The following is a 60,948-nucleotide window of genomic DNA, read 5'->3' on the forward strand; positions in this document are numbered from 1 at the left end:
ATGCCCACACTTGACGTGCTGGAGGACATTCAAAAAACACATGGTTTATTGATTCCTCCGGAGCTCCGCACCTGGCACAACAGGTGTCTCCTTGCATCCCTCGTGCTTTTAATGTTTTCGTCACCGCTATACAACCAGATACCAGCTGCCAAAGAAAGTGTTTTAGCTTCGGAGGACACCTCACCTTCCAACAGTATGCCTTAAGGATATCCACATTAGGGCCATAAAAATCAGGTGGTTTCTCCTTGTCAGGATAAATCCTTTCTACCTGATATCCTGATTGTACCGTATATTTTCCATTTTTTGTGAAAAGCCATCCATTCCTATCTGCCAACTGATTTATGCCCAATGGTATACTCTCAATTATTTTTGCATCTTGTGGATCCACCAAGTCCCTAATTGCCTGTACATTCCATGTGCGTGATTCTTGATTAATGAAATAATCTACAGTGAGGTCCGGGTACCTATTATGTAGGTTTTTGTTGGCTGGTCTCGGGCGAGTGGATGGGAGCCAAGGGTCATTCCATACTGAAATAGATGATCATGTTCCTACCCTTTTAATTAGTCCTTTATAAACCAGAGATCTAGCAGAAGTAATACACCTCCAGCCATATGACGGGGAGTATGAGCGAATCGGTTCCAGGGGTGAAGAATTCCTGTAATACCGTCCTTTGAAGACTCGAGCAAAGAGGGAATTTGGCTTCTCGATCAGCCGCCACAACTGTTTCCCAAGCATTACCGTATTAAAATCAGTCAAATCCTTAAAACCCAACCCACCATTGTCTTTATGGGCACATACTTTATCCTATGATTTCCAATGCATACCTCTTGTGCTACCTCCTGGGCTCCACCAAAATTGGGCGACTGCACCTGTGAGCTTCTTCACTGTAGTTTTCGGCAACCGGTACACAGACATCACATGGTTTGGCAAAGCCGTAATCAATGATTTAATGATCACCTCTTTTCCACCCTTGGTAAAAAACGAAAGGTCCATCCATTAACCCTACTATTCAGCCGTTCTTGTACAAAGCCAAACACTTGTACTTTAGAGCCACCTAGACTTTCCGGTAGTCCTAAATAAGATCCCATTCCACCTAAATTCTGGATTCCCAAAATATCTCTCAATTCTTGACGGCTAGCCTCTTCAATCTTATGTCCAAATTGAATGGAAGATTTCTGAAAATTAATTTGTTGCCCTGAGACAGTTTCGTATTCCTTTAGAATCCTGAGAATAGTCTGACAGTCCTCCTTTTTTGCCTTGCAGAAAAACAAAGTATCATCTGCAAATAACAAATGAGAGATTGCAGGGCAAGCTCTTGCCACTTTCATACCAGTTAAATGTTTCATCCGCTCTGCCTTTTTAATATTTGAAATTAATGCCTCCGTACACATAATAAATAAATAAGGGGATAAGGGATCCTCTTGCCGTAAACCTCGCTGGGGGGTTATAAGACCCCGAGGTTGCCCATTTATAAGAACCCTGTATTGGACTGAGGAAATACATTCGCGCATTAATTTGATCCAGTGAGAATCAAAACCCATTTTGTAAAGGAGAGCCTCAATGAAGTTCCACTCTATCCGATCATAAGCCTTGCTCATATCTGTTTTAATTGCCATAAAATTATTCTAACAAGACTTATTGGCTCTCAAACCATGAAACATTTCCTGTGCAATAAGAATATTATCCGAAATTAGCCTTCCTGCCACAAAAGCCGATTGTGTTTCCGAAATTAGCCTGGGAAGACAACTTTTCAATCTTTGACACAAAACTTTAGATATAATCTTGTAGCCAACATTACAAAGACTTATCGGCCTTAGTTCCGTCATCCTTGTCGGCCTCTCCACTTTTGATATCATACAAATATTAGTTAAATTCATCCTTGGATCCAGATCGCCTATAATCAAAAAATTATTCACCAGCTCCACCACATCTGTTTTAATAACATGCCAAGAATGTTGACAAAAGAGAGCCGTCATCCCATCCGGCCCTGGCGCTTTTTCCGGATGCATCATAAATAGTGCTTGTCTGACTTCTTCCTCTGTTGCTAACCGTAGTAGCATTTGATTCATCTGTGGAGAAATTGTTGGTCCTATCTCTTCCAGAAAACTATCAAACTCAGTAGGATTAGTAGAATGAAACAAACCCTCAAAGTAATTTACCGCCACATTTTCAACACCATTCTCATCTGTAATCCATTTACCCGTATCATCATGAAGGCCGACTATTTTATTTCGAATGCGTCGTTGCTTTGTCAAAGCATGATAAAATTTTGTGTTAAGATCCCCGGATGAATGCCACATATTCTGACTCTTCTGATGCCAATACTCTTCCTCATCCTTATACGCCTCTTGTAATTTCCTGGAAATCTCAATAATCTCCTCTTGTGATCTGTTGTTATCTGTTTGTACCTCCTCCAGAGCTTGTTGAAGATTATGAATTTTTTCCTTTCCATATGGTTGATTTTCCTTCCGCCAAGATGATATCTCTTGTCGGCAGTTACTAATTTTAGTAATAAAATCCTCTGATTGACCTGTTCTGGATTCTGTCCAGCCCGATACAATTGACTCCATTAGCCCCTCTTGGCCTAACCACCTTTTATCAAACCTAAATTGTCCCCTTCTTCTCTTTGATGATCTGTCTTCCAAAAAAGCAATCACAGGGCGATGATCCGATCCCACCATCCTCAAGTATTCTGTATAAGAAACTGGAAACAGTGTGTGCCATTCTTCATTAGCTAAGGCTCGATCCAATCTGCATCTGCCCATCACCGTTCCTTTCCCTTTGCCTCTCCGGCCTTGCCATGACAATTTATTACCTCGAGCTGGGAATTCCAATAACCCACTATTTCGTATCATATTATTAAAAGGAATAAAAGATGTTGCACATCGTAAAGAACCCCCATCCTTTTCATGATTCCCAGTAATCTCATTTAGATCTCCTATAATAAACCAAGGATCCGACCTGGATAACCCATACCGGGTTAATCGCTCCCAAACTTGTTCCCTTAGTTTCTGATCCGGTTCACCATATACAAATGTAAGGAAAACTTGTTTCCCTTTGACCACAGCCTCAACATCAATCATTCTATTACTTGAATATAAAATTTTAACTTTGAACTCATTGTTATAATAGAGAGCTAAACCACCACTTTTCCCAATTGGATCCACCGTAGCCAGATTGTCATAACCAAAGTGAAATTGAAATCCTTGTACTAAACCAAAATCTTGTTTCGTTTCTGATAAAAATAAAAAATCTGGTTTGTTTTTATGCCATATTTCCCGGAGATAACTCTTTGTCCAGTGACTTCCAAGACCTCTGCAATTCCAACTTAATATTTTCATATATATAAAGAGACTGATTTTGCCCTTTCGAGCGAGAGGACTGGAGTTTAATGATACTCAACAGTCTTATAATACCAGGTGCCTGGAAACCATAAATCCCGTACTCAAACCCATTAAGTGTATCACTAGACCCATCAGGATCATGATCACACCACCGAAACCCATCTTTCCAAATTGCCGATGACTCCTTGCCGTCATTCCATAAACCCATCAAAACAAGATACATATTATATATATTTAAACCATTACAGTTCTCTCTTAAAAATACCAATAGTTCATATAAATGTGCAAGATTTATCAATCGCTTAGCGAACCAGCTATTTTGATAAAACATACCATTAGACCCGTAAGACCATTTCAGTGCATTTAAACTAGCAACTAAGCCTACCATAAACATCCCATTAGTTAATTCATATAAAACACAAAGGGTACACAATACTATATATAACCCTCTAACTTGACTTAAGGATGAACCCCATCTCCTCGATCTCAAACAAATTTGCACCATGATACCTAAAATCATAGTCGCCAATGATCCCAAAGCCTCCATAGTTCCATACCAAACCAAGGCCAATACCATATATAATAGACCCGTTATAAGCCGACTCCCACAACCATATCTCCAATCCAAAGAGTCCACACTCACACCACATAACATACGTAACAATACACATACGCATACAGCAAGAAAACACCACCACAAACTTAAAATTCCAATTTTATTCCATATCTTAATAAAAGCCACAAATAATCATCACAATTTCCTCTTTCCCCACCGTCATTATCGAAACTAATATAAATAGGTCTTGATCCATAATCTTAAAAGTTGAGGTTCGTTGACTTCGGGTTTGAAGGCCCCCCTTTCTTTCTAACGGTTTACCACCATCACCCTGACGAATTACCACCTTAGCTACAGCACGTTTGCGTGGAGAGAGAAGCGAGCTTGCCATCCTCATCTTGTTGCTACCCGCTGTGCTGGGTTTGAGCAGCCTCCTGCGATTACTCTGTCTCGTCGCCATGTCATCTGCTACCATTGCGTTGTTGCCATCACCACTCACCAGTTCCTCTTGCCCATCAACCTCAGCCAGTTGCTCAGCTTCCTCCTCCGAGAGAGTCTGAAACTCATCCTCTACCTCCACATCCTCACCATTCTCCAATATGGAAGCATGAATAGCCTCTATTTCCATATCAATGTCAGCTGCTATGTCCTCCTGTTGCCCCATCACTCCCTTGAGCTTGATTAAACCCATCTCCTCCTCAGTAGTGTCAATTATCGCCTCTGATCCTTCCGCCTGCGTCTTAGCTAGTTCAGTCTTTTAAAAAAGTAGATTAAAAACGGCGATGATATTGGCGACTAGGGTTTGATGATTTTACGAAGATGGAATCCGGGAATTCGAGCAGGGGATTGGGTGGACTCGATCTATGGTGATCACAACAAGGATTATGGGAATCAAGGCTTTTATTTGGTCCGATTTGGGAGAGATCCGGGAATCGGAAAGAGGATCTGTCGGAGTTTAAGGATCTGGGTCCAAGGGCGGTGGAGTCTGGACGCAATAGAGATTGATCTCAGGATCTTTACAGGTTGTAATTTAGATCGTGATTCTTTTCTTTCCTCTTCATACCTTCTGGAGATGGGGCTGTTTTACCTTACCGAGGTTTGGGTGTTTTGGTATCTGCGGGGATTGAGAGTAGAAAGTATCAAATTACAGAGATACGAATTATTTGGTGTTTGAATATATGGGAAATTGGGGTCAATATAAGGAGATGACAGAAGTGTTTTTTTGGGATATCACTGGTTCTTTCCTCGTTCTTTTCATGCTTAAAGTTTTCTTTTTCTTCCTGATTATCATGACGCAGAGCCAGCTCTTGAGCCACGGTGAGGAGATGAGGAATGGCGAGGGCATGCGCAAAAGACTGAAGATTTCGGTGGCGCATTTTGATAACTCCGCCTTGATCATAACCTACTCCAAGACCTTGATCGGGAGATGTATGAATCCGGAGGAGCAGGAAATGAAGGCGTTGTTCTCAAATCTTCCAAAGATTTGGAATTTGGAGGAGGAACTTGAAGCGGTCTTGAAGCGGCAGCCTTACCATTTTGACTATTGGATGCTGGCTTTGGCAAGGTGGCAACCTAAACAGTCCAACTCTTTTCCCTCCGAGATCATTTTTTGGATAAGAGTCATTGCAGTCCCGCTTGAGTTCAGGACGGTTCCAACATTTGAGAGCATTGGGGGTGCTTTGGGGAGAGTGGTTGCGGTTGATGTGAAGTATAACAGAGTTCAAGTAGTGCTTGACGCGTTCAAGGAGCTGTGTCTGGAGACGATGGTGGATTTCAAAGGAGGAGAGTACTATGATAATGAGGAAGCGGCAGTTTCTCTGCGCTATGAAAAGTTATTCGGGCACTGCAAGCTATGTGCTAGTCTTTGTCACAAGGTGGAGCTATGTCCTTTAGACGACAATAATTTAAAGTCGAGCCCAGAGAGAAGAAGGGAGCTTAGAGAAGGCAATGGAGCGTGGACAGATGGTACGAAACATGAGGATCGAGCTCGTAGTTATATGGGTGTGGTCATCAACGGGCAACCGGGTCAACAGAACAAAGAAAGAGACAACCGGGAAAACTATGGGAAAGGAAAGGGAAAGGCGGTTGATGTGGTGGACTCTAAGTGGGTCAAGGTAGCTGAGAAGGGATCTAGGAAGCCTTCTACCTACTATGGAAGTTATAGAGGAGATGGTGAGGGCTCTCGATACAGAAACACGCGGAGGGATGAGGGGAGAAGTGGAGGCACACGTGGGGGAGTTGGTGATCAAGAGATACATGCCAGACCTTCTTCGCATCAACCAAGAGATTCTCATGGTCAGAGGACTCCAGTTTCCGCAGTTAGGGAAGAAGGGGAGATCAAGGGTACTGGTGATGATGCAGCGACTGACGAGTTTCAACAATAACCTGACTTTTATTAGTTTATTGTATCATAACTAAAAGAAAAGAAAAAAACATTAAAATTTATACGTCTAACAATAGACATATATTTAAAATAAATATAGTCGTTAAATATGATAATATAAATAAATTTCGATTTTTAGAAAACCGAGCTAATACTAAATTTAATGAAAAAATATATATACTTCATAAATTGGATGTCACTTTATTGATAAAAACTGTAAGACCTTCATAATTCTCAAACAAATAATATCGATGAACTAATTTCCATCTGTATAACATGTATGGTATAACATGTCGTTAGGTTAATTTCATATATTATAAGTATAACATGTATGGTATACTTAGTATATATATCAATAACATGTATGGCTTAATGTTCTAATATGTATTAGTTTATTTTAAATACCTGATTTATAGTGTGTTACAGTGAAATAATATTATACGTTATTGCAGATTACATGATTTTCATCTTTATCAGAATGTGAATCTATAGCTATAATATAAATGAAATTATATATAGCTTAAAGTTTCTTCAAATTATCTGAATTTATAGATATCTTTTGATCAGAACCATAACTTTATTAAATAATATATCACATTTAATATAAAGGTATATAAACATACAAATGTCTTGAGAATATTTATGGGATCTCTTATACTATATTTCAAAATCTCTTGAAATTAATTTTATATTGTTGATTAATTGTGTACACTACTCCACTAAACTATACCTAACAATTAATATTTATTGATGACAAAATAATAATATTTTTAAAACCCCAAAATAAATTTATAATATATCCAAGTAATATGATAGAATCTTTTCAAACTTACTATTTTCTGAATTTGACATAAATACTATATATATGTCACAACTCATATATGCATTGTAGTTTCTCTTTTTAATTTTTACCTTTTCCTAATTATGAAACGCATGTGTTAAGATGATTAATATAATGTAATAAAAATTAATGTTATTCTTTCATTATTAACCAATCAAAAGTTCTCTATTGATTTTTTTATCAACAAATTTAATTTATCAAAATTATCATAAATTTCAAATATATACAAAACTTACTTACCGTAAATAATATTTAAACGATATTTACGGCGGGAAGTCATGTAGCAACAGACTAGAAAACCGAAAAACTCACAAAAAGAATTTAATATTTATATTTAATTAAATAAATTAGCATAAATATAAAAATTAATATTAAAATAAAATTATTAAGAAGATATATTAATAAAATTAATCAGTATATTTATGAATTTTTGATACAATATATATCAACAATATGCCTCACACTATGTTTTTTTAACGGAGTGTAACATATTTGATTGTTGTAAATATACATCAATCTACCTTGTCACACACGCCTCTAACTACTCCATTATTCCCGGTTAACACTTTGTAAGAAGACAATTTAACAAACGCGGAAGAGAAGGAACCGAAGAAACGGTCCTGATCAGCCGCAAACGCTTCGACAAACGGGCGTGTGCGTGGGTCCACTCCAATCTCCGAGTCAATTCTCAGGTTGCCACGTCCCGCGATGGAATCATCATAATAAGCTGTGTCAAAGATCAACGAAGTCTGGTCGTTGGGAACAAATGTAGCTTCCGCTGTTTTGGATGTCGGAGAAAACTCTGGGCAAACAACTCGCAAAAATGTTTGAAAACGTGGATCCATGTTCGCGTTCGTTGCGTTTTCGTTATCAAAACGCGATAACACGTTGTTACAGTGTGTCACTCCTATTGAATGTGAACCTACAAATCAAACAAAACCAACGAAAAAGTGTTTATATAGATAGGTGTAATCCAAAACTGTTATTAAAAGAAATAAATATCTAAAGTCCATAGTTCATTTATTATGTATAACTGTATACACTTATTATAAATTTTATACTCCTGAAAATTAGATTTTGTAGATTTTTTGTTCTATAAAGATATATTTTCTAAATTTTAATTGACATTTAATAAGTTATATTTTTTAAAAAATATTAATTAAAATATTTAAATTGATCAAATATTATTGGTTGATAGTTATTGAAAAATGTAAGATAAAAATAAATATTATATATAACTATTATATTTTTAATATGTATGAAAAAGTAGAAAGTATGTTTTCTGTGAACTGAATGAGTATCAAAATATGTATATCTATACCCATAATGGCTACGGACTCCTCGATGGTCATGTCTATGCCAGCAAAGAGATTTAAGATAGAGTCGACATCAGCAGTGGAGGGAGGAAGCTCAGAGTCAGCCACGTGTTTGCTGGGAGTGGAGAGAGAGTCTTTTCTTCCTAACGGCACTGCGATGAGTGGGCCACCAGTGAGAGCGACGGCTTCTCTAGCGGCGAGGATGATGAGGTCAGAGCAAGAGACTTGCTGGGGACATTCGACCTCCAATGAGGTTTTGATTGAGCCAATGAGTTCCCTCTTTCTGATTCCGAAGTTCTTGGCTGAGTCAAGCTCCGTGAACTGCTGGTCCCCACTTGGCTCGATTAGGATAGACGCGTCACATCCCTGTGAAATGAAGTAGCAAATTAAACACACATTTGTTCTTTCGACAACTGATTAAATGATGATCAGTCTGTAATAAATAGGACCGAGAATAAATGATAAAATTGAGTGTTATAGCTAGCATGGAAACAAATAAAAAGACTTACTGCTTCCTACGCAACGGTCCATTACATGTTTAGCTAAAGCGAATATGAAATTTTCGAAACTCTATTTAAAGTTTAAATTTGTTTTTCTCTAAAAGCAAAACTTCAAATTCAACTTCAAAATTATTTGTATTTTATAATATGGTTCTTATATTTGTCATAACTAATTTGAATTCATATAAACTTTTATAAATAACTAGCACATATATAAACATATCACAACAATATTAATTAATGAAATATTCTATTAGAATATAAAAATTTAAATAAAAATAACTTAACTAATATTAAACTTCAAGTAAAATACCACATTATTCCATAAATGATTTTCGTAATGCATATATGATCTATTAGTGTATTTTGAAGTAAAAATAGTTCTCATCATTTTTACTTTGTTGAAATCAGATGATATTGATACTTATAAATATATTAGATAAGAACAAGAAAGTAAAACATAACCATAAAATATTGCTAAAATACTAATTTTTTTCGATAATATTAATACTCATGAATATATTCGATATGTACAAAAAAAAATTGTACGAAAAGACATCAAAAACAACAACAACAACCATCTTCAGTTACACAAAAAATAATGTGAACAATATTTGAAAATTTTGAAGGTTTCGGATCAAACTTACATGACTACTAGTGTTGTTGTAATATTTAAATTTGTTTAATAGTTATGTCTTCATGTAATTTTTTAAAATATTTTTGTTAAGTTTCTTTTGTATATTATTGTTTTCTTAGTTAAAATATTTTAAATCTTATTTTAAAGTTTTATTTAATTTTATGTGTAAAATTTAAATTCTGTAAACAAAAATTAAAATATTTATGAGATATAATTTTTTTAAGGATTAAAACAATAAACAAAAAAAATATTTACGGATTATAAAGGTGATGTGTGATTGTAAGGACCAAAATGCAAATAAAAATATAAAACTTCAAATTTAAAGTTTTGAGTAGTGAAACTTCAAATATAGAGTTTCACTCCTTGAAGTTCTTTTTTAGAGAGCAAAAAACTTCATATTTGAAGTTATATAGTGTCTTTTGGAGATGCTCTAACTAAAGTGATCTTAGCGAAATTTCCGTGTCCTGTTTATCTTCTAAGTATACAAATCACTATCACATAAATTACATAGTTAGCTAAATATATAACCATATATATAAAACATCTCAAACTTTTGTTTGTATAAAAGCAAATTAAACTACAGATAAAACAAAAGGTCAAGTTCATGTCAGAAAGACACTACTTCAGAACGAGCTAGCTCCGTATTTATAACCAAAAGAATTATATATAATCATGTATGTTTATTCACTTAATCAAAGTATTCGTGGGATACATAAACATATTTAACAAATTAATACTTTTCAAACCAAAACCCTAATAATATCGAGTTGAAAACGATTCTAGAGAGAGATGGATGTAAGATGGTAGAGAACCTGAACTTGACAGTCATGAAACATAAGCCTTAGCAAGGCGGCAGGAGCCGTAGGATCAAGAGCAAACATTGGTGAAATTGAAGATCTCACGATCTCTTCGAGTCTTGGACATGTTTTCTCGTAGTAATTGTAAGATAGACCTTCATAATTGGTCTCATTTTGGTCGCCACTAATGCAGCTGCATAACAAGCTTATGATTACAAACCATGATGCAAAAGCTGCAGCTATGCTCTTTGGTTTCATCATCGTCTTTTTTTGTTTCTTTAACTGGAGTTTGAGTTGATTGAAGAGAAAATGACTTTCGTATTGCACTTGGAAGTGTATGTATGGATGGATATATAGGAAGCCGAAGCTATAGCCGTGACATTAATAATCCCAACCGAAAATTAAAGGAATACGACATTAATTTGATTTTAACCGACCGGTTTCGTTCGATTTTTGGTTTAAGTTTGGTTATCCTCATGCTTTCATTTCACGAACCCAAAGAAAAAGCCATATTGAATCCCCATTATGCCGGTTGATCTCAATTTTCGGTTGATTAATTCGAATTTAAGTGAAAAAGAAGCCTGCTTTATACAATTTTGCTGCAGCGATGTGACATTAATAATTAAAGTGCCAACAGAAGTAAAGACCGGCCAGAGTTGGTATTGATTTAAGTGTGGTTTAGAGCTTCTCGACCGAATCTATTGAAAATTAATATTACGTTGAAGAAAGTATATATATTTTCAATGGTAGAGAAAAACCCGACTGTTTCATTCTTTTCATCTTTTTATTTCAGTAATAGTTGATAGAAAACAGTGAACCCAGTGAACCCAGTGGACCGCTTTGGTTCAATTAATGGTTATAGGTGGAAACAGTTGATTGAGAAGACAAGACAAAAAATGAGTAGAGCAACATGCATAATGTGACCAGTTAGGTTTAGTTTCACGTAAGCGTTTATCATAATGTGACATGTATACATATATATTAACTATCTATCTACATGTTTATTGATTTTAGTTTATTTTTTTTTTGACGAAAGGGATTTTAGTTTATACTTGTACAGAATCAACATTTAGAAAGCTCTAGCGCATACTTACTACTTTTATTATATTTAAACTATCATATGATTTTGTTAGCATTTTAATTTATATATACTAATTAACAATCGCTTGATTAGATGTTTTAACACCAGGCAAATGCATGATTAATGTCTTGCTTAAGTTAAAAGAGGCATGGAAGAAAATATATTTTCAAAATTTTTAGTGAAATGTTTTCTGAGAAAAGAAAATGTAAATGACCTTGAAATAATTGTGTAAGGAAGATGTATTGGATGAATTCAGATAAGCTTTATAAGTAAGCTATAAAAAAATTGGATCGCAATCAATATGTTCAGAACTTCAGAAAAAAGAACCGAACACAAAAACGATATACAAAAGTATATGGTTCTGATAAAGACGAGTAAAGAGTAAGTTGGTGAGACTAATTAATACGAGTTTTCGGTGAAATGAATGTCCTTAGCTGTTTCTGTGATCCTAAAAACTGTTTCTGTTTTTTTCCTTCTTAGATCCGCAAAACGTTACAACCAGGGCGGACGTACGGCCAAGGGTATGGGGTCACGTGCCCCCATCTCATTTTAAAATTTTCTTCAGTAATTCTTATGGTGTCTATGAAATGCCTCCAACTGAAAAATATTTTATATATATGTGCCCCCACCTATTTACATTCCTCCATCCACCTTACAACTTTCTTTGTAGTTTTACACTGCACAGTTTCACAAGCGTACAAGAGTATCCGTTAATGTTATATTTGATAATTTGATTAAAAAGAGATACGTCGAAAATTAAGTCCTATTTTATATGTTTTGATATCATTTTCTGTATAAAGTAGATAAGAATTTAACGGTATATATATGGATTCTGCTAAGAAGAACCAAACATGTTTTGATTAACCGTTTTGTTAGCTAGCAATCGACATAATTAAAGGGCCTAATATTGTCAACGAGAAGTAAATTACGTCAATTCTAAGTTATTATCAACAAGAGTATAGTATAGCCAATTTCACAATTAACAATATTAACGGCTTAAAGTTGTAGCTTCTTCTTCTTCTTCTTCTTCTTCTTCTATGTTCCCATTCTCATTAAAGTGAGCTTCTGAATTTGTTGTGGACAAAATATATCCCTTATTGAATAACCTTCTTAAAACTAATGTATTGGTCCCGCACTCATCGCAGCTATGCCAAACTATTTCTTTTGCCAAATTAATTGCATTAATACGTTGAAAACGACTAATACTTACTATATCTCATGTAAAGTTGTGATCCATATGCACTGTACATTTGAAAATTATTGACCTCAAGTTTCTTTCCTCCAAACACACATTCTTATGGATTAACATATATAAATGTTTGCAAGTAAAAAGGTATATTAGTATATTTTTTTTAACGCTGGATTTATCATTCAAGGACAAAGGCCAATTGACCCAAGCCGAAACAAGCGACAAGGCGAGAACAAAGTATGAGGACTAAGGCAAAGACAAAGCTTAAGAAAAAAGAACATCAAAACATAAAAACAAAGAGAGAAAAAGCAAAGAAAAGACATAGCGCCACCATTAGGCAGTAAAGCAGGACACATCACTGGACCAGAGCAAGGAAATTGTGCTTATTGGTTACGGCTCCCCGCTTCTCGCTCTAACAGAGTTCGTAACCAAGAGGGACCTCCAGAGGCCACATAAGATTGATAGTGGTGATCATTAGTAACACTTACAGCAATCAAGGAAGCCACTTTATTACTCTCCGGTACCACATGTTCCACCCTCCATTCACCAAAGCCTTCAAGAATATGAAGAATGTTCGACACCATAGGCCAGGCCTGAGGATGTAACAAGGGGTTTAGGAATGATTCTCTAAGAATGGATGATGAAGATTCAAAGATGATCTTGTTCACACGTAGATCCCGCATTGCCTTAATGGACCATAAGAGGGAACAAAGATCCGCATCAGGTGGGTTATCAACATTGGAGAAGGACCTTCTGCTATGCATCAGAGTCTCGCCTTCTCCGTTCCGGACTATCCAAGCACCTCCACTATTGACTGAACTATTTAGCCAAGATGCCGCCACATTACATTTAACCTAAATACCTGTCGGTTTAGACCAGCCACGAAGTCTTAAGGTCTGGGCACAAGCCAGAGAGACCTCTGAGCGTGGGGGAACCTGCAACTCACGCCATATCTCAGCTTCTATAGTGGCTTTAACCAAGACATTAGCAGGGTCCACTCTTTTATACTTAAAGCAAAAGGCGTTTCTAGCTTTTTATATATGCCATAGAAGCCAAGGACACTTGCAGTTATGGAACGATTATTTTAGTGAAGATGCAACATATCCTTCTCAAATGTTTCGACACCGTTTTCGAATGAACAAGCCCTTGTTCATGCATATTGTTGATCGACTCTCCGCTGAAATCCCATACTTTCAACAAAGAAGAGATGCTACTCTGGAAGGTTCGGTCACTCACTGTTACAAAAGGCAACGGCAGCAATTCGTATGATGGCATATGGTTGCCCAGCTGATGCAGTCGACGAATACCTTCGACTTGGTGAGAGCACTGCGCTTTTATGCTTGGAACATTTTGTTGAAGGAATCATAAATTTGTTTGGAGATGAGTATCTACGAAGACCCACACCATAAGATCTTCAACGACTACTCGATATTGGAGAGATACGCGGATTTTCCGGGATGATAGGAAGCATTGATTGTATGCATTGGGAGTGGAAGAATTGTCCGACTGCATGGAAAGGTCAATATACATGTGGATCAGGAAAGCCAACCATTGTTTTAGAGGCTGTAGCTTCACAAGATCTCTGGATATGACATGCGTTTTTCGGACCTTCAGGTACATTAAACGATATCAATGTTCTTGATCGATCACCGGTTTTTGATGATATATTACAAGGCCGAGCTCCAAAAGTTAATTACATTGTCAACGGACACGAGTACCATTTGGCTTACTATCTCACAGATGGTATTTATCCAAAATGGGCTACTTTTGTCCAATCTATTCCACTTCCACAAGGTCCGAAAACATCCTTATTCGTTATACATCAAGAAGCTGTACGTAAAGATGTCGAGCGTGCTTTTGGGGTCTTGCAAGCTCGATTTGCCACAGTCAAAAATCCAGCTCTTTTGTGGGATAAAATAAAAATTGGAAAGATAATGAGAACATGTATCATTCTACATAATATGATCGTAGAAGACGAACGAGATGGGTACACTCAGTTTGATGTATCAGTTTTCGCACAACCGGACTCAAGCCGAAGTTCATAAGTGGATTTCACGTATTCTACAGATATGCCTTCAAATCTCGGCAATATGATGAGCATTCGGAATCGAATTCGTAATAGAACAATACATCAACAATTGAAAGCAGATTTGGTTGAGAATATATGACAAAAATTTGGAAGAAATCAAGATTTCAACTAATCGGCTTTTTCTCGTTTACGATTTGTATTTGAATTTTTCATATGTTTTAATGTCATTTATGTTACAAAAGTTTATATATGCTTTTATTTTAAATAATTCTACTAAAATAAAATAAAATTTAAGAACCCCTATGGGGTTCTCCCAAACTTGACAAATTTAAGAAATAATTATTTCCACTAACCAAAGTTCTAAACTTGACAAATCACCTTATTTACTCTTAATTTAATCATTAGACCCCATTAGAACCTCTAATGGATGGAGGTGGTCTAAGCCCTAACCCAAACCTCCCAGGAATTTGATCAATGGTCCGTAAGGTGTTCAGCTGTCCCACCAGAAGCTAAGAGAAGTCCCATTACCAACAATGCCTTCCAGAAAATTTGCAGGAACTATGTCTACACACGTTCATTTACTCATAATATCAAATATAAATTCATGACGAAGACATCCTTATGCGAAAGAGGACGTATCCTAGATTATAAACGATATTACTATTAATAAGAACGGTCGGGTAAATATTATATGAATGATAAGTACAGAAAATAATGAAAATAGTCAATAGCAATGTATTGATCAGAGAGGATAATTAGGTTTTAATAATTTTAGTGGAAAAGGCATGCTTGTTTTATACCGTGTGGTGCCATTACACAACAATCATTATTTTTTTGTCACCAAAGATAGAAACATCCCTCAAAGTATTTTTCGCCCATTAATCAGAATAAATGTCTTAAACTAAAAATAAAAAAATGCCTAAGAAAAAACCCATCTCTACCTCCAAAAACAAAACAAACGCAACGAAACACCCTAAATTTAAAAAGTCTATTTTCTTAAATTTAACCTCTTCCTTCACCAATATAATATCTTTCTCACAATCTCATTTCATAAAGAAAAAAAGAGTAAAAACCCAAAAAAAAAAGATGGATTGTAGAACAACAATGATACTTGTCCTAACCCTGATTTTAATGTCCGTATGGGGTTCAGACGCATCCGCAATGCAAACGACAAAGTTCGACGCACCGCTTCTGACTGAAAAAATCGCAACAAACAGATCGATAATTGTCGATATTGAAGGCAAAGGAGACTACACTTCGGTTCAAAAAGCCATTGATGCTGTCCCTGTTGGTAACTCTAATTGGATTATCGTCCATGTCCGTAAAGGAATCTACAAGTACGTATAGTTTTTTCGAGGTTTAACCTTTAATTTAGATTATTTCATATGCACAAAGCATGTTGTATAACATGCATATTAGCAGATATGTAACACCAAGTTATAGTAATCTTGAAAGATCACTAATGCAGCATTACTATTGTCATTATGAAATTTGATGTTATTTTACTTGTTTGGGGAAAAAGGGAGAGAGTGCACATTCCGGAGAACAAGCCGTTCATATTTATGAGAGGTAACGGAAGAGGAAAGACGGTCATCGAATCATCGCAAAGTTCGGTCGATAATGTTGCTTCAGCCACTTTCAAAGTCGAAGCTAACCACTTCGTTGCTTTTGGTATCACCATCAGGGTATGTCTAACACAATTGTAGATTTCAATTTTTTTAATCACGATAATGACAATCTATGATGAATATACAGAATGATGCACCGGTCGGAATGGCGTTCACGTCTGATAACCAATCCGTGGCAGCGTTTGTGGCTGCCGACAAAGTTGCGTTTTATCATTGTGCGTTCTTCAGCTTGCACAACACTTTGTTTGATAACAAAGGTAGACATTATTACCATCAGTGTTACATCCAAGGCTCTATCGACTTCATCTTCGGTCGTGCAACTTCCATTTTCAATGTATATTTTCCCCATTTACACAATCTCTCAAACATTTAGACTATACTAATAACACTGATTGTAATGATTGTTCTAGAACTGTGAGATATTTGTGATATCGGACAAGAGGGTGAAACCCTACGGGTCAATCACAGCACACCACAGGGAAAACGCAGAGGAAAATACTGGTTATGTTTTCATAAGAGGCAAAGTGTACGGAATCGATGAGGTTTACTTGGGAAGGGCCAAAGGACCGTACTCTCGGGTCATCTTTGCCAAGACTTACTTTTCCAAGACCGTTGTCCCTGACGGTTGGACCAACTGGAGCTACGACGGCTCAACCAAGTTAGTCTCTCATTATTATTTATTTTTCACCTATGTGGCAAAAGTATTATATATATTGTTCAAGTTTTATATACTAACACTCTTGACACTTTGATCAGGGACTTATACCACGCAGAGTATAAGTGTCATGGACCAGGTGCTGATAGGCAACGTAGATCAAGTTGGGCCAAAGAACTTACCAAACAAGAAGTTGAGTCTTTCTTGTCCATTGATTTCATTGATGGAACGGCATGGCTTCCTGTTTGGCTTCAGCAAAAGTCTTAGAGCTCCTTATGCTGTGCGTGTTTCGCGTTTGACTTTGGCGTTATGCGCATGCGTTTTGGTGTGGTTTGGAAAAAAGCACATGAAGAAAGAAGAACCCCACCTTTTCTTTGTTGGTATACTACTACTATACGAAAATAGATATCTCTTTTTGTTCTGATGCAATGTTTATAGAGTGATTGGAAAAACTCTCTTGTGTTTCAACACATTATGTAAGATTTTCCATTTTTTAACAATATATGTAACCTAAATTATAAATTATATCTTTCAATTACAAAATAGTCTTCCGAGTGATTAACTAACAAACCAACGAAAATGATTTGTAAATATTCGAAAAAGGTTTTACATTTTTTAGATATGATTATTGTTACAAAATAAATCACAAAAGATAAATGATATACTTTCTTCTCGTATGACTTGGTACATAAGTAACTATCCCAAGCTTAGTTCAAAGCCAAGAATAGATTTTGTATGAATATTTTAAGTACCAAGAAATTTAAAATCCACCGCCAAATCCACCACCGGCACCACCACCACCTCCGAATCCTCCTCCAGCTCCTCCACCGGTACCGCCACCAAACCCTCCGCCTGATCCTCCACCAAATCCCCCGCCTGCACCACCACCGTGACCCCCGCCTGCACCACCACCGAATCCTCCGCCAGCTCCTCCACCGGCACCACCACCAAATCCTCCGCCTGATCCTCCACCAAATCCTCCGCCTGATCCTCCACCAAATCCCCCGCCTGTACCACCACCGAATCCTCCGCCAGCTCCTCCACCAGCCCCTCCTCCGAATCCTCCGCCTGCACCACCACCAAATCCTCCTCCGGCCCCTCCACCTGCACCACCGCCAATACCTCCACCGTGTCCTCCTCCAACACCACCGCCAATACCTCCACCATGGCCTCCTCCTAGTCCTCCACCAGCACCACCTCCTAGACCACCACCGTGTCCTCCTCCAACACCACCGCCAATACCTCCACCATGGCCTCCTCCTAGTCCTCCACCAGCACCGCCTCCTGCACCACCTCCTATACCACCACCGTGTCCTCCTCCGACACCACCACCAATTCCTCCACCATGGCCTCCTCCAAGTCCTCCACCAGCACCACCTCCAGCGCCACCACCAATACCTCCACCGTGGCCTCCACCAATGCCACCTCCTAGACCGCCACCGTGGCCTCCTCCTACACCACCTCCTAGACCGCCACCGTGGCCTCCTCCTACACCACCTCCAAAACCTCCCCCAGCACCGGCACCTCCACCGCCACCAATGCCTCCTCCAAAACCTTTGCCGCCGCCAAAACCACCACCAAGTCCACCGCCACCGCCTCCTAACGTCTCCTTCTCAAATCTCCTACACTCTACAACCCCGATCGCCACCACTACAAGCATCAAAGCCAAAAACCCAAAAGACACTTTCCCCATATCTTTGATACGTTGTTCTAGTATCTTGCTAATGATCGCGTGATCAGTATACAATTGCTATATCTCACTTGACTAGTTTACTAACACTATATAGCACGCAGAGAGAGAGAGAGAGCATTTATGAGATATGGTTGAGAGAGAGAGAGGCCTTCTTCAACATCTTCTTCCTGCACCGCGTTTCGTTTCTGCATGTTCTCATGTCCCAATCACTCATGTTCATTTTTTGTACGATGCAATTAATGAGTGAACCCCAAGTTGCCTTTTTTTTATAGTAATCTCCTATTCCTATACATAACCTGTCATCTTTTATTTAGTTCCATGTTCTCCTACTTTACGATTTCAGTATATACAGCTTATAGCTAACATGCAAAAAATTCAAAACGAAGACTAGTTCCCATTCCCAAATAAAACTATAGAGACAGTGATGGAAAGGTGAGGATGTATTCAATTTTTGAGAAAATCGTACTCTCTTTCACATTTAGAGCTTCTCAACTACTTTGGATTTGGTAGCCACATTAACTACAAAGCCCCCACCATCATTTTCATTATTAATCTCTCTAGCAACTAGTACTAACAACTAAGTAGTGTTTTCTTGGAATATCTCACCCCTTATGCAGCCCTTATATGAATGAGAACAAGTATGATATAACTTGCTGTAAAAGTTTACAGTAATCTATTATCAATATGTACTAGTTAATTATCTGTAAAGAGTTATGGTAATTGACATTTTAATATGAGTTACAATTATAAAGGATGGGTCAACCAATATCACTCTTCTTCTTTTCATTCGTTTGCCTCTCTTGGAGTTATCAATATACACAGTGCAAACAAAAGAGGACATGTCTTGCAGATGACTCTATCCTCTTCTCTACTAATCTCACCGGAAACAAAAACTCTCTATCCTCTTCCAGTGTCGTTAGACTCGCTCAAACACACACACGCAAATACAACAAGGATACAAAGTCTCTCCTGCCAACTTATGGCATCATCAACATCATGTCGCCGCTGCCGCTAGCGGTTGACAAAGGGCGTTTCATAGGAACGGGGAGCCCGAGTATGATGAGGAAATAGGAGCGTTCTGACTCTCTGATGTACTGAACCTCGCCGTTCATGAGCTTTAGAATCCTTCTACATACGCTTAGACCTAACCCTTCAGGGATCGTCCACCTGCTGCTATGAAACATGTCTCGGACCAGCTCTGGAGGCAGACCTTCACCTGGGCACACCATTCTGAAATCGCAGAAAATCAAGACATAACAGAGAACCCCAAACATGCTAATCTGAAAACATCAATGTCTGCTAATTCTAGTCCTATGGTTCTGTAGAAGTTACCAATCTAGTCTAACCAAACCATAACTGCCATCTAAGTAAAGATCCAAAAACCAAACCATTCTATATCAAAACAGTCGATAATCAAAACAGAATGCCTAACTATGGTTAAAGATATGAGGATACAATAGCTGAAACAATGAAATAAGTACCTAAATTCTGTGCGGATAGCGTAGAATCCATCAGCCATTTGCTTCGGAACATGGCTTATATGGATCTCCACCCACTCATGGGACGGTGCATACCGGATTATACTCAGCAGAAACTCAGCTAGGAGCTGTTGAATCCTTGTCTGGTCTCCATAAACTTGTATTGATTTGATCTCTTCAGGAATGTCACGGATCAGCTGAACGCCTCTCTCCTTTAATAAGAACATCGCCTGGCTTACAATCGCGTTGATGACACTTCCGAGTAAAAACTCCGTTCTAACTAGCTCAAACGAACTGTTCAAATAGAGCAAACCAATATTTGGAATCTGGTCACATTCTGTCAAGTAATCAAAAATCATTTTATAGAAAATTCCAACTAAGCTTACCCGTCTTCAATTCTTTCAAGATCCATGTCACTGACAATCCTCGAGATCTGTTTCTCGCAAGAAACACTTGTTTCAAGAAGCTGTTTCTGATTTTCGTTCAAGTCTGTAGCTTCCAACAACGAGTTTGTGAAACGCAAACCGCTCAAAGGATTCTTTACCACCTGACAAATGTAAGCTAGCTCTTTCGCCTTCGTGAAACACTCTGTGTCCTGCCTTCGTTGAACTGTTAAAGCTTGCTGCAGCTCAGGACTCGGGATCTGCAAGAAACAGAAAGCCCCAATAACTTTCCCGTCGAAGCTTACACGCTTGTTTGCAGTCAATAGTGCCTGAACAAACTTCCCGTTGCGGTCAAAGAACGGGAAAGGGAACTTGTCCGTCTCTTGGCCACCGATTGCATTATGCAATACAATCATGAACTTGGTTAATGCATCAGGACCCTTTAGCCTGCAATAGCTCCCAAACACTTCCCCAACAAGCATTTTCCCAATCACTTCACTGCGAGACCAACCAGTGAGCTTTTCCAACGCGGTGTTCCACTCCAGGCAGCACGTGTTCTCGTCCGCCGCAAAGATTGGTGGAATCAGTGGGTTTGGGCTATGGACGATGGCTTTGTAGTCTCCTTGTATGTTGATGAACTTGTCCATTACGATTTTCTGACCAGTAACATCCTGTCCCACAAAACAGACGCCAACAATGTTGTTTGAGTAGTCCTTGCTCGAACATGCATTCACAACCACAAAAACCGCTTTCCCTTGTAGTTCAGGGCTGAAAGTTTTCAGCTTTATCTCCACATTCCTGTCCTCGTCCCCTGAAAAATGCATCAAAACAATCAAATAACCATACTGCAGATACAACATAGTTGGCGAACTGAATGTACCTCTGAGCGCACGAGAAATGAGCTTATCAACAGTTTCTTCATTCTCTTTGTATATTAGATCAGAAACCAGAGACTTCCCCATAGCTTCTTCAACCGAGAGACCGGACAACTCTGCAATCTTAGCGTTCCATCCATTGATACATCCTCCAGCATCCACAGCGAATATAGGCACAGTTGCTGTCTCGATGAGTCTAACCATCTCTCTTGCAACAGCACCTAACTCATCAATTCCCTGCTCTCCTGCCATACTGTAAGGCTGAACCGCACCATCTGCAGTTTTAGAGTTCATAGCTGCCTCGGATTCTTTAAAAGAGTCCCTTAGAATCAGCTGGAGCGAATGAATCGCATCCATTTCCGCAGTTTCCCATGGCTGACTCCGACTCTTAACAACTTCAAGAAAAGCCTTGAAAGACGAACGAGGATGCATCCGTTGCCCATCATCTTTGTCCTCTGGATGATGCTTAGCGCCTCCCCATTTGATTTCTTTAGCGGTGTGAGAACGAAACCAGAAAAGGAAATCTCTTTTTGTGATGTACGCAACCGCCATACCGCAGACAGCATCCCCTAACGCAGCTGCTCCGGGATAACCTGCGTCCCCTAAACTATCAGTGCTTAAACCAGTTGAATCAGCGTGATTCGCAAGCAACCACTCCACAACGTCTTTAATCTGAGCTTCCGTCGGAGCAACACCCAACGGGTAATAATTCCCGTGGTAAAGAAACGCTGCACCGTCACATTTCACCAAGTCCATGATACTAGGACTCTGCGTAACAATCCCAGCAGGCGAGTCACGCAGAAGCATATCGCACAACAGCGTCTGCGTCCTCAAAACGCGTTTCTCCGACATCTGCAAAGCTAACTGCAACTCCATGTTCAACTGTAAACCAAACGCCTGCATCAAAAACTCGCAAGCATACCTCAAAGGAAACGGTATGCATCGAGAAGATGTATGATGGCAAACGACTAAACCCCAAAGCCTCATCGAGCTTCTCCCACCAGCGACACTACTCCCATCTTCTTCACTCCCGTTTATTATAACCGCCATCGCTAACGACGCGATAGACCCCATGTTAGCCATATACTGAGAGTGACAACCGTGAGGAGCTCTCAAAGTAGAGCCAACCAAGCACATAGACTGAGTCAGCCTATCGTCTTGCACCACGAGAACCGGGGTCGCGTGGCAATCAACGATCATACGCACACGATTCTGCTTAAACAAGAACCGTGACGCTTGAGGAATATCAGTAGCTGGATAATGCAAACCAATGTAAGGCTCTAAATCCTCTCTCCTACTCTCCGCAACAACTTCTCCATGCTCGTCTTCGTGAAACTTGTACACCATCACACGGTCGTATCCAGTTAAGTCCCTCACACTCTCCACAACAGTGTCACAAAGTAGCTTAATATCTCCACCGGGGAGAGACTGTAACTGCGAGATAGCGCGAACGGCAAGCTTCTGAGACTGAACCGCTCCGGCGATCGAAAGCGCTGGATCTTCACTCCTAGCCGGCTCCAAATCGATCACAACACCAACGTCGATCCTGTGCAGAATAGCGTAAAACGGCTTGCCAGTGTACTTGGAGTGGATCCAAACGGGATTCAGAAGCGTGATCTCACGCGCCGCGAAGGCGCGTTCGAGGAGGATCGAGCTGGAGGAGGTGAAGAGGGAGCGGACGTCGGTTCCCATGGCGAGAATCTCGGGCCTCTCGAGGCTGGGGACGGACTGAGGCGTGAGGCCGAGCATTTCCCGCGCGTTCTCGCTGAAGCCGATGATGGTGAAGGTGGACTCGTCGACGGCGATCATGCATCCGAACGGCTGGATGTAGCCGCCGCGCTGGATCCTGGAGAGGTAGGCCGTGATCTGCTGCTCGGGGACCGAGGATCCGTACGTCGTCGTTTTGAGGGATTGTGAGTAGTCGAAGGATCTTCCGGACTCGCCGGATTGTTCGAAGACGGCGTGGAGTCTGGCGTCGACTGTGTACTGCTGAATAGCTTTGCTCATTGATTCCGTTTGTGGCGGTTGGTTCTGCGGCCTGAGAGACTTCGTCCCTGAGGATTGAGCTTGTTCTCTCCGGTGAGTTGACGAGGATTCTTCTCCGCCTCCGCCGCGGCCACTCCCACCGCTTCCCCCGCCGCCGCCGACTCCGGAAACCATGAGTTGTTTTTTTGTGTGGAATTAGATGAATTTCTCTGAGATTACGTCAGATTATATCAAAAGGGAGTGAGCTTTTATATATATTATGCTGAAAATTGAAACCGAGAGATTCTTGGTGGACTCCAAAGCAAGATTCTGTAAGAGTTTGCGATTTTCTCGAGAAAAGAATGGTGAGATTTCGAGGGAACTAGCGATCGGAGAAAAAAATAAATATCAAAAGGTAGAAATTGGGCTACGGAAACCAATTAAATGAAGCAGAAGGCAATTGTGTGTTTGTGATGGAAAGAGAGAGAAGAGTCTCTTTGTCATCTTCTCCATCTTTCTTTTCTTTTTTTTTTTTTTTTTGCTGATGAAATTGCTTCGACTGTAATTTTTTTTTTTTTTTTTTTACTAACCTGTTGTGGTTGTTGAAATCACCGCATAACTTTACTATTTATCAATTTAACCCGAAACTTTGTTTTCCTTTTGTGGTGGAAAGATCCAAGAGGCTGGCCCAATATCACGTGGGCTATGCTTTATTCTCTCTAGTGCGCGCACGTGGCCCCTGGGCCCCTGGAGGGGGAGAGTGGTATCGAATTCAAATCGTACTTTTTTGGTTCCTTTGTCTGGTTTCAAATCGCTGCAAAGTCTAAATCCTATGAAACGTAAACGTAATCGAAAAAAAGTTGAATGGTGGTTATCGATTCTCATTATTTTCTTAGGATATCATGATCATCTTTTTTACAAAACATGTTGACAATTATGAAAGAAAAGATATCAAAGCTAGCTGGTCGTGAATATAATGTTGATGGTTGTGAGTTAGGTATATTGTGAGGTCTCCCAATTAGTAAAACAACCACTAGAATGAGATTAGAAAAGATGACTTTTCACAAAAGTATTGGAATGGTTTATCACCGTGATGGCCTAAATCTAGCAGTTCGATGAAAATGCACTGCAAGTTTGCAGTATATTTCTTGTTGGTATGAGCTATACTATACGTTGACTGAACCAAAAATATACCATATACTGTATATTAGTTGTTTGGGATTAGCGCTCACACAAATAAATCACAAAATTTATTATACGCACGTCTCGACTACCCGCTGAATCTAAAGCAGTAGGAACTAGGAGTAATATTGATCCACTTTGATACCTTGCATTAAAATGTATAATCCGTAGCATTGTATATATTATATATCCAGTTATATTTTATCACACAACCAGAGTAGTCATCTTTTTTTTTTGTATAATACTAGAGTAGTCATCTTAGTGACTTTAGAAACTTGTTTGAACTCAACTTTAGTCTAAACTTTATCTTTTACTATCCGAATTAAAAAAATGTCCTCTGGAGAGAATCCCTGGCTCTCCCCGTCTGGTCTAGCTTCCGTCCTGAATCCGTCGTCGTCTACTCCTGGTGGATCTCCTCCCCTCAAGCCCCTTGACCCCCCTGACCCCCATCCCTTGGCCTTTGGTGACTTTCCCCCCCCCCTTTCCTCTTCCCCTGCTAAATCTTCATCTCCTATCACTATTCATTCCACTGTTCACCCTCAAACCTTTTTTCGATCTACTATTTTGCCAGCCAAAGATCAAACATCTACTACCACAAATCTTCCTTTTGGCTCTGATGTTACCATGGAAGATTCTGTGGATCTCACCAAAACTATTTCTAGATCTGAAACTATGGCAGTCTTAAAAACTGTTGGACCCCTTCTCATTGTTCTTCCCCCCAAGCACTCCTCCCCCCTCCTTACTAACCATGCCTCTGCTCCACCTCGTAGCTTCACTTCCTCCTCTCTCCCTCCCCCTCCGTTGATGCCTTCCCTCCCACCTGTCCCTCCACGCTCTACTGAAGCTATGCGCCCCGCTATTCCTTCAGCCTCCACAGAAACCCAGAACCCCGACCCTCCTACTAACCAAACTAAAAAGACTAATACCCACTCTAAACCCCTACCTCATCAATCCCAAACCTATGCTGCAAAAGCAAAACTTCTTTCTGATCGTTCCCTAAAGCGGTTGGCTCCTACTACCCTCTCCTCTGATGGCAAGCCTCGAGTCCATATCCCTGATGTAGTCTTCGAAAGAGGCGCTGCTCTGCATAAAGAATATGTTGTTGGGTCATTTTTAGGTAAAATGCCTGATTATGGTTCTATACAAAGTGTTCTAAACTACATGTGGGGTAAAGGCTCAAAGCTTGAAATTCATCTCCAACCTTTGAAGCACTCCATGTTAGTAAGAGTTCCAAATGACTACATTAGAACAAAAATATTGGAAAAAAAACTTTGGTATGTGGATACCTCAATGTTCTATGTCTCGCAATGGGGCAGCAATGCATCAGAAGCCTACCCGGAAATAGCCTCAATTCCACTCTGGGCTCACCTCCGTGGCATTCCTTTTGATCTGCGCACAAAAGAAGGTCTAAGTCATGCTGCAGGGTTAGTTGGAGAACCCATAGAGACGGATGACTACACCAAAAATGTCTCAAGCTTGAACATAGCGCATGTAAAAGTTGAGGCTGACCTTACCAAGTTACTTCCTTCTGAAGGTGAACTAGTAAGAGAAAGTGGCGAGATCATTACTGTGGGAATTGATTATCCTTGGGTGCCTCCTTCATGTACTCACTGTCGCCGTATTGGGCACATAACAAAGAACTGTATCTACCCCCCTGCGAAGGATGAAGCTCCCACTGAGGATAATGGTGGTGCACCTCCACCTGCTCCTATTCCACCTGCTCCAGTTCCATCTGTTAACCTACGGGGTTATTCTTCAAATGTGACGATGGAGCCTCATACTACAGAAGGAGATAATCCAGTTGAAGCGGTACTCATATCAGCCAATCCTACAGCTGCTACTTCTCCTCAGCTAGATAGTGACTCTCAAGCAGCTGTCGACTACATAACTGATACTCTTCTCCCCTTCTCTGATAATGTGATGCCCACTGTTCCTGGTACAATTGCGTTAAATAATCCCCCTGCCCTGCCTTTCACGTTTTCTACCCTCCCTCCTATCTCCTTACCCTCCAACTCACCTTTATTACCTGTCCATACCCTTTCCTCCTCCACTCCTCCCCCTTCACCTCCATCCTCTCCCCTCCCTCAAAGCCTCCCTACCCTCTCCTTCACCTCTGACCCTGTCCCTGCCTCTTTTGTTGTCAGTCTTGCAGCTGTGCACGCGCCCTTATCCAACTCTTTTATAGCCAAAAAGCAAGCCGCCTCTTTTAACTCCCCTCTTATTTCCCTCCCCCTTCTTTTTTTGATAAGTCTTCTGCTTCTTGGAAGGCTTCAACCACCCAAATAATATCCCCCTCCATACCCCCTTCGTCCCTTACCACCTCAAACCCATTTTTTTCCTTAGCTCTCATTAACCCTGAGGACTCCATCTCTGCTGGTACTCCTCCTCAACCCTCCCTATAAGTACTAAACTATCTTTTTGGAATGTCCGTGGCATTAATGATCCGGACAAGCACTCGCCATTTAGTCAATGGCTGACATCTCAACATCTCATTTTTGGTGCACTTTTGGAAACACACATCAAGGAACAAAATTTGGCTTCTCTAATGCAAAAACTATGCCCGGGTTGGAGTTTCGCTTCTAATCATGCCTCTGATGAAGATGGACGTATTATCATCATTTGGAAACACCCTGCTGTCATAAATCTTTTATACCAAACCCGTCAAACCCTTACTTGCGAAGTCACGATAAGCTCTTCTCTGAAGTTTGTATATACAGCGGTGTACGCAGCTAATACGGTTGCAGAACGAACAGATCTCTGGATGGACCTCCTAACAACCCATCAAACTCTCTCTCTAGATGCTGTTCCATGGGCGGTGGGAGGGGATTTTAATCAAATCCTTCACCCATCTGAACACTCCTCTACCTCAGCAGCCGCCTTCACTCCTCCTATGATTGATTTTGCTGACTGCCTCTTGCAAGTGGGCTTGTTTGATCTGCGCTTTCAAGGGCCTTTAAACACTTGGTCAAACAAATGTCCCACTCAACCTATTGCGAAGAAACTTGATAGGCAACTGGTAAATCAACCTTGGATCTCCACCTTTCCCCACAGCCTAGCTAATTTCCATTCCCCCAACATCTCAGACCACTCCCCTTGCATCCTCGATCTAGCCTCCCCTTTACCCATAGCTGGTACCAAACCCTTCAAGTTTTTCAACTACCTTACCAAACACCCAAAATTTGTGCCTACTGTGGAGGACTTCTGGATTCAGGCCGATAGCATTGCTTCCACTCTCGGAGAGCTATGCTAGAAGCTGAAACAAATAAAACGAGTGCTCAAAGATTTAAATTTTGTAAATTTCTCTAAAATTCAGGAGAGAGTGATTATAGCTAATAGTTTGTTGCAACTTGTGCAGGCAGAAGCTCTTCAGTCACCTACTATTTTGTTGTTTGAAAAGGAGAAAGAGCTCCATGATAAATGGGAATTTCTCAGGGCCATTGAGGAGGCGTATTTCAGGCAAAAATCGCGTATTAATTGGCTAAGTGAAGGAGATTTAATTACCTCTTACTTTCATCGGATATGGAAGGTCCGTTCTGCGGTTAATGCCATCAGATCCTTTATTCTGCCAAATGGTACACTGATCAGAGACCCTGTTGCTATGGGTGAGCTTGCAATCTCACACTTTAAGAGTATTCTAGCACCAGACGTCCTTCCGATCACGATCTCCACTCCCCAATGGTTTGCTTCTATTCTGACATTCCGTATCTTTCCTGAACAAACCGCCACTATGTCTGCTTTGCCATCACCAGAAACAATCACCAAGACCCTCCTCAGACTCAACCCAAATAAGGCTCCAGGTCCCGATGGTCTCACCTCTGGCTTCTTTAAAGCTTCTTGGGCAATCATTGGCCATGAAGTCCTCTCCTCCATTGGTGCTTTTTTCTCAACTGGTTTCCTGCCTGCAGTTGTAAATTCCACCATCCTCTCCCTTGTCCCCAAGCATCCGGGTGCCTCAGCCGTTACTGACTACCGCCCTATCTCCTGCTGCTCCACCTTATACAAAGCCATCTCAAAAATACTTGTTGCCAAGCTTAAGCCCATTCTTTCAGAACTTATCCTTCCCAACCAAACTGCTTTTGTGCAAGGCCGTCTTCTTGTTGAAAATACAATCTTAGCCACTGAGGTAGTAGATGGCTACCACAAGCAGTTTGGTCCTCCCCGACTCACCTTGAAAGTTGATATAGCAAAAGCGTTTGATATTCTAAATTGGGACTTCCTTTTCATCTGCTTGAGCACTCTACAGATCCCGCCAATCTTCATTCACTGGTTGAAAACTTGTGTATGCACTCCATCTTACACAATCAGTTACAATGGGGCTGTGCAAGGATTTTTCAAAGGGCGTCGTGGACTTAGGCAAGGTGACCCTCTCTCTCCTTACCTATTTGTTGTTGCTATGAACTGTCTCTCTCAGCTTTTGAACAGAGGTGCAGAGGAAGGGAAATTCGGCTATCATGCTAAATGCTCATCCTCAAAGCTCACTCATCTTTGCTTCGCCGACGACCTCCTTATATTCACGGACGGCAAACTGAGCTCTGTCCAAGCAATTCTAGCTATTTTGGATGAGTTTGCTGCGCATTATGGCCTTAAGATCAGCCTCCAAAAAACCTTGTTTGTGTCTTGTGGAGTCCCTCAGGATCAAGTTGACATTATTGCCCAGTCGTGTCAGCTATCTGTTGCCACTCTCCCTGTCCGTTATCTAGGCGTCCCCCTCCTGTCTCAGAAGCTATCTATGCACCATTGCACCCCGCTGATCCAACTCATCAAGAGCAAAGTAAACTCCTGGAGTGCGCGCACCTTGTCATATGCAGGAAGACTCTTACTGCTGAATACGATTATCAATGGCATCACTAATTTTTGGACCTCAACCTTCATTTTACCCAAAGCCTGCATCACAAAGATCGACTCCCTCTGTAGCTCTTTCCTTTGGCATGGCTCGTCTAAAGCTGGCCATTCAGCAAAGGTAGCTTGGGAAACTGTAACGCTCTCAAAGGATGAAGGAGGATTGGGCTGTAGAGATCTAAGAGCCTGGAACAAAGCCTGCACACTAAAACTCATCTGGCTTCTCTTTAAATCCTCAGGCTCCATATGGGTTGTGTGGTTCATCGAAGAAATCCTTCGAGGTGATCTCTCTAGATTCTGGGTAATAAAACCGAAGCAGCGTTTCCCATGGCTGGTCAAAAAACTGCTTGGTCTTAGGAATTTAACTTTCAACTGGATCCATGTCAGAGTGGGCTTCGGAGTCTCTGTGCGATTCTGGTCTGATAACTGGTCTCATCTGGGTGCTATTTCAGCGTTCTTGTCACCCTCTATCTCCAACTCAATGGGCATTCCTCAAGTTGCTTCCCTCCAAGACATCTACCAGAATGGAACGTGGCGAGTTAGACCTGCAAGATCCGATAAGCAGGTTACGGTTCAAGCATTACTTTCATCTCTCACTTTGACGACAGAGCCGGATTCTATAATTTGGAGTGTAGACAATACAGTTTGGAAAAAATATAGCACTGGTGGAATTTACAGATTACTCAAGAATCATGGCAACAAAGTACCTTGGAACCACATCATTTGGAGTAAAGGCGGAATCCCAAAGCACAACTTCATGGCGTGGCTAGCTACTCTCAATCGCCTCCCAACTAAAGATCGGCTCCTACAATGGGGTCTGAATGTGGACCCAAATTGCCTGCTTTGCTCCACTACAGCTGAATCGCGTGATCACCTCATCCTCGAATGCTCTTACTCTGCCTCTCTCTGCCATAGATTCTCCATGCGCCTTGGTCTAACCATGCCGTTGTCTTGGGGTTTGATGATCTCGGCGTTACTATCACTCACGGGGCCAGTGTGGTATAAGAGATTATGTTGCTTGGTTTGGAAGCTTGCGATCTACTCTCTCTGGGTTGAGAGGAATTCGAGACTCCATCGTCAAAACTACCGTTCGGTAGACTCCTTAGCTGCGACAATGGATCGAACTATTAGGAACAGAATCAACAGCCTTCGTGATGCAAATCCTGTTGCAGCTTCTACCATGTATCAATTCTGGGTTCAATCCTCCACCTAGATTGCATCACTGGAAGGTAATAGAAAGCGACTATTCAGTAACGTAACCCCGTTTTTGGTCTTATTTTGTAACTTGATGTGTTGTTCACTGGGCTGTAGCCCATAACACTAAGGCTTGGCTAGCCTGTTTTATTTTTTTCTCATGCTTTAAATAGAAAAAAAGTTGAAAAAAAAAAAAAAAAAAAAAAAAACTTTAGTCTAAACATTCACAAGATTGAATTATATACCACTCCATACTATTGCGACGTGCATCGTTATATGCAAACTTAAGTGTTTTATTTACTCGTACATTAAACAAAAATCATAAATAATATAGAACGAGGATAAAAACTGTGTTTTATGATTTGGGGGAATTTGGTTTCTCATGAAGATCATGTATATGTAAACATCTATACACGACGAATGGTTCCTTGGAAGTTTTGCCTCGGAATAAATGTTTGGTCTTGTTAATGTGGGTGTACCAGGCTTCTTCGGTAGCTGTCTGTTTCGTGTTTGTGGATGTTTATGATATCTATCTCGAGCTGTTCTTGGTCGAGTCAATCATAAAAAACGGATCAGCGGAGAGGCCAAAATTACTGGCTTTTTACTTTCGTTTTACTGTGGTTCTTCCCTTTGCGGCAAGCGTTGGTGCGGATTAGTTGAGACCTCCGAAGAACGGCTTCTGCCTGTTATGTCTGTCACTGTGTCGTGTTTATAGGTTTTTAATTTTTATTTTCTATGTCTTTTTGTTGTCATTATACTTCTGTCAAAAACTAAAAAATCCACTAGACTATATTTGCGAAGTGATTTTGCCACATGTTATCTCTACAATCAATTTCACAAAACAAATATGACATGGTTACTAAAATTGATGACATGGCTTCCGGGAAAATATGACATGGATAATTTCATTTAGTGTTGATTTATATTTTTGGCAAACTTATTAGAATATGGTAATAATTCATATATTACATTTAATATTGATATCTTTTTATGGTAAACTTTTTTAAAATATGGTAATAGCTTATACATTATCTATAAAATAAATATATTCATAGATAACATTTCAAATTTTGAAATATTATTATTTTTGTATAATTATACAATTTGTATTACTAAAACTTTCAAAACTTTTTACAATTTTTAAAAAATTTAAATATCTAATCGTAAGATTATTAGTTTCTTATATATCAACAAATTTTGTAAATATTGTTTAGGCTAAATTTTTTATAATTATACAATTTTATATCATTTTTATTAGTTTTATACAAATTGATTTAATACATATCAAATATATATTAAATATTAGTAAGAAAATAGTAAAATGTATAATATTTAATAAAATTTAATTTTAAATATAAGTTAGGTTTAAAAAAATTGCTTACTGCACATGGTGCAGGAAAACACCTATTGGGTAATAATAATCTTTATATTTTTACCCCCAAAAAATGTATACACGACGAAAACTAGCTTTTCCTTAACAAACGGTGAGCATGCATATATATAAAGCTGTTAAAAGATTTGTAGAAAACTCAAACCTTTGTACTCTTGTTCTAATGTAAACCAGCTGAACCATAACATACAAAATAATGAAACCAGATAGCTCATGGCTGAACAAAATCTTCTTCTTTTTTGTTTCCTGAACAAAATCTTAAAAGTCGTAGGGATGAATTTTGATTATTCGGTGATAGTGCAACCCATATATATTTAACGTATAATTTATATTTCTTCAAAAAGGAACAAAGTGTTTAATAAATTTTGTATTTTGAAACAGAAATTTTAACCAAAGAACATAAACGTAAAAATTTTAACCAAAGAACATAAACATAAACATAAAAAATTTTAATCTGCCGTTCAAAAAAGAAAAGAATATTAAGGGTCAATTACAAAAATGCATTACGGGCCGCGTCGCGATTTCACGTTAAGTCACTGCTATTGTCACTCGTTGTTATTGAATTATTTTTCCATTTGTTCGCTTTCGAGCTCTAATCATATACTAATAAGTAATAACCGACCTTTTTTGCATAAAAGTTCGTAACCGACCATTGTGTTGAACATTATGACACAAAACATTCAAGCATGAGCACAAAAATGTTCAACTTACTGCACCCACGTACTGGGCCGGCTCAATACCGTTAAAGGCCTTAGGACAAAAAATATTTTTTTTATCTTTTAAAATTTATATGTAAATAATGTTTAAAATGTTTTTAATTTGTAATGAAAATAAAACTATATACATTTATTTATTATATTTATAATTTTTTATATATAAAAATATAGATTTATAAAAAAATTAGATCCCTTAATTAGTATTATATGGAGGGACACGGGCTTGGACCCGGAGCGGTCGCACCGCTTGTCCCCTAATGACCCGGCCCTGCCCATGTAAGTAAAATTTCAGTTTTAAAAATTTATGACTAGTATGCCTGGGACGGATCGGGTATCCAGATATTTTTAAGGTATCCAGATCCGGATCCTTATTCAGCGAATCCATAATTTTACTATCCTTATCCGGATCCGGAGTTCTCGGATATCCGGGTGTCGAATATCCTTCTAAAAATTGTAATATCCTTAAAATAAATAAAAATAAAACTTACGGATCCGGATATCCGGACTTAAAAATCAAGATATCCGAATCCGGATTTGACGGATCCAACATTTTACTATCCGGATCCAGATTCGGCCCCTCCGGATATCCGGATTTTCGGATCGGATTTGGATCGAATCCTGATATCATAAAAATCCCAGAGGCCTAATGACCGGTGCATGTGATCGTTTTGATGCATGGGGAAAATAAGAAGAAAAGAAAAACATAAAAAAAAAAGTGAAGGTTCTGTGGACGCTTGACCTCTTGTTTTGGTCTGATTTCTGACGAGATATGATTGGATAACAACAAACATAAACATGCATCTAATCGCACTGGAGTATACTCTTCTTTCCGCTAAGAATCCCCTTCAGAACTCAAAACCAATAATATATCACCACGTGGCAAATGAAATCCAGTTCAGCTAAGCCATCCAAAAAGCTACCAACGTGGCGGGATACGGAACCAGTAGTATCCTCAACCCAGAATGACCAAATAACCCTTCACTAGATATCTCTGGTTTCAAAATTACATAAAATCTGGAATTAACGTAGGGGTAACATCGTAATTTAAAAACCATCATTCTTCGCCTTGTCCGAACCTGTCTAGCGTTCTCCCTCTCCTCTCCACGAACGCTCACAACAGTTTTATCAGTTAAAGCTTTTCTTCTTAAAACAATGCACTTCCTGGTGCCGACTTCTTCATCTTCTTCTCCTTCTCCGGCCAACACTTCTTCCTTCTCTACCTTATTCCTCGCTCCGGAGAGTCTCTGTAAACCACCGGCGAAAATCCAAATCGGAATCCATGGAATCTCCGGCCACTCATCAAAGAACACGTCTTTATGTGCGGTTGTCGACAGGTCTTCTTCAAATGTATCATCGCGAAAGGAATCTCCGGATGAGGAAGTACTAGTAGTTCGACGGCCGTTGCTGGAAAATTCTGGCGAAGACGAAGGAGACAAAACGTATCCAGCGAAGATCGATGCTGGTCTGAGTAAGATAGCGAAGAAGATGCCGATATTCGAGCCGGAGAGATCGGAGTCTTCTTCGTCCTCCTCAGCTGCCGCTGTTGCGAGGGCTCAAGAGAAGCCTCTTGCAGTGAACCTCGACTTATCTCTGTACAGAGCTAAGTTTCTCGCGAGGAGTTTCAGATACAAAGACGCTGAGAAGATTCTTGAGAAGGTAGCCATCTTGCTTGTTGTAATAAAAATCAAATTTGTAATGATTCTTATGCTATCTTGTTTGGTCTTAAAAGTGTATAGCTTACTGGCCGGAGGATGGGAGACCATACGTGGCGTTAGGGAAGATACTGACCAAACAAACCAAGTTGTCGGAAGCAAGAATCGTGTACGAGAAAGGGTGTCAAGCTACGCAAGGAGAGAATGCATACATTTGGCAGGTTGGTGCTATACCATGAAAGCAACTTTATGTTTCTCATCATAACATGTACCAACAATACTATGTTGTTAATTTGGAACACAGTGTTGGGCTGTCCTGGAGAACAGATTGGGGAATGTAAGAAGAGCTAGAGAGTTGTTTGATGCAGCTACTGTAGCTGACAAGAAGCATGTAGCGGCTTGGCACGGATGGGCGAACTTGGAGATAAAACAAGGGAATATTAGTAAAGCGAGGAATCTTCTCGCCAAAGGTCTCAAGTTTTGCGGACGGAACGAGTATATCTACCAGACACTTGCCTTGTTGGAGGCTAAAGCTGGTAGGTATGAGCAGGCGAGGTACCTGTTCAAGCAGGCCACCATATCCAATTCCAAGAGCTGCGCTAGTTGGTTGGTAAGTTGTTTTTTTGCACCTATCAAACATGTTTAGGACTATGCCGTTTCAAAACTATGTTTGCTCCACTGTCTGTGAACAGGCGTGGGCACAGTTGGAGATACAGCAGGAGAAATTCCCAGCTGCTAGAAAGCTTTTTGAGGTAAGAACTGTGGAGGCGTGAGTGATTGTTAAGCCATTGCTTCATGATCTGAAAATGTTTTTCTTTTTTTTTTTAATAGAAAGCTGTTCAGGCAAGTCCCAAGAATAGGTTTGCGTGGCACGTGTGGGGGGTGTTTGAAGCTGGGATAGGTAATGTTGAGCGTGGAAGAAAGCTACTGAAGATAGGTCATGTGCTGAATCCTAGAGACCCTGTTCTTCTTCAGTCCCTTGGGTTACTGGAGTATAAACACTCATCTGCTAATCTTGCTCGGGCTTTACTGAGGAGAGCATCAGAGCTTGATCCTAGACATCAACCTGTTTGGATTGTAAGTATACAATATTCAATCTGGTTGTTACATAACATGACATCTGCTCAAATGAAAAGATTTAGTTTCTGTTTCACAGATTTTTACTCCATTTTTAGTGAAAGTTGTTAAGAAAGTTAAACCATTTTTTAATTTTACTCCATTTTTAATGATTTTAAGTTCTAAAGAAAGTTTAACCATTTTTTTATAATTTTTACTCAGTTTCTAGTGATCTTAAGTTCTTTATAAGAGTGTGTATGGAAGAGACAATGATTGGTGAAAGTGTATACTGGTTTAGGCATGGGGTTGGATGGAATGGAAAGAAGGAAACACAACAACAGCTAGAGAACTTTACCAAAGAGCTCTCTCCATTGATGCATCTACCGAAAGTGCCGCTCGTTGTCTACAGGTAAACATTCTAATAACAAGGGACTGAGACCTATCAACCAAATGCTTGTCGGAGTAATAAATTAGCCTTCAAGATTTGCTGAAAAAAATTATTTGTGTTTATAGGCGTGGGGAGTTCTAGAGCAGAGAGCAGGGAACCTATCAGCAGCAAGAAGATTGTTCAGGTCATCACTGAACATAAACTCACAAAGCTACGTTACATGGATGACATGGGCACAGCTCGAGGAAGACCAAGGAGATGCGGACCGTGCTGAGGAGATCCGTAACCTCTATTTCCAACAAGTAATCTCTTTTTTTTTACACATCATTCGATCTTCCTAGTAGAGTTATTATTATTCATCATGTTGATATGGCTTTTTCTTCTTTCAATGCAAAAACAGCGGACAGAGGTGGTTGATGATGCTACGTGGGTCACGGGGTTCTTGGACATAATTGACCCGGCTTTAGACACTGTTAAAAGGCTATTGAACTTTGGTCAGAACAGTGATAACAACAACAGCCGGTTAAATGATACGCTTAAGTACATGGGTGGAGCTAAGGATGGTCAATCTAGTCAGGTAGCTGGAAGCTCTGTGGGAGGACGTGAGGATACTGAAACTGGGAGTGGGTTTAACTTAGATGCGTTTTTGCGTGAGAAGCTGTCGTTGGATCCGTCGAAAATAGAGGTTAATCTTGATTCTCAGAGGCTAGGGAGATTCATTAGAGGGAGAACAAGTGGTGCTTGAAAAGAACAATACATAGAGATTTATTTTGGGGGGGGGGGACTGTAAAGATGAAGAAGGCTCTATGTGTAATTGAACAACAATTGTCTATTTCAATTTTAATTTTATAATATTCTGATAACAAGATTCAATACCAATGCCATAACATCAAACACTAGATTATCAACACAGCGTGGTTAAAGCCTCTTGAGGTATTGTGGTCACAATTGTTTGTATCAAAACATTTGGCTAATGATAAGTTGATGTTGAGTTAAAAAAAAAAAAAAGATTATCAACACAGCGTTTGCGGCCATTTCTTTTCTTAGACAGAGCCAACATCATCATTTCAAAACTTTTTGTTTATTTTGTGGTCATGATTACAAAAAAGGAACAGAATCTGACCGTATTAAAATAAGTCAAGAGTCTGTTTGACTTTTAACTTTTCCTTGTCCGTTACAATTTCTTTTTTTACGTGAAGATATTTTGATTAACCACTGTTTTGTGAGCTGTTCTAATTCTAAGGCTGTGATCGTCTTAGAAAATATCTAACGGTTGGGATGTGATACATATCGTAGGACAGCGTTACAGAGGAGTTTAGTCTCCTTGGTCTAGTCCTTTCCGACCAAACACCAGTTGTCTTTGAGTGGCGCTATTTTGCAGAGAGAGAGAGAGAGAGAGCGAGAGAGAGAAAGAATCAAGCTTTCGTTGAAAAAAGTGGTACTCGTACGGAGAGAGAGAGAGAGAGAGAGGATGGCGGATAGTGGTGGACGGAGAATCGGAGTGGCGGTGGACTTCTCGGAGTGCAGCAAGAAGGCTCTGAACTGGGCGATCGACAACGTGGTCCGCGACGGAGATTATCTAATCCTCATAACCGTGGCTCCCAATATGAATTACGAGGAAGGCGAGATGCAGCTCTGGGAGACCGTTGGATCACGTACGCTCTCTTATTATATCCCTCCTTACACTCTTTCTTTGGATCATGCGTCGAAGCCTTTCTCGGTTTAGAGGGTTTACAATTCTACTCCGGTTTAGCCTTTCTCTAGCAAATAAAATCTCTGTGTTGAAATCACTTGGACTTACTCATGCATTGTTTGACTTGTATTCGTCCTAAGTTGTTTGGAAGATTTTGTTTCACTTAGTTGATCGTTTCTGTAACATGATGATGAAGCCAGTTTTGGGCTCCTGGTCTTATTAATTGTTATATGGTTTGAATTCAAGTGTTTCCTACAATGATCTTTTCTGGTTTTTGCTTTGTAACGTTTTCAGCGTTGATTCCACTGAGTGAGGTCTCGGAAGCTTCCGTGATGAAGAAGTATGGAGTGAAGCCAGATGCTGAAACCCTTGACATTGCCAACACTGCCGCTACGCAAAAATCGGTAAAGCAATGATCTCTCTTTTCAATAATAGTACTTGCACGAATAATCCATAAAAGCTTTGTGTGACCATTTTGATCTATATGAATGAAACTCCCTTTTACAACAAGTGTTTGGTTTGTGTTAAATAAATAAGATCTATCTACTGTGAAACATGATGCAGATTACAGTAGTGATGAAGATATACTGGGGAGATCCTCGTGAGAAGTTATGTGAAGCTGCTGAACATATCCCTCTCTCAAGTATTGTCATCGGTAATCGCGGCCTTGGTGGCCTTAAGAGGTATAAAAAAAAAGATTCCTCCTCTTTCTTCAATTCCTCAACATCTCAAACTTGGTTTACACATATAGTGACAAGTCTTGTTTCTTTTGTGCAACAGGATGATAATGGGAAGCGTTAGCAACCATGTCGTCAACAACGTTGCATGCCCTGTTACCGTCGTCAAGGCTCACCACTGAGCTTTGTCTTCATCTCCTTCACTTCATTTTCCCAGAGAACATGAATAACCTGTGGTGTATTGTGTTTGTTGGTTGTGTCTGAAATTTGTATTTTCAAACTCTCTATGTTGTGCATCTTTATGTGTTAATGGGTAAAACATACTTCACCTTCTAATAAAAAATATACTCTTTTCAATCATATTGTCTCTGCTGTTAAGTAAGTAACCACTGATTTGCATAAACAAGATTAAGCAAGTAAGTCTCAAGACTAATACCATAAACAGATAAAGCAACTTATAAGTTTCATGGGAAATAAACAACAGCGAACAAGAAACACAACAACACATTAAGCTAAATATCATATTGTCTCCATAGATATAAGCAAAAGCAAGACGCTAAAACATTCCTTCATCATCAGCCAATCACAGTGGTCTCCTTTCTGCTCTTCTTGGTGATGAGGACAAACTCTGTTGGTTTGATGAGCTTGAAGGTACACCTGTCACCGACCTTCAAAGGAAACTCTCTAGCCAATCGACTCCAACCACTCGAGAAGACTGTCCGATTCTCCCTCACCAAGCAGAGCACATTCCATGAACACCTCATCTCCGAGTGATGGATCGTGTACTCCATAGACTCACCCGGGATATGCTCCTCCTCAAACACCCTCGGAAGTAACTGATACACAACAACAAAAAGATCCAAAATTCACATACCACTAATAAGGAGACTGTATAATAGTAAAACTGTTGAATAGTAATCTTACCATGAACTTGAGGTATGACTTCCTTATGGTGATTTCGAACTCTGGCACACCTTTCTTCACTGTCTTGATCTTCTTCTTCTTCTTGAGTGTTTTGAGCTTCTCAGCTTTCTTCTTTCTGCTGCCTCTCGATGATTCACCTACTTCCACATAACTCAGCACTTTCTTGCTCTTCTTCTTCTTCTTTGTGGCTTCTTCAAGCTCAACTCCTTCCATGGACTCACATGTCTCCTCTTCCTTCTTCACGTCCTTGTAGCTTCTCTCACCTTCTTCTTTCTTGACGCCACCTGTTTCCATCATCAAACCAAAGAACTCAATTCTTCTTTCTTACACAACATCCTCTCTTTCAATAAAGCATTAAACGGTAAACCTTACTCAGAGGAGTTGTTGTCGGAGGTTTTCGCGGTGCGACAATCTCCTTGCCGTTCTTCCCGTAGATGTTGACGTTGAAGGACATTGACCCTTTCTGAGTAAAGGTGATGAACTCGTTGTCTCCCAAAGCATTGTCGCTCACGAACTGGTTCCATCCAGACTTCTCCATGTAGTAGAACCTCGGGTTCTTGGAGATGTCTACTTCCCATGAGCTTCCCCTCTCCGCTCTTATCACCATCTTGTATGAGAAGTCTTCTTTGGAGAGGTTTTGCATGAAGTTGTAAGGAAGCGCTCTCTGTGTTGGACATTACAATGAAAGAATGCAAAAAATGTTTGTAAGGAAGCGCTCTCTTGTATCCCACCATACAGATTCAGACAGAAGCGACAGCTAAAAATGTTTCAAAGAGTGAACAATTGAAGACATTTCCTTAACAAGACAACAAACGAAGAATCTTTCATTAAACAAGAGCCAACCAAAAGATTAAAACTTTTCATACAAAACTAACAAGATTCGACTTGTCAAAGCCTTGAGACCCATAAACCCAACACAATAGACGTTTCAGACACAGACCTTTCAAAGACAACCAAAAGATTTAACCTTGAAACCCATTAAACACAAAAGAAAGAAGAGGAAAAATAGAAGATACTCTGCTTTTGAAACAAAGCTATCATGAAAACCACAACGTTCAATGACAAGATAAGGCTTTAGAAAGAAGTTACCATGCATTCAGAGGATAAGTCTGCACTCTGGAAGATCTTGAAGAAGCTCAGGTTCTTCCTTTCTTCCTTAATCCGACCGTTCCAACTCATCTCTCTACTTCAACAACTTGTTTCTCTTTCACCCAAAACCTCCTCTTTGACTATCTCTCTCGCTTCGTTTCTCTGGTTCTCTCTGGTGTAGTAAGTGTGTCTCGTTATCCCATTACAAAGTACTTTGCCTTTTTCATTTATTTTCAAAAACAACTGTGAAAAAGCACCCATGTATAGTCAAACTGAATGTTGATAGAAAAGACACAATAGCTGTTACAAAACTGACTTCACAGACACGCAAAAGCAGAATATGCCTGTTTTAGTACCTGAAAATCCCTGATGTGCCAAAAGCACTCCCTTAAAGCTTACCCTTCTTGCGTTTTGTTTTTAACCCACAGCCATTAACCTTTAAACTATATTATTATTTACCAGTACTAAAACTACAGCTAACTTTTTGATTGGATTTCAACCTCAAAATTATATTCAGTAACTTTTTTAAAAAAGTTTATGTTTCTGGCAGTCAAAGTCCAAAGTCTTTTCCTCTAGAAACTGAAAAGTAAAAAAAACAAAAAGGTCCTACAAAGATGAGGTCATCTTCTGAGGATCACACCAAGTTAATGTGTTTCTGTGATACCTAAAGAAAATAAACACACAAGACATATATATATTCATATACTATAAAATGATAAATAGTTTTGACCACCCTGTATAACAGGGGTGGGCACTTTACCCGATACCCGAAACCGCACTTGAACCCGACCCGAAAAATCCGAATCGAAATCCGAACCGAAATAGCAAAATATCCGAACGGGTATTAAGTTAGGAGAGATTGGATATCCGAACTCGAATGGATATCCGAAGATAACCGAACATATATATACTTACACTTATATTTCTAGTTTACATCTCTTGTTTCTTTTAAAATATTTATATTGATGTTACAGATACTTTAAGATCATAAGTATATATATATATATAATTATGGAGAAAATGATTTGATATTCATTTAAAATGCATGTCAAACATTTTGTTTTATGTATTAATAAAAGTTACATTCAAAGTTTACAAACAATACCCAAATTAGTATCTATTTTTTTAAAAAAATATTATCTCCAAACCTATTAATCATTCAATCTTTAAAAAATAAAAAAAACCAGTTAAGTGAAATCTATATTTTTAAATACAAGAAACTTAAAAAATGAAAAATTTAATTTTTTTCTTTGAAAGATAATTTCGGAACCAGAAGAATGACCAGCATTTGAAAGCTATTTAGATGATATTAAGCTTTTAAAAGGAAGTTTTCTAAACTCAGACATCATTCATGTACCCCGAACGGAGAATCTACGGGCGGATAGCTTAGCACGCAGTGCTAGGAAACAAGTGTCCTTCATCGTTCACATGGATGCGGAGTTGCCGATTTGGTTTACAGAGTCAACATGAGTCTGTAAATTTTTTGCTGTAAAAAAAAATATATTAATTTTTTCTTTAAAAATCTAAATATCCGAACCCAGTTCAAAATAACCGAACCCGAACTAAAAAGACCCGAACCCGATCCGAAGTACAGAAAACCCGAACGGATTCTCTATCCCTATACTGAAATACCCGAAAATCCAAAATATCCGATCTGAACCCGAACGCCCACCCCTACTGTATAATCATATTTTGAATTCTAGTAACAAACCTTTTCTGTATTAATAAAAAAGGTCGCAATATTCAGTTACAAAATACAATATTGTCATTGACTTGGTCACAAGCTACAATGAAATCTATCAACTAAGTTTTTTTGTTTTTTTGCTAAAGGATATCTATCAACTAAGTTGCAAGACAACATATCATGTAAGTAGATCAGTTTCCCTTGAATTGTTATGTATATTTCATCACAATATATAGTACATTTGGTTACAAAATATCAGGAATAATATCGTTGACTATACAAAATATTCTAGGATAATATCTAATATAGGAGATTGATAGTTATCTTCTTTCACCCTCCCGCAGTTGGAGCGTGGATAACGCCTAAACTGGACTTGAAGCTTTCGGACAGTGTTGAAAGAAGGTTCTTAGTGAAGATGTCCGCGTATTGCATTGACGCTGGTATGTGTAGAACGCGCACAGCTCCTAGTTTGACCTTCTCTCGCACGAAGTGGATGTCAATCTCGATGTGTTTAGTCCTCTGATGTTGAACCGGGTTTGTTGACAGGTAGACGGCACTGACATTGTCACAGTAGACCAGAGTTGCTTGCTTCAGGGGAATGAGCATCTCGAGCAGAAGGTTCCGTAATGAGCAAGACTCCGCAACCGCATTTGCTACAGCCTTTTATTCGGCCTCCGCACTGGAACGTGACACCGTTTGTTAATGCTTTGCTGACCAAGAGATCAAGTTATCTCCCATGAAGACTGCATAGCCTGATGTTGATCGGCGAGTCGAGGGGCATCCAGCCCAGTCCGCACCGGAGTAGGCCGTGAGGTTCATCTTCTGATGTTTCAGTAGCTGGAGGCCTTGTGATTTTGTCCCTTGGATATAACATATCACTCGTTTAAGGGCGAGAAGATGAGTGTCACGAGGATCGTGCATGACCAAACATAGTTGCTGAACGGCGTACGAGATGTCTGGGCGTGTGAATGTAAGGTACTGCAACGCTCCTGCCAAGCTCCTGTATTCAGTCGAATTTTTCACTTTGGCACCATCATCTTCTGCAAGTTTACTCTTCATATCGACTGGTGTTTGCAAGGTTTGCAATCTTTCATACCTGCACTTATGATAATTTCTTCTGCATATTTTGTTTGGTTTAAAAACAAACCCTAGAATTGTGTTTGACGGAGATGCCGAGGAATGAGTTGATGATGCCGCAGTCGGTCATTGGAAATTCTGACTTCAGGACTGCAATTACGGAGTCACGGAGCTTTGGAGTTGAGGCTGTGATGATTATGTCATCGACATACAAGATGAGATAAGCCAGTTGATCCTTGTTGTTGTAGACAAATAGGCTTGTATCACTTTTGCTTTGTTTGAATCCTTGTTTGGTAATGAATGAGACAAATCTTGCATTCCATGCCCTTGGGGCCTGTTTCAGACAATAAATAGAACAATTCGATTTGCAAACATGATTAGGTTTAGAAGAATCAACAAACCCCCGTGGTTGCGTCATGTACACAGTCTCATCCAAGGTGCCATGTAAGAAGGCGTTTTGAACATCCAGTTGGTTAACAGGCCAGTCATGTGAAAGCGCAACAGGTAGGAGAGTTCTGATGGTTGCCGGTTTAACCACTGGACTGAGCGTTTCTTCAAAATCAGTGCCTTGCTCCTGTGATTTTCCATTGGCTACAAGTCTGGATTTATGACTTTTGAATACTCCATTTGCATCATACTTGTGTTTGTGTAACCACATAGAACGAACAACATTAGTATTAGGTGGCCTCGGAACAAGATCATAAGTTCCACTTTTAATTATGGCATCATACTCAGTTGTCATAGAAGAGTTCCAAAAAGGATCATCGAGTGCCTTATGATAGCTCGTTGGAAGGGGTGATTGATTTTGAGCTAGAAGAGAAAGAACATTTTTTGGTTTAGAAATTTCATGCCTAGAGCGAGTAGTCATGGGGTGCCTTGGTGCCTCAGGGACTGGTTGAACAGTTTGAGTTGGCGGCTCAGGCTGAGAAGCAGGGACATGAGAAGGTGTTACCTGCGGGGCTTGGCGGATTTGACGAAATAGTGGAGAAGTCTCGACATCAAGAAAGTTGTATGAGAGGTTCTCACTAGTTTCAGCTTTTGGATAAGGGAAGCAGGTTTCGTCGAAGTTAACATGTCTTGAAAGGATGATCTTTTTGGTTTCAAGGTCAAAGCAACGGTACCCGCAGTGATTTTGAGGGTAACCAAGGAAAATGCATTTTTTGGAGCGAGGTGAGAGTTTTGGGGTTGTGGAATGGTTTGTGTTTGGGTAGCAGAGGCTGCCGAAAGTGCGAAGATGGGAATAAGAGACTGGTTTCTGAAAGAGAGTTATAAAGGGTATTTTGTTTTGAATGGCTTTGGAGGGGAGAAGGTTAATGATATGAGCAGCAACATGAAGAGCTTCGACCCAAAAGGTGGGAGGAAGTTGAGCTTGAAACAGAAGGCTTCGAACCGCATTGTTTATTGTTCTTATCATGCGTTCGGATTTGCCGTTCTGTTGAGAGGTATAGGGACAAGAGAACCGAAAAGAGATCCCCTTAGAGGCAAAGAAGCTGTGAAACTGGGCGTTATTGTATTCGCCACCGTTATCACATTGCAAGAATTTGATTGTTTTCTGGAAGTAGTTTTGAATGTAGTTTGAGAATTGAAGAAATTTGGTAAACGTCTCACTTTTATGGCGTAGAGGGTATACCCATAAGAAGTGAGAGAATTGATCAACAAAGAGGAGATAGTATTTGAAACCACTGAGGCTCTGGACTGGCGAGGTCCATAAGTCTGAATATATGATTTCGAAAGGTGTTTGAGCTAGTGTTTGAGAAGCAGAAAACGGGTGTTTTATTGATTTGCCAAGCTGACAAGCAGAACATAAAGGAGAAGAATTTCTTTTATTACAAGATAAAGCTGAAGTAGAAAGAAGCTTGTTCAGTGTCTGGTCGCTAGGATGAGCCAACCTGCGGTGCCAAACATCTGAGGAAGTCGCCAGGAAAGTTGAATGGCCAGTGGTAGCCTTATTTGAATGTGGAAAGACAGAATATAGATCTCTGGTACTGTCACTGCGGAGTAAAGTCATCTGTGTCTTGAGATCCTTCACAGTAAAACCGAAAGGATCAAACTCAATAGAACAAGCATTACCACGAGTAAATTGATGAACATAGACTAGGGTTTTAAGTATTGACGGTGTGACAAAGATAGAGTTTAGTGATAAAGGACGAGAAATTGATGGAAAAGGTAAGGAACCCGATGAAGTTATTGGAATCTTGCTTCCGTTAGCAAGGGTGACTTCCTTTCTGGTGCCTAAATTAAAAACAGACTTAAGATTACCTGCCGAGTTTGATAGGTGTGACGTTGCCCCAGAATCCATGTACCATTGACTGTCTGTCGGATCAACAAGCGTCAGGGTGTTGAAAGCGTTGGCAAAGTCCACCGTTGGTTGATATTTCTGGTTTGAGTTTGGAAACGGCATCTGTTGCTGTTGGAGTGAAGGTCGGGGTCCAAGGATTCTTTGTTGAGCCATTTGATGAGGAACTGGAGACCAAGGAGCGTATTGTTGATGCCACATCGGATAGCCGTTTGTCCAAAGGAGCAGGCCATTGTTGATATTGTGGTCGTGGTTGATATCCGTTGTTGCGTCCACGTCCACGTCCACGGTGTCCACCTCTTCTCCCGCCTCTGTTATTTGTGTTTCGTTGTTGTCGTTGTTGAGTAGGAGGTTCATCTCGACGGTTCTGAGAAGAAGCTTCAGCAACCAAGACTTTGGTAGAGGATGAAGAATCGTCCAGGGAAGAGCCATATTTTTTCGAACGATTGAGACGCTCCTCCTCTAGCATGAGCATGGAACGCGCTTCATCGTAGGTTGGAAATGGTTGGCGATGCATGATGACATTGAAGATGTTGTCGAAGCGAGGACTGAGACCGTTCAACATGTATGTGACGAGAGTGCGTTCAGACACCAGAGCATCAACGTTGGTGAGGAGATCGGCTAGAGACTCATTTCTTGACAGTATGCATGAATCGTGAGGTCTCCGATCTCTTTGGTTCTGAGACTGTTGTCCAACTGGATTGCTCGAGCCTCTTTATTGTTTCTGAAGAATTTTTCGATACGCACCTAGATCTCTCTTGAAGTGCCTCCCGTTTTGAATGTGCTTTTGAAGAGGTCCTTCGAGAGTGTGCCGTACAGCCAGAGTTTGACGATGCCGTCTCTCTTCTTCCAGAGGTCATCATTGTCATCAGCTGGTAACGTGGTGCCATCGAGATGGCCTGCAACGTCAAAGCTCTGACAATGAGTGAGAAATAACTCACGTCAGGCATCATAGTTATGGTCATCGATGTAAAGAATGAGGGGAATGTGTGACTTAATGTTTGTCACACCATATGGGCGTTCCAGAACAGCATCGTTATTAGCCATGAGAGAGTGAAATTTGAGAGAGTAGAAAGCGTGTAAGGGTCGAGGATTTAGAAAAGAAGAGGAAGGAGATTTGAGGAACGAGAACCCTCTGATACCATGTAAGTAGATCAGTTTCCCTTGAATTGTTATGTATATTTCATCACAATATATAGTACATTTGGTTACAAGATATCAGGAATAATATCGTTGACTATATAGAATATTCTAGGATAATATCTAATCTAGGAGATTGATAGTTATCCTCTTTCATATCACACATAATTATTTACTCTACTTTATTTACTTATATAATCATATTCGTATATCAAACGACCAAACCACATTAGCAAGCATCATCGACATTTCACATATTCATTCATCTATCTGCTATGATTTTTTCTTACCGTCTGGTTTGGTTTACATCGACGATGTTCATTTCATCATATTTCAAGACTCATTCACGAACCCCGTACCATAACCACTTGACCTTATGAACTTCTTTAGGAGAAGAACCACGATTGCGACTGTGAGCCCACGTGAACAGTCTGTCATCAGCTGGCTTCTGAGCCCCTTTTCTAACCATACTTTCCTCACAACTTCCAGAAGCTTTTGCCGCAACCTCAATCGTTGCTAAAAGTTCTGCAGTGGGATTCACATTAGCAGCTGTATTGACTGCTTCAGCTGCTTCTTCGATTATTAGATCATCAGCAGCTGTAGTATGTCTTATAGCAGTTGACGGCTCTTCCACTACCATTATGGGCTTCCTGTGGTTCAGTTTGTGAGTGAGCTACTGACTCAGCGGAAGGTGTTTGGTTACATTCCAGATGAATAGGTTTTGTAACCACTGTTGCTTTGCTAAGGACGTGGTGATGAATCTGCACTTATTAAGAGCACATGATTGTTTCTAAAGTTGAACAATAATAACAGATATGTCATATATCATTAAGAGAAAACAAATCATATCAAGTACATAAAGAAAGAAAGGCTCAAGAGTTAAAAACAAAAGGAGATTATTAACACTAGGATGGTGTGAGAAAAGTTGAAACCAAATGCTTTCCCACACTCGACTTGTTCAGTAGCCCCAATCACGATAAAACATGTATTCAAATTCATATACTCTTAACCACAATAGCTGTTCAAAATTTAAAGGATGTCTAGAGGGTTTATACCTCATGAATAAGTTTTTGACGTTCAGGGGAGCCATACTTGGGTGGTGCCTCGGGTGATTTAATGGGCCAGTGTACGTCTCTCTTCCTTTGGATAATCTACAGAACCTAGTGCTCCATTGGGGCTGGTAGGCTTAAATATGCGATGAGAGCCACCAAAGCAGAGTGTGAACTGCAAAGAAACAAATCTCAAACATACGAAGAGCAAAGAGCTGTATTAGGCTCTTTTATAAACAAACACGGTAACTGTCAAGATATATAAGTTAACAAAAGCTGGTGACTTTACCACTCCATTCCAATGCAGCTGAATCCTCCCATGATAAATCCCACCTTCCAGGTCCTCTAATGGCGAATTGCCGCTCAAATATGTTCTCCTACAAGTTTGAATAGACAGATCAATCATCTAAACTCATCTAACACATTGCCTACACTCAATCTGGAAAAAAAAACTAAGTATCGTCGACAGAGTGGTTTGAAATAAACTTTGGTTCGGTGGAAAAAAAAATTACATGATTGATCTGTCTATTTAAAAATTAACCGAATGGTTTGAAATAAACGTTGGTTCGGTTGGTTCGGTTTGACTCGGTTCGGTCCGTTTTTTTTTGCTCACCCCTACTTTCTATATGGTGCAGATAGTTGTCTATATATATATATACTAGTGGTATGTCCGCGTTACGCGCAAGATAGTTGTTGATTGTGCAGCCAAGTGAGTTGTATGTGTTTGAAATTGTTTGTGTTGATATTTTTACTTTAAATTTTGATTCTCTGGCTCTAAAATGGTGGTGAGTTTTTCTGGCTAGTTTAGTAGAACTTATTAATGTTTTTGATATATGTATGTAATGGTGCTTGTTCCTGTGATAGTTGTAAACACGTTAATTGTGCGTAAAATTTAGTAAATTATTTGGTCCACTTATATTTTTGGAAGGCCATTGCATTATTTATGAAAAAGTGAGTTTGAATTTTTCAATTTTATAAAGCAAACAGATTTCTTAAGAATCATTATTAGCTTTATTGTTGGTTTAATTAAATTCAACAGAATGCTTATGATGTGATAAAAACATGTTTTAACTTTCATACTACAATTTTGTGAATGCCATGAGATAACTTTATAATTATTTAAAATAAAAGAGTTTTATACAATCACATACCAAATGAAAAGAGAAAGAGTTTTCTTTCATGTAACATAGTAAATAGTCTGATAAAGTTTAGAATTGAAGAAATGTTAAACTCAAAGGTACAATAATTAACTTAATGGAGAAGATAAAATTCATGTTTTCTGTTAAATTTCTAAATATGGTAAATTTTATAATATTTAGGGTCTAACATGTGACCATTATAGGAACATTAGGAATGAATAGAAAAAAAAATGCAGAGGAAAAAAATTAGAGGAATGAAAAAAAAAATATTCCTTATCAATTTTAGTGAGGATCAAATTTGTTCTATATTCCTTTAAAATAAAAGGAATGAAAAAGAATGCAAAGGAAAAACTATTCCTTATAAATGGTAAAAAAAATTAGGAATAGCAAGGAATGCATTATTCCCTTTCATTCCTTGGTCACCAGTTAGACCCTTAGATTTTTTTGATGATGTGTCAATTTGTGATTCTTTACTTGATGATATGTTTCCATGAAAAAAACAATATTCTACTTTGCTAATAGAAATATATTTATTAGAATTTATTACTTTCTTAAAAAAATTATGATTTGATTATGTAATAAGTACAGTTGTATTTTTCTTTCAGTTATCATGTGAATATTTTAAATTTGAGCTTGGTAACCACTAAAGAAAAAACTATCCATGATATTTTTTTTTGCTTTTATTTCCATTGGTTAGTTTTGATGAAACGTCAAAAAAGAATATAGTGAATGGATTTTCTTTTTCTCGTTCTTATTAATAATTTTTAGTTTTTTTGTTGTTTTATATTTTGTGTTAGATCATGTTAAAATTTCAATAAAATTTTATTTTTAATCAATTTTTTCACAAAATTCAAGTTCAATAATGTATTTTTTAGAGAAAAAAACTACTGCTTTATTTGTTATATCTCTACTGCCCTCTCTGGCTATAGTAGAAGATTGCGATAATAGAAGAAGATCGCGAGACGAAAGATGAGCATAGACTTGTCTTCGTGTTCATAAATATAGTAGTGTACAAAATTGGTGAGGAACACATGGACGCTAGAAGGATGAGGAATTCGTCGATTGCTAATCTGCTATGACTGATGCCGTCATTAAGAAAAAAACTATTTCATTCCCGAGGAATGGAGGATTGGAGTTAATTCAGGCTGGAAGAAAAAGAAGCGATACGAATATGATAGCAAGTCATGAAAGGTTTTGGGTGATTGGCTATTACCCTATTTTAAAGATGGTTTAGGCTATAAGAGATTAGAATGGAGTAGGTCTTTATAACATCAACAACACCTATTTATAGGTCGAGCTTGTATCTGTTACAGACTTGAATTTGAATAAATGAGACGGAGTGGGAGGGGAGAGGTGAGTGGAGTTTGATGATTGAATTAAAGCAAGAATTTAAAAAAAAGGGAGAAACGTTACAGGAAATCTCATCGGAGAAGATGGCTAACGATGAGTTACAGCGTCAAACTGAAGAAGAGTGTACAACTAAACCTAAACACCAAGTGGGCCAGAAAGATAAAGTTTGAAAGCCCAATGAATAAACAGAAAGCTTGACTACTCCTCCGCGAGTTAGAAACACACAAAAAAAGCTTCGCGAATTAGATGCAAAAAGAAAAATAAGAAGTTCTTCGACACGTGTCGCAAAATGAAAGTAGGAGGGATGACGTGGCACATTGTGGATAGTTTCTCTTCTACTTTATCTATCATATATCAAAGTAGAAATACTTTAAACTTTTGTTTGGCAACATAAATAGCAGGTAAAAAATAGTGTTATTTGGAAATATAGATAGCAATATATTAAAGAAAAAAAGTAATGAAGTTATGTTATCAAGAAAAATTGAAAATTCATTATATTATAAAAATATATATATGGGTCAGCTTTAAAATATACGAAAACGTCTGGTCCAATCTAATTACCTAAAAAGATCTTTGTCTAAAATAATCATAAAACTAAATTTAAATTTTATATACATTTTTCAAATCAAAATATTAATTTAAAATTGATTTATATCAAAAATTGATTCAAGAATATGCATATATTCAAAAATTGATTTTACTAAAATGTTTTTTTATAACCATTATAAAATGTTATAAATATATTTAAGAAAAATACAATACAAACAATTTCAAACACCAACGTAAATTATAATTTTTATATTTCATATTAAGTTTTAAAAATATAAGATATATGATTATTTATATGATGGTACGCATAAAATAGTATTAATTATATGATTACTTATATGATGGTAGGTAAAAAACATGATTAATTATATGATGACACATATATGTTATTTAATAGTGACATGAAAAAATAAATAACAACATATTTTTACAATATTATATCTTCTATCTTGTTAAGGTAGAAGTACCTTTGGAAATGTTTGGAAACAAGAATAACATAATTAAAAATAAATATAATATTGTTTGAAAATATTGATAGCAATATATTAAAAAAAATAATGAACTTATGTTATTAAAAAAAAATTGAAGTCCATTATATTTTTATAAATTATCTGTTTGGACCAGATTTAAAATATACGAAAATGACTCAATCTAATTATTATTTTTTGTGCAACTGGTCCAATCTAATTAACTAAAAACATATTTTGTCTAAATTAATCATTAAACAAAATTCAAAACAAAAATTGATTCAAAAATATACATGTATTCAAAAACTGAATTTTACTAATGTATTTTCCAATAATCATTATAAATTTGTTTTCAATATATATAAAAAATACAATACAAAGGAACAAATAGATTTAGTAAATTTTCTTTCTAATTTTTTTTATGAACCACCGAAATAGAATTAGATATACAATACTAGAAATAGCTATAATATTTGGGTTACAATATCAAATAAACAATGAAACAAAAAAAATAATATATGAATGTATTAGTATTTCTTTATTCGTATTACAAATACAATAATAGTCAAATAATAATATATAACTGGACTACAATTTTTAAAATCCAACAACTACCAATTAGTGATGAATTTATAATGTTCTTACAGGATGTGAAACTTATAGAAAGCATACCACCGAGCAGGACTCAGATGGTAGATAGAGTTTGATGGAATTTCACAAATAATGAAAAATATACGGTCAAATCAGGTTATCAGGTAGAGCGAGTCTACCCAAATCGGGAAAGATCACCAGTAATGTTTGGACCCACAGTAGATTTATCGAAGTCATTCTGTTGGAAAATACGGTGTCCACCAAAGTTAAAACATTTCCTTTGGCAATTGGTAACATGGTGTGTCGCAGTCAAGAAAAATCTGCAAGCGCGAGGGTTAACTGGTGATATATGTTGTGCAAGATGCGGTGCTAACGAGAAATCGATAAACCATGTGTTTTTTGAATGTCCCCCAGCAATTCAGGTTTGGGCTCTCTCACAGATACCATCAAATCCAGCTATTTTTCCAACAAAGACTCTATTTACAAATATGGATCATCTTTTCTGGAGAGTTCTCTCGCAATTAGAGGATCATCAGTTTGCATGGATACTATGATATATTTGGAAAGGACGGAATAATAAAGTTTTTAGCAATTTGGATATAGATCCTAGGGATACACTTAAATTGGCAGAAACATAATTAGCACTTTGGACGGAAGCGCATATAGTAAAAGAACAGAGAACAGTATCACAAGCCGATGTTATGCCTTTACCGGAGATTCCAGGTCGATAGTGTTTCACAGATGGTTCTTGGAAGGAAAATGATAATTTTTCTGGACATGGTTGGTTCAGTACTTTAGAAGGGTTTGCCGGGTTGATGGGAGCACAAAATGTTCAGACTAGTCTTTCGCCTCTCCATGCAGAGATGGAAGCACTACTCTGGGCAATGGAATGTATGAGGAATTTACGTCAATTTCAGGTCACGTTTGCTACGGATTGTTCTCAATTGGTGAAGATGGTTTCGGAACCAGAAGAATGGCCAGCGTTTGCAAGTTGTTTGGAAGATATTAAAGTCCTGAAAGAAAGTTTCCTCCAGTCAGAGATCGTTCATGTACCACGAACGAAAAATTCAAAGGCGGACAGCCTAGCACGCAGTGCCAGGAAGCAACCGTCTTTTGTCGTTCACATGGATCAATATTCTTCGATTTGGTTTACAGAGTCTGTATGAATCTGTATAAATTGATGAAAAAAAAAACAAAAAACAAAAAAAACAAATTAAAGCAAACACATGTGCATACGCACGGGTTAATATCTAGTTTATTATTATAAATAGACAGAGAAAGAGAGAGATAAACCCTAAATTTTGAAGGCTATTTACAAAAAAAAAAAAGATTCCATCAGTGAAACAAAAGCGACTATGATATCGGACCTTCCAACGGATGTGGCAGAGGATGTTCTCTCTAGGCTTCCGGTGACATCTCTGGTAGGAGTACGATTTGCTTGTAAAAAGTGGAACACTTTAACCAAAGATGAGGGGTTTATAAAGAAGCACCTCGGTAAGAATCAGTGGAGGAAGGTGGTGATGCTGCTGGACTATAAGGTTTATTTAATGAACGTCGATCTCCTCACTCCATCTTCTTTAGAGCGTATAGGTAAGCTCGTTAACTCTACAGTTGTAACTCTAACTTGTGGAAAGTTGTTGTTGATGTCATCCCTGACTGGAGTATAGAGTTTTATCAACGTGGCGTGTCTCTAAAGGGCAACACTTACTTGTTTGCTGAAGAGAAGCTTGTCGATGTAGCTCCAGGAACAGAGATATCAGATCTCCGTGATTTCTTACTTTGTTTTGATTTTACAAAAGAGAGGTTTGGGCCGCGTCTGCCTCTGCCTTTTCACTCCTTCGGAGACATAGTGACCCTCTCTAGTGTTGGAGAAGAGAAGCTTGCTGTGTTATTTCAGAAACAAGGTTTGCCTCCATACACGGTCAAGATTTGGATTAGTAGTAGCAAGATCGAGCCCGATGCAGTGTCGTGGAACAAGCTGTTCCTAAGTGTTGATATGAAACCACTCACGGGTTTCCTGTTTCTTGACAACGGTGGGAGTTTCTTCGTTGACGAAGACGAGGAGGTGGCAGTGGTTCTTGATAAAGCCAGAGGTAAGTTTCGCCTCACTCACAACATTGCTTGCATCATTGGTAAAAATGGACACTTCAAACAAGTGGATCTCGGAGAACGCGCAGATCCTTCTCTTAAGCTCCCCACAAATATCCCAGTTGTGTGCTCTTATGTTCCTAGCTCTGTAGACATCATGTAAACTGCACACCAGTATCTATTAAATCTGCCGCTGTCCGTTTTCTTACCCTTTTTTTTTTATCAGTTATCTGGTCTCTGAACTTGATGGCCTATGCTTTCTTCGCTTTTGTTCATCTTATTTATATTTTCAATCAAATACTCGTGTTGTGAACTTGTATGGCTTCTTCCACCATGTATTTGATATCCTTTGCACCTTAAGACTTTTGTTTAATTTTAGGGATTCAACAATGTAATGTTTACTGGGTCACTATTCTTCTTTAGAGCTTAACCTTACTGCACATCATCATCTCCTAAGATACATGCATGGTTCCAGTTAAGCAAAATTATACGTGTAGACAACTAGAATAACGTATGCCACTAAAAATTGAGTTTGTATTTTTGTTCTTTACAAAGCATGCCATTATTCACCCTTCCAAGTAGAAAAAAAGTTCCAGATGCTAGCACATCTACCTGAGATGGATGTAATTTGATATTCATATGTAAAAGAATGTTCTTAAAAGCTTGAAACATGTCTTTGACTTATCAGCTCTGATCATGTCATGGAGGAGATGAGCTAGGCCAAAAGCTGCTGCTTAGATACTGCATCACATATCACATTATTTAGTTGGTATGTTTAAAGCAAGCATAATACAGTTACGGCTCTAATTTAGTTCTTACCTTCACCAAACATCTTCTTCAAAGCGTGGCAATTACAAGCCAGGTTAAGAAAGTGTTCTTTGAAGACATCTGCATTTTCAGCTTTAGAGCAATACTTTCCACAAGTTAAGAGACAAAAGATAAACGATTATTAGAGATTTGGTAGCCATTTCATGGAAATTAAATAAGGAGAGTATCGTAAATTTTACCAACAGATCCGACCATGTGACGGAGTAGGGGGGCCGCATGTCCACGGAGGCTGGATATACAGGCTGACAGCTGCTGCATAATAAAATCACTTAAATCATCTAAATGTACAAAGAAGAAATAATTCAGTTGGGCTTGAAGTTAGTTCACACCTCCATCCAACATCTTCTTTAACACGTGAACAGCATATGTATTAGTATTAGAAGCAAGGCTAAGAAAATGCGGATGAAGTTCTTTGAATACACGCTCTAGAGAGTCATTGGTAGCATTTTGGAGCTGTTCTTTGAAGTATGACAAATCATCTGGCCACAAAGAGAATGAACTTTCAACTCTTTGACTTCAAAAGATATTATTCAAATATGCATTGAAAATGTGCTCAATTTCCTAACTTACCTATGACTGGTGCAAATTGGTTGTCAAGATCAGTTTCTACTAACAGATCCGATAAGCAGCTTCAATCTTATGTGGTGCCTAAAGGAAATAAACACACACACACACGACGCATATATAATAAACGCTTCTTACAATGGTCCATAAGCACTTATGGATCAACATAGGGCTGTGGTGCAGAAGGAGAAACCGACCGGGCTCGACGACCCAAACCGACCAAACGTCCCTTCTTATTTGGAACCGACTGAAATAGAAAATAAACAAATTTAAATAATAGAAAAGATGATAAAATGAAAATAAAGAAATAAATGAATTGAATTTTTTTATAAAGAACATACCGATTCAACGATTTCGTTGATTCGAATCCAGGACAAGTTGGTCGAAGCCGTCGAAGTGGCGTCCAGGTCGGTTTGAAGCTGAGATATACGGGTCTCTTCGTCTTCCTTCTGAGTTTCGATCAGGCTGAGCACATCTCTCACAACACCATCATCAATCTCCCCGGTGTGCTTGTTGGTATGCGCCGTCTTCATTAGGACGAAATCATCAACCGGCTCGCCATCATTTTCATCCGCCTTGAAAAAAACAAAAGTTAAACAAACATTAGAAATTAGAAGAAATGCATAAAAAATAAAATAAAAACACTTAAATAATTAAAAAAAAAAGATTGAACTTAACAAACGATCCCCAAGAGTGGCAATAGTCTGGGCACCCAAATTGTGCTTGTATATGCCATTCCCGCCACGATCGCTCTTACGGTTCGCGGAGTTGGTCACGGAGGTAGCTTTCGTCTCGTCCTTATCCCAATGCACACACAACTTCTCCCAGACCGTGTTGTTGATCGACTTCGGGACCTTTTAATAAAAAAAATATAAAATAGTTTAATAAATCCAAAAATAGTTTAATAAATTCAAAAAATGGTTTAATAAATTAAAAAAAACCTGGTTGATGAGCCACTTCTGCTTCCACACGTAGATCTGCTTCCCATAGTTGTCCATAACTTTATGGACGAAGGCGTCACAGATAAAGTTCGTGTGATCGGGATTCCAGGTGAACTCTTGCTGAAAAAAAACACAATTTGTAAAAAATTTATATTAAAGATTAAAAATATAAGTGAAAAAATTAGAATAGTTACCGCAAACTGACAAAACCACATCTCCTGGTCCTCGGCAGGGAAGTGAGTGAAAGTCGGATATCCCTTGCTGAGGTTCGAGTACATCATATTGTTGATCCATGCGCTGATCCCATTCCCGGATCGGTTGAACCTAATATAAGAAACAAATTATTAATAATGAATCAAATTTTAATGAAAAAAAAAACTTTTAATTACCATGTTTGACGTCGTCCCTTTGGACACAGAGTGAGATAGGGAAGATGCTCACGACCGGGCTGTTGAACCAACTGGGCAACAGTCATCACTCCCGGAACGACTGGAGGAGCGGGAGGGGGTGCAGCAGTGGGAGCGGGTGCAGCAACGGGAGGGGGTGCAGCAGCGGGAGCAAAAACCGGTGCGGGAAATGAAGAATCCCGATAGTGGCTGCTCGACCCCCTAGAGTGGCTGGACGAACCCCGAGAGTGGCTGGACGAACCCCGAGAGTGGCTGGACGAACCCTGAGAGTGGCTCCCCGTACCACTACGACCTCATGGTGAGGCACGACGAGATCGAGACCGGGTCTGATCACCAGTAGACCTGTAAATTAAAAAAAACATATTTAAAAATAGTTTTAATAAATATTAATTGAAAAAATATTTAAAATTAGTCATAATAAATATATAAATTAAAAAAAAACATATTTAAAAATAGTTTTAATAAATATTAATTGAAAAACATATTTAAAAATAGTTTTAATAAATATTAATTGAAAAACATATTTAAAAATAGTTTTTATAAATACAAAAAATAATAAAATAGTGTTTATAAATCAAAAAAATGTTTTATAAATACAAAATTAGTTTTAATAAATATAATATTTTTATAAATATGAAATCATCTTTTATAAATCCAAAAATCAAATTTATATACAAAAAACGTTTTGTAAAATTCAAAATCAATTTTATAAATACAAAAATAATAAAAAATTTATAAAAAAGTTCTAAATCAATTCAACACAACAAATTATCCAACCAAATCACAATTCTAAACCTATTATACAACCAAATCACAATCCTAACCAATCACCCTAACAAAAATCTATAAAAAAACTTCTAAAATCATCAAATCTACATAAAAACCTAACAAATAGATCCTACGAGAGTGGGATAGGGTCCTTACATGATTTGTGTAGGAATAGAGAGGATTCGCCGGAGAGATCGTCGCGAGAGAAGGGGAGATCGCCGAAAGAAGAGAGAGATCGCCGGAGGCAGAAGAGAGAAATGGGGAAGAAGAAGTGTCTCGTGTTTATAAAACCTAGGGTCCGACGGAAACTGTCCGTCGGAATTTCTTCGGGTCCGACGGAAACTGTCCGTCGGAATTTCTTCGGTATTTTTATTTTCAATTTTCGCGAAATATTTGGCGGCTGGTTTGCCCGGTTAAATGAAAATATTCCGAGAAAATTCCGACAGACACTTAAATATCCGCCGGAATTTCCTCGGTATGTTCATTAATTCGATGATGAATCATTATGAATAATTGATATATGTATATTTAATTACATGATCGGCCTGAGAAGCAAGAATGAAAGGATCATAATATTGCAACTTTCGCCTCGAATGTACTGATGTAACACCAACTGCATCTGTTCTCACAACTCGATCTGGAGTGTTGTCGTACCAATCACAATAGAAAACAGTACAGCGCAATCCAACCATGCCCGGATACTTGATTCCATAATCTCCCGTATGTTTCCGTAGTATACATCATCTCCAGATGCAGAACAAACGCCAGCATCATCTCCTCTTTTGAGTTGTGAATGCATATCTTCGAGTACAAAATTTCGGTTATGACTTCCCAACATACTCTGGTCCACGCACCATCTCGCGTATCCAATCGTCAAATGTTTCACCTCTGGTCATACCAGCAGACACCTATTAATAGCACATATATATGTTATATCAATATATGTGAATCAGTATAAATATGTGACAAATAATATTTTAATTTGTTTAAAGCACTCACATAAGTAAGCATCCATCCGGAAAATTCTCTCTGCCTCAGTTCTTCAAGTTCCTCCTCTGTGGCGTATCTATATTCGAACCGCTTTTCTGCCATGAAAATCCTGTACATATGTTGACAACAATATAATTAATTAAGATTTAGATTTCAACTTGTTAAAAAAAAAATTTGTAAGCTAATTTATTTACCTTTCATATTGAAGAACATCTTCGCAGTTGGTGAGCAAATATGTTTGCAAATGACTGCGCTCCTGCTCAGTAAGTCGACGGTCCTTTGGTTTTCCGCTAAGTCGTCCAACATCTGTGAAGATGTCTGGAACCATAACATGATATGTTGCCCGTTCGCCTCTATCATCATGCCGAGCAGGTCTTCTGTTTTTGGTCTGCACTTCTGCTGGAAAGTAGAACTCGGCAAGTTTGAAGTTTCTAAATTTATCATCTGTGCGATTATAGAACCTTCCACCCTACTATAATTTTTCACCATCTTCTTCAAATGGTACTTATACCGCTCATACAAATACATCCATCTATACTGCACAGGACCACCAAGTTCTAATTCTCTTGCCAGGTGAATAACAAGATGCTCCATAATATCAAAAAATGATGGAGGAAATATCTTCTCAAGGTTGCACGGAATCACGGCTATGTTAGTCTTCAAATTTTCAATACCTTCAAGAGTCATTGATCTCGTGCATAAATCGCGGAAGAAAGCACTAATCCCTGCAATTGCTTCATGAACATTCCGTGGTAATAGTTCCTTGAAGGCAAACGGAAGGAGGCGCTGCATCATTACATGGCAATCGTGACTCTTCAAGCCGATAAACTTTCTTTCCTTTCTGTCGACACAGTTACGCAAATTAGATGCGTAACCGTCTGGAAATTCCACATCGTTTGAAATTCAATCAAAGAACACATCTTTTCCCTCTGCATCAAATCGGTATATGGGAAAAGGAGCCCTACCATTCTCATCAACATGAAGTTCTGAACGAGCACATATATCGACTAAATCCAGTCTTGACTTCAAATTATCCTTTGTTTTACCTTGAACGTTAAGGATCGTGTTCATGAGATTGTCAAAAAAGTTCTTCTCAATATGCATGACATCTAAATTATGCCTCAGCAGATGATCCTTCCAGTATGGCAGATCCCAGAAAATACTCTTTTTGTGCCAGTTATGTAGTTTTCCAACAGCATCTACCGGATAATGCACATGTCCACCTTGGTCCTGCGTCCTTTCTGCACCAAAATCTCTTAGTTGTGTTAACAAATCTGCCCCAGGGTGGACTGTCAAACACCATCTTGTTCTTCGTAAACAAATTTCTACTCCTACGATATGGATGATCAGGTGGTAGGAATCTCCTGTGATAGTCAAACCAACACGTTTTCCTTCCGTGTTTTAGTTGGAAAGCATCAGTGTTATCTTGACAATATGGACATGATAGCCTTCCATGCGTTGTCCATCCAGATAACATACCATATGCTGGAAAATCACTTATTGTCCACATAAGTACTGACCGCATTTGAAAGTTTTCTTTACATGAAACATCGTATGTTTCAGCACCTTGAGCTCATAGTTGTTGCAACTCATATATTAGTGGCTGAAGAAACACATCAAGTGATCTCTTAGGATGCTCTGGTCCGGGAATGAGAATGGAGAGAAAAAAAAACTCTCGTCGCAAGCACAAGTTTGGCGGTAAGTTGTATGGTGTAAGAATGACTGGCCATAGAGAATACTGTCTTCCACTCTTGCCACACGGGCTGAAACCATCAGTACATAATTCAAGGTAGACATTTCTTCTCTCATACACAAAGCCGAGATATTTTGATTGGAAATGCTTCCACGCTTTTGCATCTGAAGGATGTCTAATCTCACCATTTGTTAAATGCTCTGCATGCCATCTCATTGGTTGCGCTGTGCGTTCAGACTGATACAACCTCTGCAACCTTTCTGTCAAAGGCAAATACCACATCCATTTAAATGGCACTGGAACTCTTCCACTCGTGTCTTTATAACGAGTCTTTCCACAAAATTTGCATATAACCCGCTGTTCATCCGCCCTCCAATAAATCATGCAGTTATCGCTGCATACATCTATTACCTGATACAATAAACCAAGACCAGCTACCAGTTTCTGAACCTCGTAATATGAACCAGGGGCTACATTATCCTCGGGTAGAATACCTTTTACAAAATCAGCAATCGCATCCACATAGTCTTCAGCCAAATTATAATCTGTTTTAATGCCCATCAGTTTTATTGCAGATGATAAAGCTGAATGACCATCTCTGCAACCTTCGTACAAGGGTTGCTTTCCAGCATCCAACATATCATAAAATCTCATAGCTTCTGCATTGGGTAAATCTTCCCCTCTAAAATGATCATTTACCATCTGTTCAGTACCTACACCATAATCTACATCCATTCTTATTGGTTTTTCTAACCTAACCGCAGGCTGAGGTTCGCTAGTACTACCATATTCATAATCAGTTTCTCCATGATTATACCAAATTTTGTAACTTCGTGTAAACCCATTAAAATATAAATGAGTCCAAACATCCAACTCTTTAATAATCTTTTTATTTTTACAATTAGAGCAATGACATCTTAACATACCCGTTTCTGCTTCCGATTGTCGTTGAACTAACCCCATGAATTTGGTTATACCTCGTTGGTATTCTTCCGTAAGCAATCTCGTGTTCGGATCTAAATGAGGTCGATCGATCCAAGAACGATAATTATTTGAAGAAGACATGCTTTTTTCAATCAAATTCGTGTGTTAATATAGTATGTGAGAGGATGAAGAAATGGAGTGAATGAAGAGGTTGCGGGTGCGGGTATTTATAGATGAAATGCTGCTGACAGT

The 60,948-nt window shown here is 38.9% G+C and overlaps 8 protein-coding genes and 1 pseudogene across 8 annotated transcripts; 4 read left to right on the plus strand and 5 right to left on the minus strand.

Annotated features, from left to right (window-relative positions):
* Positions 1–7,523: 7,523 nt before the first annotated feature.
* LOC106397121 (peroxidase 29-like) lies at positions 7,524–10,717 on the minus strand. The gene is made up of 3 exons (XM_013837678.3): positions 10,391–10,717; positions 8,447–8,807; positions 7,524–8,047 (listed from the first exon to the last, which is right to left on the minus strand). Exons 1-3 carry the CDS (start codon positions 10,634–10,636, stop codon positions 7,638–7,640), a joined length of 1,017 nt encoding a protein of 338 aa, XP_013693132.1. The 5' UTR covers positions 10,637–10,717; the 3' UTR covers positions 7,524–7,637.
* A 4,919-nt stretch (positions 10,718–15,636) lies between these two features.
* LOC106400403 (probable pectinesterase 67) lies at positions 15,637–17,723 on the plus strand. Its single transcript, XM_013840768.3, has 5 exons — positions 15,637–16,011; positions 16,197–16,359; positions 16,430–16,636; positions 16,713–16,960; positions 17,059–17,723. Exons 1-5 carry the CDS (start codon positions 15,761–15,763, stop codon positions 17,222–17,224), a joined length of 1,035 nt encoding a protein of 344 aa, XP_013696222.2. The 5' UTR covers positions 15,637–15,760; the 3' UTR covers positions 17,225–17,723.
* Positions 17,516–18,849, minus strand: LOC125587636 (glycine-rich cell wall structural protein-like). The gene has a single exon (XM_048758480.1). The coding sequence runs from the start codon at positions 18,648–18,650 to the stop codon at positions 17,718–17,720; it is 933 nt and encodes a 310-aa protein (XP_048614437.1). The 5' UTR covers positions 18,651–18,849; the 3' UTR covers positions 17,516–17,717.
* A 553-nt stretch (positions 18,850–19,402) lies between these two features.
* LOC106400775 (phytochrome B-like) lies at positions 19,403–23,869 on the minus strand. The gene is made up of 4 exons (XM_022703334.2): positions 21,392–23,869; positions 20,515–21,322; positions 20,132–20,422; positions 19,403–19,880 (listed from the first exon to the last, which is right to left on the minus strand). The coding sequence occupies exons 1-4, from the start codon at positions 23,544–23,546 to the stop codon at positions 19,628–19,630; spliced, it is 3,507 nt and encodes a 1,168-aa protein (XP_022559055.2). The 5' UTR covers positions 23,547–23,869; the 3' UTR covers positions 19,403–19,627.
* A 9,847-nt stretch (positions 23,870–33,716) lies between these two features.
* Positions 33,717–36,641, plus strand: LOC106401504 (protein high chlorophyll fluorescent 107-like). The gene is made up of 8 exons (XM_013842037.3): positions 33,717–34,328; positions 34,402–34,545; positions 34,629–34,934; positions 35,017–35,076; positions 35,156–35,401; positions 35,679–35,789; positions 35,894–36,070; positions 36,169–36,641. The coding sequence occupies exons 1-8, from the start codon at positions 33,825–33,827 to the stop codon at positions 36,511–36,513; spliced, it is 1,893 nt and encodes a 630-aa protein (XP_013697491.2). The 5' UTR covers positions 33,717–33,824; the 3' UTR covers positions 36,514–36,641.
* A 394-nt stretch (positions 36,642–37,035) lies between these two features.
* LOC106397074 (universal stress protein PHOS32-like) lies at positions 37,036–38,498 on the plus strand. Its single transcript, XM_048758481.1, has 4 exons — positions 37,036–37,423; positions 37,756–37,865; positions 38,026–38,144; positions 38,242–38,498. Exons 1-4 carry the CDS (start codon positions 37,240–37,242, stop codon positions 38,318–38,320), a joined length of 492 nt encoding a protein of 163 aa, XP_048614438.1. The 5' UTR covers positions 37,036–37,239; the 3' UTR covers positions 38,321–38,498.
* A 57-nt stretch (positions 38,499–38,555) lies between these two features.
* LOC106397073 (B3 domain-containing protein At3g17010-like) lies at positions 38,556–40,388 on the minus strand. Its single transcript, XM_013837623.3, has 4 exons — positions 40,152–40,388; positions 39,435–39,726; positions 39,063–39,346; positions 38,556–38,974 (listed from the first exon to the last, which is right to left on the minus strand). The coding sequence occupies exons 1-4, from the start codon at positions 40,239–40,241 to the stop codon at positions 38,714–38,716; spliced, it is 927 nt and encodes a 308-aa protein (XP_013693077.2). The 5' UTR covers positions 40,242–40,388; the 3' UTR covers positions 38,556–38,713.
* A 6,293-nt stretch (positions 40,389–46,681) lies between these two features.
* LOC106398951 lies at positions 46,682–48,400 on the minus strand (annotated as a pseudogene).
* A 4,448-nt stretch (positions 48,401–52,848) lies between these two features.
* LOC106399619 (F-box/kelch-repeat protein At3g16740-like) lies at positions 52,849–56,687 on the plus strand. The gene is made up of 2 exons (XM_048757553.1): positions 52,849–53,031; positions 53,097–56,687. The coding sequence occupies exons 1-2, from the start codon at positions 52,849–52,851 to the stop codon at positions 53,742–53,744; spliced, it is 831 nt and encodes a 276-aa protein (XP_048613510.1). The 3' UTR covers positions 53,745–56,687.
* The last annotated feature ends 4,261 nt before the right edge of the window (positions 56,688–60,948 follow it).

The sequence above is a fragment of the Brassica napus genome, chromosome C5, assembly GCF_020379485.1.
Source record: "Brassica napus cultivar Da-Ae chromosome C5, Da-Ae, whole genome shotgun sequence".
Classification (NCBI taxonomy): Eukaryota; Viridiplantae; Streptophyta; class Magnoliopsida; order Brassicales; family Brassicaceae; genus Brassica; species Brassica napus.

What these genes read in the sequence shown, in the direction of transcription:
- LOC106397073 (XM_013837623.3), bottom strand. Translation starts at nt 40,241, where the DNA reads ATGAGTTGGAACGGTCGGATTAAGGAAGAAAGGAAGAACCTGAGCTTC. An exon ending in TCCGACAACAACTCCTCTGA is followed by an intron (nt 39,347 to 39,434) that starts GTAAGGTTTACC and finishes TGATGGAAACAG; the next exon opens with GTGGCGTCAAGAAAGAAGAA. An exon ending in AGTCATACCTCAAGTTCATG is followed by an intron (nt 38,975 to 39,062) that starts GTAAGATTACTA and finishes GTTGTGTATCAG; the next exon opens with TTACTTCCGAGGGTGTTTGA.
- LOC106397121 (XM_013837678.3), bottom strand. Translation starts at nt 10,636, where the DNA reads ATGATGAAACCAAAGAGCATAGCTGCAGCTTTTGCATCATGGTTTGTA. An exon ending in TTCATGACTGTCAAGTTCAG is followed by an intron (nt 8,808 to 10,390) that starts GTTCTCTACCAT and finishes TTCATTTCACAG; the next exon opens with GGATGTGACGCGTCTATCCT. An exon ending in GGAGTCCGTAGCCATTATGG is followed by an intron (nt 8,048 to 8,446) that starts GTATAGATATAC and finishes TTTGATTTGTAG; the next exon opens with GTTCACATTCAATAGGAGTG.
- LOC106401504 (XM_013842037.3), top strand. Translation starts at nt 33,825, where the DNA reads ATGCACTTCCTGGTGCCGACTTCTTCATCTTCTTCTCCTTCTCCGGCC. An exon ending in CTGAGAAGATTCTTGAGAAG is followed by an intron (nt 34,329 to 34,401) that starts GTAGCCATCTTG and finishes TGGTCTTAAAAG; the next exon opens with TGTATAGCTTACTGGCCGGA. An exon ending in CTGCTAGAAAGCTTTTTGAG is followed by an intron (nt 35,077 to 35,155) that starts GTAAGAACTGTG and finishes TTTTTTTAATAG; the next exon opens with AAAGCTGTTCAGGCAAGTCC.
- LOC106400403 (XM_013840768.3), top strand. Translation starts at nt 15,761, where the DNA reads ATGGATTGTAGAACAACAATGATACTTGTCCTAACCCTGATTTTAATG. An exon ending in CTTTTGGTATCACCATCAGG is followed by an intron (nt 16,360 to 16,429) that starts GTATGTCTAACA and finishes ATGAATATACAG; the next exon opens with AATGATGCACCGGTCGGAAT. An exon ending in AGCTACGACGGCTCAACCAA is followed by an intron (nt 16,961 to 17,058) that starts GTTAGTCTCTCA and finishes CACTTTGATCAG; the next exon opens with GGACTTATACCACGCAGAGT.
- LOC106400775 (XM_022703334.2), bottom strand. Translation starts at nt 23,546, where the DNA reads ATGGTTTCCGGAGTCGGCGGCGGCGGGGGAAGCGGTGGGAGTGGCCGC. An exon ending in CATTTCTCGTGCGCTCAGAG is followed by an intron (nt 21,323 to 21,391) that starts GTACATTCAGTT and finishes TGCATTTTTCAG; the next exon opens with GGGACGAGGACAGGAATGTG. An exon ending in GCTATCCGCACAGAATTTAG is followed by an intron (nt 19,881 to 20,131) that starts GTACTTATTTCA and finishes CTGCGATTTCAG; the next exon opens with AATGGTGTGCCCAGGTGAAG.
- LOC106399619 (XM_048757553.1), top strand. Translation starts at nt 52,849, where the DNA reads ATGATATCGGACCTTCCAACGGATGTGGCAGAGGATGTTCTCTCTAGG. An exon ending in TGATGCTGCTGGACTATAAG is followed by an intron (nt 53,032 to 53,096) that starts GTTTATTTAATG and finishes TAAGCTCGTTAA; the next exon opens with CTCTACAGTTGTAACTCTAA.
- LOC125587636 (XM_048758480.1), bottom strand. Translation starts at nt 18,650, where the DNA reads ATGGGGAAAGTGTCTTTTGGGTTTTTGGCTTTGATGCTTGTAGTGGTG.
- LOC106397074 (XM_048758481.1), top strand. Translation starts at nt 37,240, where the DNA reads ATGGCGGATAGTGGTGGACGGAGAATCGGAGTGGCGGTGGACTTCTCG. An exon ending in CTGGGAGACCGTTGGATCAC is followed by an intron (nt 37,424 to 37,755) that starts GTACGCTCTCTT and finishes TAACGTTTTCAG; the next exon opens with CGTTGATTCCACTGAGTGAG. An exon ending in GGCCTTGGTGGCCTTAAGAG is followed by an intron (nt 38,145 to 38,241) that starts GTATAAAAAAAA and finishes TTTGTGCAACAG; the next exon opens with GATGATAATGGGAAGCGTTA.